Source organism: Medicago sativa, chromosome 3 (genome assembly GCF_051527215.1).
Source record: "Medicago sativa cultivar Bolivia chromosome 3, Bolivia_mono, whole genome shotgun sequence".
Lineage (NCBI taxonomy): Eukaryota > Viridiplantae > Streptophyta > Magnoliopsida > Fabales > Fabaceae > Medicago > Medicago sativa.
Genome location: NC_140751.1, coordinates 78844109 through 78906057, shown reverse-complemented (window position 1 = coordinate 78906057; position 61949 = coordinate 78844109). Strand labels below are relative to the sequence as shown.

At 35.3% G+C, this 61949-nt stretch overlaps 3 protein-coding genes, 1 long non-coding RNA gene and 1 pseudogene across 5 annotated transcripts; 3 read left to right on the top strand and 2 right to left on the bottom strand.

Moving 5' to 3' along the window:
- Positions 1 to 4893: 4893 nt before the first annotated feature.
- LOC146940570 (cytochrome P450 94B3-like) lies at positions 4894 to 7002 on the bottom strand. The gene has a single exon (XM_085754258.1). The coding sequence runs from the start codon at positions 6690 to 6692 to the stop codon at positions 5103 to 5105; it is 1590 nt and encodes a 529-aa protein (XP_085610384.1). The 5' UTR covers positions 6693 to 7002; the 3' UTR covers positions 4894 to 5102.
- An 11948-nt stretch (positions 7003 to 18950) lies between these two features.
- Positions 18951 to 20697, top strand: LOC146940569 (uncharacterized). The gene is made up of 2 exons (XM_085749883.1): positions 18951 to 20354; positions 20485 to 20697. The coding sequence occupies exons 1-2, from the start codon at positions 18951 to 18953 to the stop codon at positions 20695 to 20697; spliced, it is 1617 nt and encodes a 538-aa protein (XP_085606009.1).
- Positions 20698 to 28156: 7459 nt separating this feature from the next.
- LOC146940568 (uncharacterized) lies at positions 28157 to 30281 on the top strand. Its single transcript, XR_015032060.1, has 2 exons — positions 28157 to 28405; positions 29646 to 30281. It is a non-coding gene; the product is annotated as an uncharacterized LOC146940568 (long non-coding RNA).
- Positions 29931 to 40577, bottom strand: LOC146940567 (uncharacterized). Of its 2 annotated transcripts, none has more exons than XM_085754255.1 (13): positions 39796 to 40577; positions 39014 to 39174; positions 38128 to 38188; positions 36125 to 36190; positions 35963 to 36048; positions 35720 to 35783; positions 34114 to 34326; positions 32936 to 33001; positions 32156 to 32235; positions 31559 to 31693; positions 31084 to 31138; positions 30776 to 30819; positions 29931 to 30498 (listed from the first exon to the last, which is right to left on the bottom strand). In XM_085754255.1, the coding sequence occupies exons 1-10, from the start codon at positions 40543 to 40545 to the stop codon at positions 31576 to 31578; spliced, it is 1665 nt and encodes a 554-aa protein (XP_085610381.1). In that variant the 5' UTR covers positions 40546 to 40577; the 3' UTR covers positions 29931 to 30498; positions 30776 to 30819; positions 31084 to 31138; positions 31559 to 31575. The 2 variants fall into 2 exon arrangements, with proteins under 2 accessions (XP_085610381.1, XP_085610383.1); XM_085754257.1 differs by having other exon boundaries at positions 31576 to 31693.
- Positions 40578 to 57688: 17111 nt separating this feature from the next.
- LOC146940566 (uncharacterized) overlaps positions 57689 to 61949 on the top strand; it is a 9715-nt pseudogene continuing 5454 nt past the window's right edge.

Here is a 61949-nt window from a genome sequence, read left to right as displayed (position 1 = left end):
TATTTTTGTAATATATGCATGTGTTTATATATATATATATATATATATATATATATATATATATTACAAAAATAAGAGATATATATGTTAAAAATAAATAAATAAAAATATGTGGGGTTACTGTGGGACCCTAAAAAGTAATATAAGACCATGTACAATGGTAAAACACTTTCAACAACCTTCAACACCCACTTTTTCAATTCTCTACGCTCCACATCATTTTCTCTCTCTTAATTCAACACCCATTCAATTTTTACATCTCCAATGGTTTTCATTCAACACTTAAATAATACAATTAACAATTTATTTTTTAGTTTTTTTTTAAAAACAAAATTTTGAATGTTGAATTGATTATTATTGGGATCCATTTCACTAAGTAAAGACTAAAACTTCAAAAGAAAAGCTAATAATAAGATTAAGAGAGTGAAAAATTTGGTTTTTTTTCTGTGTCCAAATGAAATGATCCAAGTCTCTATCTGTAGAGAAAAAAAAATCACGAATTTTGGTAAAAAAATAAAAAAATTATTTGCAATGAAATAATTGATCCCAAAACATTAAGAAAATGAAAAATCTAAGCAACCAATCATGTTGCAACACGTGGCATGCGGGACAAACATTCAACATGTTGAATGTATTCATCTACTCTCTCCTCCATGTCATTTTCAATAGGCTTGCTTCCAATGGTTCAACAAGTCTCAATATGCTTTCAATAGAGCCATTGGAGATGGTCTAAGAACACAAATATGGTTCTTGCATTGGAGTAAAAATGAGTAATGGTTCTTAAATATTATGTGTCATTCATGGGCCCACAAAAAATGATTGAAGAACTAAATTTTGGTTCTAGCATTGGAGATGCTCTAAGTGTCCTTTGTTTTCAAGTGTGTGGTTTGGCTTGTGTGAATGGCTTAGGATATTGGCGGCACTTCAAAATAAAGGTCATCTTCACCTCGAACAAATTGGAAGTTTGATAAATAATGAAGGAGTTTACACAACAAAGAAATTATCATAGAAAAAATTTCAAGTGTATCTGATGTATTTGGAAAGCGAGGAATGAAACAATAAAGAAATTATCATAAAGAACCTGGTGGAGGAATTGGTTGCGATTTAAATCAAAGAGTTTATATTACAACATGTCTCAATGGTGTGCGAATCTGAGGACGTGTCTGGGAGATACAGAAAATTGAATTTTAAGCACAGTTCATTTTAATGGTATTTTGTACCAATGATTTTGTGATGGTGAAGTATAGCTGCTTTGCTTGAGGTGATTCAAGGAACAAGGTCACAAGTTGTCTTTTGGTGATCATTTGGTGTATGTACTTTGTATTTTATATAGTCTCTTAATCCTTACACACCTTGGAATTTTTTTTTTATGCCCTAGTTGAAACCAAAAAATCAAAAAATGCCCTAGTTGAAACAAAAATACCAAAATTGCCCTACTTTTTCAGAGTTGACTGGTATGTCACAAGTTGGACTTGCGACCTACCTATGTCACAGTTCCAACTTGCGACATACCCCCCCTATGTCACAAGAGACAATGGCGACATATGGGTCTCTCAAATTTTGAAATTTTTTGTCCTTATTGTATGTCACAAGTCCCACTTGTGACATATTTATTTATTTACTTTTTCGTTTTTTCTATTAATTTAATAGAATTAGTTTTAAAAATTTTAAAAAAAATAATTGAAATAAATATTTATGATTTAAGATGACACATTTAAAGGTACAATACATTTAAACGAAGAATAAATATTTAATATTTAATTTAATAAAATACAAACCAAATGCAATTAAAAAATATGCATAGATTGCTACTGATGTTCAGTATTAATGCAATTTTTTCGGGAATGACCGGTCATCCTACAAATACCGCATTTTCTCCCCTCATTTTCCACAACGTCCATCTCGGTCCTAATGCGAGTAATTGCGGGACGACCTTTCTTAGCTCTACGCATCGCTGAATCGGGAACCACCTTTGAGCCTACATAAGTTGGCCAATACTGTTGGTGGTGTACCACATCGAAATGGATATTGTATACAGAGTATACACATTCATTCGTAAATTTATGATCAACAAATGTTTTATAGTCGTAGCTAAAACTAGAACATGCGGCAATGACATGTGAGCATTACAGAATGGAGTTTGATCTCATGACACCATACATTACAGAACGGAGTTTGATCGCTTAGTACAAGGACACGTAATATATAATGACTATTATTTGTTTATTTATAAAAATGTAACTCAATTAATTTTAACTATATCTTTTCTTTTATGGTAGTTTGAATGGAGGCGGTATAGAGAATTTCGACACCGCCAACCACGAGACTTTTGGGATTGTACAACAAGCACTTATCTGATATGTTTTGACAAAATCAAGTGGCATCCGGCGAATAGGGTAAAGCTCCAGTTTGGCTTACCACAAGATATACCAGAACCACCTGTGGACATGTGGATATACCACAAATTGGACAAACGGTTCAAGAAATTTTATGAAGACATTGAATCGCAATTTCCAGAAGCGTGTGCCCATTGGAATAGTCGAAAAGCATATATTTTACCTCGTGTGCAAAGGAGAACGCTAGTCCCTAGTGATGAGTATATCAATTGGTATACAACTGCGTGCAATCCAAACTTAAGGATTGATTATCATGATGATCATCCACAAGAGGTAGCAGAACAGGAATTTGACGTGGAATCAGAGCCGGAGTTTGTTTCAGACCCAGAACCAGAGAACAACAACAACATATCACCGTCACCGAGCTTCTTCTCAGGACTTGATCAACGATTTATCGATCCATCCAACTACCAAACAACCACCGACCCAACAACACTAGCACCACAAACTTCCGACTTCGCCTTTCTTGATCTCAACACCCCATTGCACCAAATTATCGCACCACCACCATACACAACACCTAGAGATCATTATCCACCAAGCATTGGGTCATCTTACATGAATGATTACATGTCAACATATGCTTACAATGATCTAAACCAACCTGGAACATCCTACACAAATAACCCCCAAGCCAACAACCAAAACTACAACAACCAAATGTACAGCAACCCACACTACAACTACCCATCAACACCAACTGACCTATATCCCCAATTCACACCGGGTGTCGAATTTAATTTTTCAATTTCTCCTGCAAATGACGTCGAGTTTGGTCAATCGTCATTGGGCCGTTTATCATTGAATTCCATTGAAGATAATCAATTTCTCAATACAACATGGTCTAGCAGGGAAGACGATGTTTCGTTGACGCTTGGTCAAAGTAGTCAAGTGCACAACGACGAAACTGACGATCAACCAATTCATCGTCAAAGATCTCGGCGTCAAATTATTCCTCCCGCTCCAACGCGACATAATGCAGCAAGAAATGCTGGCGCACCATGGTGTGGAACGGGACCACGACCACCTAATGCCCGAAGAAGAAATAATTAAATGTATTGTATTTTTTTTTTGGTCAAAAATGTATTGTACTTTGAAATGTGTCATATTAATAAATAATAAATATTTTCCTTAAAAAAATAATCATAAATATTTATTTCAATTATTTTTTTTAAAATTTTTAAAACTAATTCTATTAAATTAATAGAAAAAACGAAAAAGTAAATAAATAAATATGTCACAAGTGGGACTTGTGACATACAATAAGGACAAAAAATTTCAAAATTTGAGAAACCCATATGTCGCCATTGCCTCTTGTGACATAGGTAGGTCGCAAGTCCAACTTGTGACATACCAGTCAACTCTGAAAAAGTAGGACAGTTTTGGTATTTTTGTTTCAACTAGGGCATTTTTTGATTTTTTGGTTTCAACTAGGGCATAAAAAAAAAAATTCCACACCTTGTGCTTGGTTTTGAGCATTGAATAAAATATTATTTTACTTTTGAAAGAAAAAAAACTATCTCATAGTCATGTCACAATACATTTGTTAGGTGAATAGAAACTCCAATTTTGTTTTTTTTTCCTTCCAATGGGTTGACTAACCCATTGTTGTGTTTATAAAGTGGTTAAATTTCTTTAGTTGTAAAGAGTTTGGAGTACCTCATGGACGCCCCTTAATCAGGGGCGGACCTGGAGTTTGAATATCACTGGGGCACTATCAGATGATTTACTATACTCAAGTCAATTATGTAAACCAAATCAATGCTTACTAAATCGATGCCTTTTTTTACCAAAATATTTTAAAAGAAAATCAAAATTAACAGGTAGATGTGGACCTTTTTTTAGATAAGTTTTTCTTACATCCTCTTGAATATCAGGATGGTAGCTTTTTTTTGACCGAATCAGGATGGTAGCTTGAAATATCAGGTTTTGGGGTTTTAGTGTGTTTGAGTGTGTCTGAGAGAAGAGGAAAGAACAATGTTGAAAGGAGGTGCAGGAAGCAAGCACGTTTTGGTTTTGTTCTATTTCTGCATAGTTTTTTTTTTATTTTTTAAAACAATTGGGCCTGGGCTGGTGTGGCACTTGCCACAGCAGGCCCAGGCCAGGTCCGCCCCTGCCCTTAATGTCGGTGTGCTTGTAATGGGAGAGAAAACTAACATTTCAATCTTTTTGCCGGAATCCCCCAACACTTGTTGTTACCTATAGTGGGTTGCAGTCTTGTAGAGCTGATAAGAAAAGAAAACTGCTACAATTAAGGATAAAGAAAACATGCTTCAATTCAGTTCAGTCCATATCCAAAAAAACACAAAAAAAGACAAAACGTGCTTCAATTATAAAAAAAATAGCAACGTGGTACTAACTGGTAATGCAAAATTTCGGCGACATTTGACAATAACAATCCCAAAACCACTTACGTACCTTTCCTTTTGGTCAAATTTTGTTTGTTTCTTAACTGACATTGCTTAGCAAGATAACGTGTTATAATGTCAACACAAAATTTAACCAAGTTGTTTTAAACTCATCATATAATTTAGAAATATTTGAATACAATACATTATTAATCTTTATGAAAATACATTATTCTTGAAAAAGAGAAGGAACCCAGGATGAGAAAAATACATAAAGAGATTAAAAAAATAAAATATATAAAAATAAAAAAATAAAAAGAAAATACATTATTCTTGGCAGAGCATGTGTAGCATCATCCTATGCTCCCATTTTGCGGCCATACGTTCCATTTTGAACTCTTTTGTGGACTCTCACGTTGAACCCACCAGCCATATAAGCCGTAAGAAAAGGAACAAAAACCGGTTGGTCAATAGATACAGGCCTAATTTCAAATTGGTTCAGAATCGAAGCCACGACATATTCCATTTGAATAAAAGCCATGTCTTTCCCAAGACAGACTCTTGGACCGGCTTGAAAAACCGAAAACTTGTAAGGGCTCACATATTTCAAAACCCCGTCGTTATTATTACCTCCTTCTCCGACCGGTTCATCAAACCACCGCTCTGGTTTAAACTCATTCCAATCTTTACCCCATAGGGCCTCCATCCTCCCCATCCCATAAGGAAAATAAGTCACTCTATCGCCTTTTCCAACCCTAGTTCCGTCCGGCAACACATCATTGTTGGCGGCATGCTTGGAATCCCACGCCACCGGTGGATACAACCTCATTGACTCACACAAACAAGCTTTCAAATATTTCATCTCTTTCAAACCTTCATAATCAAAAGATCTCATCAACTCAAACTCATCATCATTATTTTTTCCTCCAAAAACTTCCCTCACTCCTTTTACTATCAATTCCTCTTGGCTTGGATTCTTTGACAACAACCAAAGAAGCCACGTCATTGCCGCCGACGTCGTGTCTCTCCCTGCCATGATAAAACTAATAACCATATCTCTCACCATGATTTCATCATGCCCTCCTTCCAACAACTTTGTCAACAAATCACTCCCACTAACATTATTTCTTTCACTAATTTCTTTCTTCTTCTTCCTTATTATCTCGTTCACTGATTCATGAACGAGTTTAACAGCTTCTTTAAGCAATTTCTCAGACCCTACATTAAGCACCCTCTTGATCTTCCAAATCAAATGAATCGGTGAATGCGAGCGTATTGCACTTATCTCGGAAGCTTTGTCGAACGCCGACAAAAGTGGTGGCAAAGGTTTAGATAAATCCAAACAACAAGGATCATAGCCAAGTGAAACTTTACACACAATTTCAAACGTGAGTCTCCTCAAAACATCTTGCATGTCAATAACATGGTTTCCATTAGAAGCTAATTCAAGCAATGGGATAAGTCTTTGTTGAACTTCATCTTCAAGTGTCTTCGCAACAAAGTCTTTGAGAGACCTCGTTGTGAATTCATGGCTGCCTATTTTACGTTGTTTTGACCATAACTTTCCATCTACATTGAATATGCCGCAACCTAAAAGGTCGCTAAGAATTTCAGTGAAGGGTTTTCCTTTAGGGAAGTTGGTGAAATTGGTTTTGAGGATGTATTCGACATTGAGAGGGTTGGCGGTTATGATGGTTCGGCGCGCGCCGAGGCGGTTGATGAGGATTGTTTGAGTTGGAGATTGGGAGAGAAGGTGAGTGTAGAAATCTAGAAGGCGGTGGCTGTTTTTGTAGAATGAGATAAGGCAACCTATGATGGGGTATGAAGGAGGGGTGTGAGTAGGGGTTGTGAAGTGTGAAATATGGTTTTTGGGATTGTGAGTTAGTATTATTCTCTTGAAGAGAAGGAAGAGGAAGATAATAGCAAAGAAAATGTAGTAGAACAACATAGCTAAAGTTAGTGAGTTGTGAGGATATTGGTTGAGTTTAAGAGCAATATGGCAGGTATGTATATATATGTGCAGGAAATAATGATCCTCAAGAAGAAATGCTGTGCAAAGTGCAAACACCTGAATAATACAGTGAGTGGGTGGACCTTGCTTTCGTCATACCTATTGTAATAAATAATATAAATAAACGGTTTTAACAAAAACAAAAAAATAACTTTAAAAGAAAAAAAAAACAACTTTTAGACTCAATCATAAATTATAAAAAACAAAAAAACAACTTCTATATTTGTATGTTTTGTCAAAAACAAAACTCTTATATCTGTACGCTCTTAAAACATTTTATTTTCTATTTATTTATTTCTATCTATCACATTTATCATATATCAATCTTACCGTTTCCTTGTCTTTTTGATAAAAATAGACTATGAATGTCTAAAAATAGTTTTCTAAATAAATGCATGTATTTTTTTTCTTCAAAAAAAATAATTGTATTTTTTTAAGGAGGATTATAATTGTATTTATTTATTTGTTTTGACTGAAGTTTTTTTTTATTGCCATATATCATTCTTAATGTTTCCTTGTCTCTTTGATAAAAATAGACAATGAGTGTCTAAAAATAGTTTTCTAAAAAAAATGCATGTATTTGTTTGTTTCAAGTTTCAACTATAACTCAAAGAAAATGAAGTTTTTGTTTTTTTATATATAATTGAGTCTCGAAGATTATAATTGTATTTTTTTAGGGAAATGCTAAGGGCACTAGTCAATATTTGATTTTTTTTTTTTTTTTACAAATATTTGATGTTTCTAGTATTGAAAAACCCATTTTTTTAACGAGGATTATAATTGTATTTATTACTTCCTCTGTCCTTAAATTTAAGTCCCTTTTGCATTTTTCGCATTTCTTAAAAAAAGTTGTTAGTGCAGTTAATGTGTCTATTTTATGCGTTAATATTACCAAATTATCTTTTGCTTGTATGTGTATTAAATTTGATTTTTCATATTTCAAGACAAGATAATAGTATTAATTAGGGGTATGTTTAGGAAAAAATAATAAATGCATCTAGTAATTTGAATAGAAGTTTACATTTAGTAACAAAAATAAAGTCAAATGGATGTTTAAATATAAAGACGGATGGAGTATTTGTTTTGACTAATTTTTTTTTTTATTGCAATAGATGTGACGAAAACAAGGGCCATCCACTGCACTGTTTGTCAAAACGAGATAATGACAATTTCAGCACATGATTCACGGCTTCACGCTTTACGGTATATAGTCAAACACAAAAAGATACTGCTCCCTCCGTTTCAAAATGAGTGTCGCTTTAGCAAAAAAAATTTGTTAAAACAAAACGAGGTCGAAGCAGCAGCTGCATATTAAATGTCAATTACCACGTATGAGTTTAATGAGGGTAAACTTGGAATTGTGACATTTAATATGTTCATTTTACTATACTTTTTCTTATATTTGAGACCACCAATTTTATTTTTTTATTTCTTACATTTGAGATCGAAGGGAGTATATGATTAATTTAGACAATTTAGTTATCAACTCGTTATTTTGACATGATTCACTACTTTTTTTTTGAAGAAATCAAAATGGAATATATTAACAGCGACAATGAAAATTCTCAGTACAAGATGTACTAGAGAACTCACCCCGGAAAAGAAATGTTTACAACATAATTACAGTAAAAAGTCAGTCGATACCCAAACAAAGTAAAGGGTCCGACCACCATCTCTGAGAACCGTACACAAAATGTTCCTCTGACAAGATTCACTACTTATATTATGATTAAAAGAAATAGTTATTTTTCACTTTTTAATATAGAATTAACTTTTTTTTAATTGTGTTATCTAATTAAAATTATATTAGTACTCCTTAATTATTTCATGATTGCGAAATCACACACAATTATTTTAAGAAGTTAAATTAGCCCATTTAAATTAGCATTGGTGAGAATCGAACTTGAGACCTTGAAGAGGAACATGCTCTCAGGTCTCAAGTCAATTCCACCAGACCAATCCAGCTGGGTTATCACACACAAAATATTAACAAGATTTGCTCAGTAGAAGCGTATTTATTTATAAGTTTATTGCTTTTTTTTTGTCAGAAGCTCGCATATTTTAAATATGGAGAAATATGATATCTGAGATTTAAACTATTATACCTTTTATTACTGTATTTATAAAAAATAAAATAAACGAAACTTTTATAAATTTTACCACTTTTATACTCCCTCCGTTTCAAAATACATGTCGCAATTTTACAATGTGCAATTCACATATCTTATTTTGACCATATTTTTTAACTAATATATAAATACAAATGTTAACATGTAAGATGTTGTTTGATTTGTCTCAATGAATATTTTCAAAATATAAAATTTTTATAATTTTTTATTATATATAATTAAGGATATTAGTAGTCAAAGTTGTGTATTGACATGTGTGCAGTGGTTGACTGCGACATGTATTTCGAAACGGATGAAGTATAATAGAAAATGCTAACATAGTAACATGTGCTCTTAGAGCATCCACAATGGAGACCTCACATTTGAGGTCTTAAACAGGTCTCACATGGTAAAGACCCTACCAATGTGGATGCTCTTAGGGCACATGTTAATGTATTAAAATAGAAATTATGCACTGAAAATTGTGCCAATTTATTTCTCTAAAGATTAAAATTAAATTGTTTTCATTACATATGTTCCTTTTGTAGAAATCTTAACATGTGCCTCAAGGGTACAAGTTGGTCCGACCCTTATATAATTTATTTGACTTCTAAAACAAACTCTGTTACTCTTGATTGCTCTCTTTGTCTCAAAATAATTGGGTACTCCCTCCGGTCTCAAATGTAAGAAACTTTTCACTTTTTAGATTCATTCAATAATTGATGTATGTTGTCCATATTATAGACCACATACATCTTTTATTACATGAACCTAAAAAGTAAAAAGTTGTTTACATTTGATATCGGAGGGAGTAGTTGTTTAAGGTTTCTTCACGGTTTAAAAAAAATGATTTATTGTGGTCATTTCAATGATAAAATATACTAGTATTTATTAATTGTAGTCGATTGAAATTTAATAAATAAGGGTATAATAATGGAAAGAAAAAATAATAAATGTTGTATAGATATTCTAAAGTGACAATTATATCGGAACAAAGAAAAAAAATATTAAAGAGACGATTATTTTGAAATAGATAAAATATTTTTTATTTTATTTTCTTTAATTTATTTATTGTCTTTTTGCACGTGTAGCATACCGACCACTCTGGTGTATGCTTTAATTTTATTTTTGGATTATACAAAATCTAATAATTGATTTTGCTTAACAAAAAATATCTACTACTATTATTTGTCAAAAAAATAAATAACAAATATCTACTGCTAAATGATCACTTGGACGGAATGGAAGAGAAAACTAAGATTTGAGTCACATCACACAATCCTCCCAACACGTATGAGCCACACTCTCTAATTCTATGGGTAGCAGCAGCAGCTGCATTTAGTAAGGATAAAGCAAACGTGCTTCGACACAGTTCAGTCGATAACCAAACAAAACAGCAACGTGGTAATTAAAAATTTCGGCAAATTGTACATTCTAGTATCATCCATCCAATCATTATGGCCGGTGACATTTGACAGTAACAATAAACAGTCGTGCTATCCAAAACCTTTTGTTTTTGTCAATTTTTGTTTCTTACTTTCTTAAAGGAGTCCATGTAACTCCCCAAGTCACCATCACCTAATAGTACTATTCTACTATGTAATTTGTTTATTATTTATTCATAATAAATAATAGGCTTAAATATGTATAAGGTCCCTGTAAGTCCGCGTATTTTTGATTTTCGTTCCTGTAAGTTTTTTTTTCCTAAAATAAACCCTGTATTTTCCTAACCATTTGAAAATGGTCCTTGCCGTCAGCTTCTGTCAACAAAAACACCATTGTGGCTAACGGAGGACAGGTGGCAGTGCATGAGTTGGCACATTTGATGAGATGGCAGCAAGTTAAGTTTCGCCCCTTTATAAAGCAAAAATCACAACCATTTTCATTTCCGTCCCTGTCTTTTAGGGTTTGCTCCAAAATAGAAACACAGTTTCCGGTGGCATACGAAACGGTTCCTGTGGGTGATAAACGGAGAAAACGACGGCGAAACACAACCATTTCAGTTGCGAAGGTGATACGACGGTGATCGACGAGATTAAACGGTAGAAAAGTGGTTTCAGCTGTGTTCTTAGCTTTGAAGGTAGACGAAACGTTTTCATACTCTGTTTTAAATTTTGTTTTGCCTAATGTTCATATAATCTGATATAGATGAATGGTTGTGTTGTTTGTATTCGTGAATGTTGCGTTGTTGTTGTCTGTATTTGTCAGTATTTGTGTTAGGGATGAAATTGTTTGTTTATTAAGTACTTAAGTTTAAAAAAAATGTTGCAGGGATGTCTGTAGGTGTTGTTTTTCACCACGGGGGTGAGTTTGTCAGGGATTTTCTGTTGTATTACAAAGGGGGAAAAGAGAACTGGTTTAATGACATTGATAAGAACAAGTGGAGCTACTTTGAAGCTACTGGGATATTGAAAGATTTAGGATATGATGATCATCTTAAGTATAGGTTATGGTGGTATATTAATGAGGATGACAAGTATGTAAGGATTATAGATGACAATGTGATGAAAGTCGTTCTTAGCATCAAACAAGATAAGTATTTTTGTATCGTCTCCACAGGGAATAGTGTGTTATCAATGACAGTTTAACATCAATTATCATTCCAAGTATTAAGAGTACTTGTTTGTTTGAATTGAAATGTAACTAGCTAAACTAATTGCGAAAAGTAAAAATTAGATAAATAAGGATTGAAACTTGTTAGGAGTAGCGTTCCTTAACCAAGCGTCACACGTAACCTAATGATCCATACGAATTCTAGCTTTATAAACAACATTATCACAATCAATTCTAAACTACCCTTCGTGTCCAAAGTGATATAATTATTTCTAAGTTATCGTTTAAACATTCGTGTCCAAATCCCTTAAACGATAACAAAGTCGATCGGATAACTTAATCGACCGTGTCCAGCCTGATTAAGTATCCGAAAGCACTTAACTCTTGATTATGGTGATTATCACAAGATTAACAAAGTTGTCAAAGAAGTTAACCTAAGATATATTGCTACTCTAGCTCTAGATTCAAGAGTTTGTGTCCAAATCATCTTGAATCTTATTGAAAGCATTAACACAAGAATAACAACAATATTGAATATAAATTGCTAGAATCATATATTGCAAGATCAAAAGGATTACATGTTTAGCAAGATCAAGTACCTCTCATCCTAACAAAGAGTGTTTAGCTACACATCATCATGGAAGCCTTGCAAGGATAGCTTGAAAAGGAAGGATTCATTACACTTGTGATGTCTCAACTAAGGAGTAAGCATCCAACTTCCAAAACCACTCTCACTCTATGAAGAACTACCTTCTTTCTCTCTATAAAATTACAAGCTAAAAGCTATCAAAAACTAAGAGAAAAGGATCCTCAAAATATCTAAGAAAATCCCAACATCATAATATCTTCAAGGAATAGCAAGTGGGTGTTTTATAGCCTCTGCCCTGCCTGAACTCGCAGATGCGAGCTACATCACTCGCAGATGCGAGTTGCTTCTCTGGAACAATGCAAAGCTGCCACGTCATAAATGAGGAGGTCAAACCGCCCTAACTCGCAGTTGCGAGTAAGTGAGCTCGCAGTTGCGAGTTGCTCGCATTTGCTACTCGCAGGTGCGAGTTTGAGTGCGAGCTGCTTCTTTCCTGGATCAGCTTCTGCCCAAATAGTGTTTTTCCATGGTTTTGGTCTTTAATCAGTGTCTTGAGGCTAATTTCTGCAAAAAAGGATAGAGTAAGATATATAAAGCGTAATAAGGTATTTAACACTTATTTCTCGGCTTTTCCTTCGATAACTTGTAAAACAAGTAACAAAAAATGTATGAAATATAACATGAAAATAACACTTCTTGGCACTTATCAAACTCTCCCCAACTTAACTCTTTGTTTGTCCTCAAACAAAAGATTGAAAATCAAACAAGTAAATTACAAGACACAAGTACACAAGGCTTTGAAAACATCTTCAGATGAATGATTTAAAAGTGAATGCGTGGGCAAGTCTAAGTTTCCAACTAATCTAAAATTCTACTACTAACATGAGATGAGTCCTAAGTACAAAGTTCATGTCAAACATTTCAAAACAATAATATATTTATTTACGAACCACACCTAACACACTTCTATGAAAGTAGATAAACAATTGAAATCAAATGAATGAGGGTTATGAACACACATCCGGCAATCAAGTTAACATTCCAATCAAGTTATGTGTCCATCCAAATATCGTTTCAAAAGGCATAAAAACATGGATCAAAAGGTCTTTGAGGGTTATAACTTGGCTTGGCTACAAAAGAATTGTCATATGTGGGCAATTGAAATCAAAAAAACCTATCAAAGAGGAACATTCCTTGTATCAACCATTAAAATTCACAATCTTTCCTACCAATCATTACAAACCCTTGGTGCTTAAACATGAAGCACTTTGATCTTGACAACTTATTTTCTTTTTGGATTTTTCTTTCTTTTTCTCTTTTTCTTTTTCTTTTCATGTACACATTGCTTTTCTTTTCTTTTGTATTTACATCAACATGTTGTCTTGATCAAAGATAAATTTACACCATAGTACTTGACATAAGATTTACATCTACCTTCTCTCCCCAACTTGAATCAACAAATACCCTATTTGAATGTTCCTCTACTCTAAGGCAAAAGGGACAAATAAACAATGAAGTTTTAGGGTTCAACAATTAAAAACATATCAGAGTCCTAAAGTGCGTCAAGAATGAACTGAATTTTGAAAAATTTAAAGGCAACTTCATCAAGCATTGTGCTTATGAATTGACAGTTCATAATTGATGACTCCGATTCATTTGGCTCAAGTGGGTTAGCAAATACTCGCTCTTCTCACAAGGTAGGCTATTTGTGGTCAAGTAAGTTTCACTCATTAACAAAAATGTGCCTTGATCACTTCCATGCCTTCACACAATTAAAAACAATTATTGGATTTAAAATAACAAAATCGAGTTAAACAATGAAAGCCGGTCTCCTTGCATATGTACAAACATTTGAGGTTTCCTCACTTTTAGGCTAGTACTACGTGGTTCACAAACAAATAAATTATTGTAAAGAACTAAATGAAATGAAATTTGCACAAAGTACTCGTTCCATATTCGAGTAAAAACCTAGAAAAACTGGAAACTTGTACCTTGGCTTTGCGCTTTAATCACAACTATGAATTGTTATCAATCATCTGAGATTTGAAATTAAGCAAGAGTGATTCGCAAGAAACTTCCACAATTTTTAAATTAAAACCAAATAAAGTACTTGAAAAATACTTAACACATTATTTTACTACAAAATAAAATTAAACAATACTAATATAAATAAGAACATCATAATACTAATTAACACGAAACAAAAGTTACCATACATCAATATCCAAAATACTTAAACAAAATACTAATAAAGCAAAGTATGAGTCAATGTGCTAAAATGAAATAACCAAAACAAAAATATTGTTCACAAAGTAGCAAAAGAGAAAGTAAATAACAGCTAAGGAAGACAGCAAAAATTGACTTAAAGCTTGATAAAAAAAATCATTCAAAAAGGACTAGCTTTCAAATCTTTTCTTCCTCCTCAAGACTGCATGTCATCATCATCTGACCCATGAGGGGTTGAAGTGGCACTTGGAACATTTGCCGGATCATCATCACCTAAACCACCAATATCCTCCATGTTCGCATCATCCTGACCTCTAAAGGCTTCACCCCCTCCAAAAGGTTTTGGCGTGTCCTCAGGCCAATTCACATACTCTTGAAAAGCTGGAGGTGCCATGAACTGGTCCATGATCTCTGGAGGGTATCCATGCTGCTGCTGCATAATGTATTGAGATTGCTGAAAGTACATGTTTTCCCGATGAATGGCTGACATCATATTATAATTAAGCACATTATTCTCATGTTGCCATTGAACATAGCTAGCAAAATCAAAACCAGCTGCTGGTGCATATGGAAAAGGTGCATCTTGAGGCTCGGATTGTGAGGGAGGTGCCTAGAAGATGAAGCTTGCTTACCCTTACCCTTTTTAGATTGACCCATGATGTAACGGGTAATGAAGGCATCATCAATGGGGTTTTTGATTATTTCATGATAATCAGCGGGCATCCTCATGTGGGTGTCTTTGATTAAACCCATGATTAACCCAGGAAATAAGAGACAGGTTTTTGGCTCCCCATGGCCTTGAAGCACAACCTTTTTTAGCTCCCAAGCAATAGTTCGGGCAATGTCCACCTTAATGCCCTTGAGAATGTAGTAAATCAAGGGACAAACATCTATGGTGCAATCAGCCATATGACTGCTGGGCTTGACATTGTGGAGGATGAATCGAAAGATAAGTTTGGCCGGTGGTTTCATCAATTTATATTGGGCAATGTGCTCTCTACCCGCATCACTTTTGTCATAAGTTTCCCCCTCTAACATTACAAACTTTTTAATTTCATCATAGGTGTCCTCAAGGAGAAAGTGACCTAGGTTTTGCTTCTTGTGAAAATCATCAATCCCATCCTCAGCCTCAACATCTAGGTCAAAAGGATTTCCTAGGAATGTGTTTATGGCATTACGATCAAACTTGATTGTCCTACCCCTCACAAAGGTTTCAAAAGTGAAAGGATCGGTTTGGGGGGTTTTGAGGAAGGGCATTGGCATAAAACTCTCGCACTAACTCTTCATTGATTTTGTTTATGGGGTTAAGGAGTCTAGCCCACCCTTGGTCAAGGAAAAGTTTATGATAATTGCCATATGGTCCATCGGGTTTGATTTGAACAACTCTCTCTGTCCACAAGGTCTGTTTTAGCAGTGCATTGTACCTATTTTGGTGGTACCTAGATAGGAATTTCTCCCTATCATAGGACTGGTTTTGGGGTGGGGGTTGAGGTACGGATGACTCGCCTTGCTTTCTCTTACGGGTGTTAACTCTTTTAGGTGCCATGCCTGCAAAACAACCAGAAAAATACCACACCACAATGGAATATACAATTAAAATCAGTATGGAACAAAACAACACAACTGCAGGTTGAATCACAGAAACATGCAGCAAGTTCTGCTGTAACTCGCAGTTGCGAGCATAAGCACTCGCAGTTGCGAGTTCTGGTTATTACTCGCAGATGCGAGCTGATTTACTCGCAGATGCGAGTTGCCCAGAAATTGGCACAACTCAATCCTATCAAAATTTGTTTCAGTTTCATGATGTCCTAACCCTAAGTACAGCATTTTCGACCCTAGTATTGACAAAGAGAAGAGCAAAATCATGCATTAAGCTTGAAATTCGAATTGATCCACAAAAAACCCTAATTTTATTTGAACTTTTTACAAAAGGGGTGAATAAAAAATTGTGGATGCAAGTGGAAGGAAAGTGAATATTTGCATGATTCTTGCTCTTCTCACACAAATGGGTATCATATTTACAGAGTAAGAATCAACAGAATTCTTCTAACCTAGGGTTTGAAACATGCAAAGAATGATAACATTGAAGAAACAAACAAACCTGATTGATTAGCAATACAAGTGCAGAAATGAAAATGCAATGCAACTTGACTTGGATTGGACTTTGTTGAATCTTTGCAGGTTAGGATTTGTGTTATACGTTAGACACACCAAAGTTGAGAGAGAATAAACTTTTTGATTTGAATGATGAGAGAGAAAAGCAAAACGAAAATAAAATGATAATTGGTGATAATGGGTGGTTAAAGCAAGTTAATGGGATAGGATTTCGTAACTGTCAGAACTGCTGCTACTCGCAGATGCGAATTGGTTCACTCGCAGATGCGAGTGAATTGGCAGTTAACTCAGTCAAAATCCACCTGCTCGCAGTTGCGAGCTATTTTACTCGCAGTTGCGAGTTCTTTTGGTTCAAACTTTTGCTCTCTGTTTGGGTTCTGTTTTTGGATGTTTGGATGCATGCACAAGACTCTTGTATCTAATTATGCATTAAAACACTAAATGGACTTACAAAATTGGGTTGCCTCCCAACAAGCGCTTGTTTAACGTCGTTAGCTCGTCGCCTTTTCCGTTAGGGTGGCCAAAATGAAACGGATAGCACATCATCTTTCGAAACCCTACGTTTTGGTAGGAATTCCATGAACTTTAGGAACAAAAGATTTGGAGTCCATGACCTCCCTAGCTTTGGTTTGAACAAGGCGTTAATTTCATCAATGACTCGATCGATTTCTACCTTGTTCATCTTCTTCCCTCTTGTTACCATTAAAATTTCCTTGATTAGTAACCGTTCCTTTTTCTCAACCACCGTTGCTTCTTCAATATCAACAGTTGTAACTACCTCATTTTGAACAACAACTTCTTCAACAATCTCTTCGACTCTCTCAAACATGTTTGGATTATTTTCTTGTTCTTCAAGAGTGGATTGATTGTTGGCTTGGTTATCCATGATTTGTGCTTGAATCAACCCAATTTGAAGTGATAAAGTCTTCAATATTTGGTTGGTATCTTGCATGTTTATCATGGATTGTTGCATGAAGATGTTCAAAGTATTTTCAATCACCGAATATCTTTCATCTTCATAAGAATGTTGCTGATACTGTGGATAGGATTCATACTCGGGTGCAGTATAGAAGTTGAAGTAACCATGATCAGCCATGATTTTGGCTAGGTGGTGATCCTCAAACGGAAACAACTAACAAGAAACTTTTCTATGTTTATCAACAAGGGGTTAGTACAAACAACTATCAAATAAAGAAAAATATTTACGGATTATATACAAATGCTTAAAACGATAAATCAATCGTTCTATCTATGATAACTAAACACCATTCCCCGGCAACGGCGCCATTTTGATGAAAGTCGTTCTTAGCATCAAACAAGATAAGTATTTTTGTATCGTCTCCACAGGGAATAGTGTGTTATCAATGACAGTTTAACATCAATTATCATTCCAAGTATTAAGAGTACTTGTTTGTTTGAATTGAAATGTAACTAGCTAAACTAATTGCGAAAAGTAAAAATGAGATAAATAAGGATTGAAACTTGTTAGGAGTAGCGTTCCTTAACCAAGCGTCACACGTAACCTAATGATCCATACGAATTCTAGCTTTATAAACAACATTATCACAATCAATTCTAAACTACCCTTCGTGTCCAAAGTGATATAATTATTTCTAAGTTATCGTTTAAACATTCGTGTCCAAATCCCTTAAACGATAACAAAGTCGATCGGATAACTTAATCAACCGTGTCCAGCCTGATTAAGTATCCGAAAGCAGTTAACTCTTGATTATGGTGATTATCACAAGATTAACAAAGTTGTCAAAGAAGTTAACCTAAGATATATTGCTACTCTAGCTCTAGATTCAAGAGTTTGTGTCCAAATCATCTTGAATCTTATTGAAAGCATTAACACAAGAATAACAACAATATTGAATATAAATTGCTAGAATCATATATTGCAAGATCAAAAGGATTACATGTTTAGCAAGATCAAGTACCTCTCATCCTAACAAAGAGTGTTTAGCTACACATCATCATGGAAGCCTTGCAAGGATAGCTTGAAAAGGAAGGATTCATTACACTTGTGATGTCTCAACTAAGGAGTAAGCATCCAACTTCCAAAACCACTCTCACTCTATGAAGAACTACCTTCTTTCTCTCTATAAAATTACAAGCTAAAAGCTATCAAAAACTAAGAGAAAAGGATCCTCAAAATATCTAAGAAAATCCCAACATCATAATATCTTCAAGGAATAGCAAGTGGGTGTTTTATAGCCTCTGCCCTGCCTGAACTCGCAGATGCGAGCTACATCACTCGCAGATGCGAGTTGCTTCTCTGGACCAATGCAAAGCTGCCACGTCATAAATGAGGAGGTCAAACCGCCCTAACTCGCAGTTGCGAGTAAGTGAGCTCGCAGTTGCGAGTTGCTCGCATCTGCTACTCGCAGGTGCGAGTTTGAGTGCGAGCTACTTCTTTCCTGGATCAGCTTCTGCCCAAATAGTGTTTTTCCATGGTTTTGGTCTTTAATCAGTGTCTTGAGGCTAATTTCTGCACAAAAGGATAGAGTAAGATATATAAAGCGTAATAAGGTATTTAACACTTATTTCTCGGCTTTTCCTTCGATAACTTGTAAAACAAGTAACAAAAAATGTATGAAATATAACATGAAAATAACACTTCTTGCCACTTATCACAATGACACTGATAACATTGTTGAGTATGTAGCTAATAACAAATGTGAGGCTCACATATTTGTTGAACATTCAGTTATAGGTGCTAATGTTGGGGTTAGCTCAGTAGAGAGTGTTGATGCTAGTGGATTTGAAGCAGGTAATGGGTGGAGCACTTATGTTGAAGGAGGTCCTAGTAATGTGTCAGTAGGAGTTGATGATGGAGAAGTTGGTGTTGATGATGGAGGAGTTGGTGATGATGAAGTTTCTGATGGTTATGAAAGTTGTGAAGATGAAGTTGCTAGTGTTAGACTTGATGACAGTGAGGAGGAAAGAGCACTAGGTTTGGATGATGGGTTTGGGGGTGATGGGGAGGATGTTCCTCCTGCTACAAGGACAAAAGGTCCATCAGCTGTTGTTGGTACAAGTTTGAATGTTTATGGTGGGAATGCTGGTCCTTTAACTGCTGCAGGTCCTTCAACTGCTGCAGATGATCTAGAAGTTGGATATAGTAGTGAAGAGTTGGGCAGTAGTGACCCTGATGCTTCAGATGATGAACAAGCACCTAGTTATGAAATCTTTAAAATGGAGGAGTTAACAAAAAGCTACGAGTTCAGAGTGGGGTTGGAGTTTAAGTCACTGGCTGAATTTAAGGAAGCTATCATTGAGCGGAATGTTTTAAATGGGAAAGAAATAAAATTTGAAAAAAATGATAAAATTAGAGTAAGGGCAATATGCAAGGATAAGAAGGGCATTTGTGGGTTTTTAGCTTTTGTAAGTCAAGTTGGAGATAAGCACACTTTTAGAATGAAGAGGTGGATAGGTGACCACACGTGTGCAAGGAAAACTAATAATAGATCTGCAACTGCTAAGTGGGTTTCAAAAGCTGTGTTGAAGAAGATGGCAACAAGTGATGATGGTACTGTGAGTTGTTCTAGCATTGTGACAGACATGGCGACCAACCACGCTGTGAGAATAACCATGAACAGAGCATGGAGGGCCAAAAAAATTGCAAAAGAGAAGCTTGAGGGTGATGCTGCTAAACAGTACAATCTGTTGTGGAGGTACTCAGCTGAGTTGAAAAGGGTGAATAATGGAAACAATTGCAAGATCAATGTGGAAAGGCTTGGTCCACAACTACAACCCAGGTTTTCTTCCTTTTATTTCTGTTTTGATGGAACAAAAAAGGGGTTCACAACTGCTTGTAGACCTTTTATAGGGGTTGATGGATGCCATCTCAAAGCCAAATATGGAGGAACCCTTTTAATTGCAGTTGGCAGGGACCCAAATGATCAGTACTATCCATTGGCTTTTGGGGTTTGTGAAACTGAAACAAAAGAATCATGGAGGTGGTTTTTGACCCTTTTATTGGAAGACATTGGTCAAGACAAGAGATGGGTTTTCATTTCTGACCAATAGAAGGTATAATGGCTGTTTTATTTTATTTTTTTTATATCAGGGTTTGTTAGCTTTATATCCATTAGCTTTTTACCCTTTTATGTTAAGGTTTGTTGTTATTGTTTGGCAGGGTCTGATGACAGTTTTTGATGAGTTGTTTGAGAGTGTGGAACATAGGCTGTGTTTGAGGCATTTATATGCCAATTTCAAAAAGAAATTTGGAGGAGGTACACTTATTAGAGACCTTGTGATGGGAGCTGCTAAGGCTCCATACATTCAAGAGTGGGAGGCTAAGATGAAAGAACTGAAAGCTATCAATCATGGTGCAGGGAATGGCTCATGAAATTTCCAACCAAATCATGGTGTAAGCATGCCTTTTATTTTTACCCTAAATGTGATGTGCTTATGAATAACATTTTTGAAGCTTTCAATAGCACAATACTTGTTGCAAGGGACAAACCAGTGTTAACAATGTGTGAGTGGATTAGGAGTTATCTGATGAATAGGAACTCCACTCTTAGACAAAAAGTGGATAGATGGCAGCAAGATATATGCCCTAAGCCTAGGTATAGGTTAGATATGGAGGTTGCAAAGAGTGGGAGCTGGACTCCAATTTGGAGTAAGGATGAGATTTTTCAGGTTGTGCATGTTCACACAAAACAAGCTTTCATAGTTGATATTGCCAGAAGAATGTGTACATGTAATTTCTGGGAGCTTGTGGGTATCCCTTGTAGGCATGCAGTGCCTGCCTTAAGTTATAGGATGCAGACCTGATAAAATTGTTGATGAATGCTATTCCAAAGAGAGATATATAAATTGCTATGATAACAATGTCAGTCCAATCAATGGAGAGGAGGAGTAATAGGTGCAAGAAATTGAGGACTGTCAATGTTGCTGGTCTTGGAGCTAATTATGAGACACCATTGGTACTTGATGATCAGGTTTCTGCAGCTCGTGTTCAACCAGCTCATGTACCATTCAAAAGGCCTAGGACTGTCACTAATGTAAGTGAAACTACCTTAACTTTTAACTGTTGGTTTATATAAAACTGGTTTTTGGCTATAACACAATTTGCAATGTGATTAGGTTCAATCTAACAACACTCAGGCTGTTACTACTGAAGTTGATCACTCACAAAACCAGTCAGCTCAAGTACAATCAAGCAACACTCTGCCAGCTCAAGTACAGTCAAGCAACACTCTGCCAGCTCAATCCAACACCAGTCAGTCATCTCAGGCATCTCAGCATAACAATGATGTGGGCATGATAATGAATGGACTGAAGGCATTGCCACCAGCTCAAAGTCATGAAGCAGTGACAGAAATGGTTGATGAACTGTTGAACTGGGACAAGAATATTGCAAAGGTTCAAGGCAAAAGGGTGAAGACAGTTGGAAATCCAGCAGAAAATCAGACAGAGCAAATGATGACTGGACTGAAAAGATTGCCACCAGAGGAGATAGAGAAGGTCACCAGAGACCTACTTGCAGCACTAGTGAAGGGGAAAGACAATGTAGACAAGTTCAAGAATGGAGAAGACGAAAGACCTGCTGAGTAGATGAATGTTATGTTCTACTTTTTTTGCAACAGACTTATGAATGTTGTTTTCCTATGAACCTTTTATCCATTTTGATGTATTCTGGCCTTTATAATTGGCCATAAGACAAAGTTATTTTGATTTCAAACTGCTATGCATTTTGGTTAGTACATGTTCTCATATAATCTAGCTTTTATAATTGGCCATATAACAATGTTATTTTGCAGACAATGTTATTTTGCAATCTATAAACTTTGTGCAATTTGACAGATTATTATTATCTACGTACTTTAGTAGCATAACTAAATTAATCAAACTTAAGTAGCATACAATGTTTCAACTTAACATTACAACCAAAACACACAAATGTTGAACTAAACCATTACAACCAAAATAACCATATTCAACAGAGTTGTTACAAACCAATGTTTATGTGATCCATATGTTTTAAGATGTTGTAACGCCCTCCTTTTTATTTAATTATTTTAATTAGTTTTAGAATATATTTATATGATGTATATGAGGGATATATGATTTGTTGAGATTATATGTCTTTTTATAATTTAGTTAATATATTTTGTTGAGTGATATTTTGTTATGTTATATGTTGGTATTTACTAGCATAATATATTTGTTAATTGTTATAGATATATATTTGTTATTCGGTGTATTATTATATATTTAGTAGAGAAATATTATTTATTAGAATATGAGGATTATTAGTGTGAGTGGATTTGGGGGTTAGAATAGAAAGAAGTGTAAGTTGTTGGGCCTAAATAGATTTGGGAAGAATATTTTAGTATTATAAATAGAGAAGCTTAGGTTAGAAAGAGTTTACCCTAAAACCGCTTTTTTGGAAAAGAGGAGAACAAGAAAGAAGAGAAGAGAAGAGAAAAGTCAAGAGAAGAGAAGAATACCTTAGGAAAGAAGAACGCTGCTGCTGATTCAGGAATTAATCTAAGGTGAGGGTGAGACTATCTTGCATTAATATTAAGTTGTTAAATCATTAGATTGCATCTAACAAGTTGGGGAAAGTTTGTGAGAATTTGAGAATTAGGGTTTAGAGAGATTTGATGATTAGATGATGAAAACTTGTTGAATTGATGTAGAAATTGTATACAGTCCTTAGATAACCCATATGATGATTATTGGATGTAGTTTTGAGGTTAGAACCATGGAATTGGATGAGATGTTGGTGAGTTTAAGAATTAGGGTTTAATAATTGTAATAGGTTGTTAATAGATTTGAGAACCCTTTGAATTTGCATACAGTAAGTTGATGAATAATTAGTGTTCTAATGATAGGGTAATCATAGGGTAATGATTAGGGTCAAGTTTGGAGAGTATTGGATCGAATACGAAGTGGAAAGGATTTTCCCAAAGCGAAATCGCAGTTGAACTGCGATTTTGCTGTCAATGTGCAAAACGCGTTTTTATTGTCTCAGTTTGACAAGTTTAAGTTCCGAACTGGATTTAGGTGTAAACACAAAAGTTGTAGGTATGGATGTTAGCTTTCTAATGCCGTTGGTCTCACGTCAATAGGATTTATAGAACTTGAGTTATGGTCAAATTACTGCACGTAGGTCACAGTAAATTTTTATGGACTTTCAGCACAACTTTTCCGAATTTAAAATAAAAACTGGTACTGATCGGTACAGAATTGGTCTTAGGCGTAAACACGAAAGTTTTAGATGATTTTGTTAGCTTTCCAGTGGCTTTGATTTGACGTGAAAATGATGTTTGGTCTTTGAGTTATGATGAAAATACTACAGGGAGGTCTTAGCAAAATTGTACGGTGACAGCCTTCTCTGTTTCATGTTTTTGCGTTTTGTTCATATGTTTCTGTTTTGAATTGATCTTTGTTGTAAACATGAAAGTTGTTGATATTTGTGATATCTTTCCAATAGCTTTGGTTTGACATGAAAATATGTTGTGGATAATTTATTATGTTTTTACAAAGATACATAGTGAATTATTGTTGATGTTTAAATACGATGTTATATGAAGTTGTTTATGAATGATGAATATGATGTTTTAAGATGTTGTTTATTATCATTTGATATTGTTATATTATGATATGACATGAATTATTTATGTGATCCATATGTTGTCAAGATGTTAAGATGTTAAGACGTTAAGATGATAAGAGTTGTTAAGTCGTCAAGTCGTTATGAAGTCATCAAGTTATTAAGATGTTATGTTGTCAAGATATCAAGATGTTAGGATGTCATAGATGTTCATGAAGTTGTCTAAGTTGTAGGAAGTTGAGTCCATTGCATACTCATATACGTTGGTTAGGGGCTTGATGCTCTGGAATGCTTAGTCATTCACATGATTGGTTGGGAGCTTGATGCTCTGAAGAGCCTATTTACGCTCATATAAGTTGGTTGGGAGCTTGATGCTCTGAAGAGCCTATTTACGCTCATATAAGTTGGTTGGGAGCTTGATGCTCTGTATTGGTACCAAATGCATTTGCATATCAAGAAGTTTTAAGATGATTTAAGATGTGAAGTTGTCGAGTTGTCAAGTTGTTAAGTTGTCAAGATGCTAAGATGATTTGAGATGTTAAGAGTTACATAGTCGAGTTGAGTCGCATTGTCGAGTTAAGTGAGGTTTGATTATGAAGTTTGATTGTGATTTGATGATTATGATTTAATGATGATGTTTGTTTATGAAGTTGATTATGAACTTGATTATGAAGTTGTTTTCGATAAATGCTATGTTTTGATAATGATACTTATGTGAATTATATGATGATGCATACGATTATATTTGGTGTTAGATATTGATGCTTATGATCATGATTTAAGATAAGATGTTTTATGAATAATAATTGAGATTACTTGATGAAGTATATGACTAATGTAGGAAGGATAATGACACTAGTTAAGGAAGTTTAAGTTATTAGATATGATTAATGAATTATAAGATGTTTAAGTTGTTGAATGTACTTTATATGATTTATATGCTTAATATTATTGTTTGAGAAATCTCACCCCTCTGCTTGGAAATGTTGCTCTTCATATGGGTAACTTGCAGGTAACCAGGATTAGTTGCGGTCGTGAGTGGACTCCTCACAAGTGTGTCTTAGGTGCTCTGATACATAACGGGATGGGATTAAGTCTTCTATTTCTATTCCTTACGTATTACTTATGGATTTTTATGAATAAATGTTGAACAAGACTTATGAGATTTTTATGTTGAGGTCTGCGTGCCAAAGATTATTTTTATTGTTGAACTAATTTCCGCTGCGAAGTTTTGAATTACTTATGTTAAATGATTTTGAAGAATAAATTGTTATTTATTCAGTTTATGAATTTTTAAGAAGTGTAGCATTCCGTTTAAAGTTGAAAAACTCTGATTTATTTATGAAATTTTTACGTTGGGAAAACGGGGTGTTACATATATCAACTGCACCAGTCAATTTAAATTCATTACAAACCCAACAACCAATCAATTTAAATTCATTACAAACCCAACAAAAAATACCCAAGAAACAATCAACAAAACCATAAACAAGTTCGTCTTCTTCCTTGAATGTTGTAGCTTCTTCTTCAACTTCTCATTTTTGTTGATTCCCAAATCTTTCAATATCACAGTCAAATCTTTCATCATCGCTTCACAATTGCAATCACATGGAAGCTTGTTCTTGGATGAGGTTGATGATTCAGCTGCGATTACTGGACGAACATATGGAGGATGTCCTTCAATTTCATCATCCCATAAGTACAACTGACAGCTACTATCAGACTGAGATGAAAACAAACATATACAACTAATTAAAATGTGCGAAGATACGAAAAACAAGAAAGTATTACAACAACAAACTCACCATATAGGTTGGGCATTTCCAATATCTCCTTCTAGGGTTGTCACGTGAGTTGGATATGAACATTCTCATGATTTTATTGCAACCACACCTAGGTAACCCATTTGATGATGATTGAGTAATGGAATTAGAAGACATTGTTGAAAGAGATGATTTTTGGTTCTAGGGCGCAAGGTATGACAGGAAAGAAGAAGAAGAAGACTGAATGTTTGGTTTTAATTTCAAATTTTGATGTTTTCGTTTTTTAATTTCATCCCTGTAGTAATTTACGTTTTTGATTTCAGTCCATGTCTTTACACAATTAATCATCTCTCATGCCATCTCATCAAACGTGCCAACTCATGCACTGCCACCTGTCCTCCGTTAGCCACAATGGCGTTTTTGTTGACAGAAGCTGACGGCAAGGACCATTTTCAAATGGTTAGGAAGATACAAGGTTTATTTTAGAAAAAAAAAAACTTACAGGGACGAAAATCAAAAATGCGCGAACTTACAGGGACCTTTTACATATTTAAGCCTAAATAATATAATGTTTTTCTTTAAGATGCGATGTACAATTTTCTCTAAAGAAAATATATGTGAATTTAATTTATTTATGTTCGACAAGCAAGGTTGAAAACTCTTATCCGATCCCATATCTTTACTCACCTGAGTACTCAAAGCTAAATACATTTTTAGAAGGGATTTATTGGATGCAAACCTTGGTCATATATAATCCAAGCTATACTTGGAGGAGTCTATGGAGTGTGTCATGGATCTGAAACCTTCATTCGTTTAAACCACACACCACATCGTCGCTTCACCGAGAAGTCCTCGCGGTAAACTCCTTGTTGAATACAGGCTTGAATTCTTGGAACATTACTTTTGTACGATCCCTCTTTAATGATGTGGATGTTGCTGCCATTTTATCAACTCCGCTGTTTGCTCGTTCAAATTCCGATGTTTGGTCTGGAAAGCTACAATGGATGGTTCATATACCGTTAAATCGGCTTACCATATTTGTTCATATATGATGCATGTTGTTGACCCAGTCCGCAGTAATATGAACTGGAACACTATTTGGAACATGATAATACCTCCTCAGATACTCTCCTTTATGTGGCGCTTTGCTCACCAATTCTCGCCTACTAGAGTAAACTTCCTCGTTTGAGGCATTACTTGTGAAGAATCTTGCATCTGCTGTAATCTCCTGGCGAAAACACAAACGCGTGTGTTCTTCGTCTCCTCCAAGGTTGCCAAATGCTGGAAACAAATTGGTTTACACTCCCTCGTCCAAGAGCTTCCAACAACAACAACAACCAAGCCTTATCCCACTAAGTGGGGTCGGCTACATGGATCAAATGACGCCATAGTGTTCTATCAAAAACCATATTTGAATCCAACTCATTGACCTCTAAATCCTTTCTAATGGTTTATCTAATGGTTTTCTTAGGTCTTCCTCTACCTCTTTTAACCTGACTCTCCTCCATTTGATCTACTCTTCTAACAACGGCATCTACGGGTCTTCTCTCTACATGTCCAAACCATCTAAGCCTATTTTCTACCAACTTTTCTACTATAGGTGCTACCCCCACTCTCTCTCTACTTGTGTCATTCCCCTAACAGAAAATAACTTTTCTACTATGATTTTTGATTTGTTGAATAGGTTGGCGGCACAACAACAATTTTTGGTAGCTATGGTTTTAATTTTTGAAGCTTGTGGCAGAATCGTAACTCTAAGCTTTGGGAAGCCACAAACTACTCACCAGGCTTCATTATTACTCAAGCAAAGAATACACTTATTGAATGGAGTTGTATGCAAAACGCAATGTTATCGATTCACAATGCGGATACCTCTCATCTTTGAAATAAACCACATGTGGGCACGATCAAATAAAATGTGGTCGCCTCTTTCAACAATAAGTCTATCATTGGATACAATACGTGTGTTGCCAAATCATATTATTATTACTCCTCCACCACGGTTTTGGAAGCTGAAACCATAGGCTTGCTGGAAGCTATCAAAGTGGCCATATCGGACGGAATGTGTGTTGTCCGGTTTGAAACTGATTTTAAATCTATATTTGATGCACTTGCTACCACCAATACGTCAATTAAAACAAAATATATATAGAATACATGTTAAAGTGTATTGTTAACTTGTGTCATAAGAATACATGTTAACGAACCAAAAAAAAAAAAATACAAATTTGCATTAGAAAACCTAATATTTTAACTTTTAAAAAGTTAAATGGATGTCTTTTAAGACATATATTTCTATTATGAATTCTTTAATACAACGAAGCTGGCATTTATCTTAAAGCAATATTCTAATCATCAATTCCTTTATAGTGCACAAATTAGAAAATTGAGTCCAATATCGTTTCTCTTATGGAAGAGAGACACACTAAACATGTGTAATTTGTAAATTGTTGTAATGGACGTAACTCTATTTTAATATATGGTTCACAGCGTTGTCAATTGTCATCATCATGGTGTGCTGTCGATCGGTAAAGGTGTTACCTCCTCTATGTGTTTTGAAATAGCATATCTTGAGCAAGGAACAAAACAAGATGAAATTGAAGACAAAGAAGGTTATTTTCCTAAAATAGTCAGAAGTAAGGATTGAAATATTCAAAGCCAGCAGTCAGAAGGAGCCATTCATGCAATGCTTGTTGCATTTAAGTGAATATCCACCAAAGTTTATGGTAGGTATAGTACACATAATCAAGATGGCTTCGAAAAATTTGAGATCACATAATATTTCATGCAATGGTGATTAAGATTGTAGATCCTTTAAATGTGTGACTCGTTGATCTAATCCGATAAGCATTGACATTCACGAGCCTCTATATTGACTTTATTTTTTTGAGGGCACCTCTAAATCGACCTTAAATAATAGCTTAATTAAAATATGAGCATTTTATCTTCATCATACGGTCGATAGTCATATCCACCTAACTATATAGAAACAATTTGAAGGTTTCACAACTATTTCAAACAATGATGATTTCTTATAGCAGCATCTTTGTTTTTTTCTGAAGCTTAGAACAACTTTATTATCACAATATCCTACCATGGTTGTTAGACTCGCGAGTAGACTCGTACGAGTTTACGAATCTTGAAGGTAAAAACGAGTGAAACAGCACATATAATCTTTTTTTTTTGTTGTGGTAGAGTCGGTAGACTCGCGAGTCTATGAGTTTTTTTTGAAGAAAAAAAATTGAAAAAGAAACCAAGAATCCTCTTTTCTTTTTCAATCTCACTCTCAATTTAGAAATAAAACTCTCGCTGAAGATAGAAGAATTCAAGTCACACTCACCTTTGTCAACGACATTTTCTTCTTCCATCATTGAAAATTTTCTCTTGTTGTGCATCAAAATATTGTGGAAACTGATGTTGCTAATAATGATGTGCAAAGTGGTTGTACAGACAATGTTGAATTAGGTGTATGTTAAAAAATAATCCAAATTAGGTTACGATTAATGATAAATAAGGTGTTTTATCTGGGATTGAGTTCGATGATAATGGTCAGGATGCGGGTAAAGATGATGGTGATAATGACGATGGTGGTGATTTTGGTGATGAACAAGAGTTCACATTTGATGGTTTGAAGCCATTATATGATTTTTGATATATATAGCAGCCAATTAGGAATATTTTTTTTTTTTTTAAGAAGCCAATTAGGAATGAACTAGGATCTTATCTACTTACTTTTCTTACTTTGCTTGCTTTAATATGGTTTTTTTTATGGAGTTTGAAATTTTAATTTTTATGTTAATGTTCTATTATAAATATATATGTCCTTTACGTGTCACTTACATATTTTTTAAAGTCAATTTTGATTTTCCATAAACTCATACTCTACAAACTCTTTGAGTCTATGTAGACGACAACCTTCCTACCAACGGCTCCAATTTGAGTCTGTGTGATTTGCTGGAAATGCAGATGAGGGTGTATTTGAGAGAGAAGTCAGACTAAGATACTTGTTCTTCTGAAAATCAGAATCTGTTTTGATCCCACAAAGCACCATATAGGCATAAAAATCAACTATATGACTACCACAGTCCAACACTGGATCTTCTGGTTGTCAGATATATAACTTCATTCTTTCAGAGCATTTCATCCAAGACAACACTCCACAAGTTTGTTTTAGACGATTATTAGGGAGTACATAGTCAATAAAAGTAGTCTTGGAGAACTTTCCCACATCAGGATGTATGGCTTTGAATCTGATAAACAATGGAATTTGTGTATAATCTGCAAACTGGTAATAATACTTATAGCAAAGTTTACAATCCATCAAGGTGCAAATTAGGAGCTAATCAGTATCTAAGTTGCACCCAAGATCCAAAATGGTATCTTATTTATTCAACAGAAAGCATCATGATTACTGTTGAGTAATACATGTGCTAATCGAAAAAACAATATCTAAGCTGGCCAGCTCTCTGTACAACTTGTAAACCATTCTATCTGGTTGTCAATATCCACATCAAGATATTTTTCACTGTATATAGAGCACTCTCTTTTTTTTATAAATAAACCTATTTTGAAGCCCACGAAATTACAATGATTCGTGAGAAATATGCTTTTAACTTGTACACATGACAGTGTTGCTTAATACTTCCTTACACTTCAGATTAGGAACGGGCACACAGAAATCCGTCGATCTGAATTGCTGGGTCCATGATATTTTCTACTTCAAAAGCAATGTGGTATTGTAGCCTCGTATCGTAAAAAATTAATTCAATGCACAAAAAAAATCTTGACCGTTGAAGCACAAATTTGGACCCATTATTCCCTGAAAATTAGGCACATAACCTATATCAGAATAAGCATGTCATAGAAGCACTCAGAAACATCGGAGAAACAGATAATAGAAATAAATTTTCTAAGGATGAAATATTTGAACTGTATAAGTCTAAAGTCATAGCACAAACAGGAGATAGATTTGCAAAAGCAAAATAACCTACTTCATTAAAGTAGACATCACAACCAAGAACTCAACAATATTTGCTATGCACGGATGAACAAAGAAATAACCTTGTACATTTAAGATAAGGAAAAAAAAACCTCACATTTGTGAATTGATGCCAAGGAACAGCAGGCACACATCTGCAGGCTGTAAAAAAGGAAGGGCAGAAACTTAGAAAACTGTACCAGAACAATCTATAAGTTGCAGGGATTTACACCGAGCACTATGCAATGTGCCATTTTAAATTCATTTCATCTTGAATATAAGGAAAAAACAGTCTACGCCTAAAACAATTTAACCAAAGATCTACAACAAAACTGTATATGATAAAACACAAACAACACATGGCAATCACATTCTTCAATCTCCAATTCATACAGTAAATTGACCGTATCTAATATACTTACACACCTTTCCATGGAATCAGTAGAAGGCTTGCCTCACTTTGTCAATTTCCAAGGTAAACCTGAATATGAAACCATAGCTAAGAAATTTGAATCTTTTCACTCAAATTATTCTCTTAAACTCAGAAATAAAAACGGGAAAAATCAAATAATACAGATCCATGCACACAGAGAAAACAGGTAACATTTTCCATTCAAAAAAAGAAAATCATTAACAAGGATATTGAATACATGCACGTATAGTTGTGTCCAAAATCCACCTAACAGACTTCCTTTAAATTCCACACTTTCTACATACCAAGTTTGATAGTTATTGAAACATCTCTTAAGCTCTACGAATGCAACAGCAGTGCAATCACTGCCTAAGACAATTAACATTTTATCTCATGTATCGATTAACACTTGTCAAGGATCAATAATTAATGATGCAACATTAGTTTCAATAACCAGAAAAAATAATGTTAAAGTATCAAGCATTATACCTATTGCGATGCTCTACCTAATACTTGCTGTCTACTTGTACCATCAAATGGCGATAAAAACGCCCCCGTATTATTCTGTGCCAATGAAATCGAATCAACTGAGGGAACCTGAGCTCCATCCGCTGCTGGACAAGCCTGCAACCAAATATTAGCTTAGATAACTGTTATAAAACTTAGGCTTAAACACACTTTGGACCCTTAACTCTGCACTAGTTGCGATTTTGGCCCTCTATTAAAAAAAAACCACATTCCAGCCCCCTAAGTTTCACCCCTTTTGCAAATTTCAATTTTGATCATTCAAAACAGTAGAAGATCAAGAATCCAGTACCAAGCCATATTATTTGCCCTATAAATATGCAACTTGCTCAACAAAACACCCAACTTGTTTTTACTGTCTTGAATGGTTGATTTTGAATGATCAAAATTAAAAGTTGAAAAAGGGGGGGAAACATAGGGGGCTGGAATGTGGTTTTTTTTTTAATAGAGGGCCAAAATCGCAACTAGTGCAGAGTTAAGGGTCCAAAGTGTGTTTAAGCCTAAAACTTATAATGCTCTCCATCTTAGTATAAGCACACTGAAAAAAAATATACCACTTACCATCTTACGAGACACCTCTGAATTCCTCTAGATATGGGACGAAAGAAGGGTGGATCCCGTTGAGCATAAAGCAGCCCCACCTGCCATAGATCACTAATAGGTTAAAGAAAGGAAAGATTTCCATATACAGTGTATGAAGGGTCATGGTGTCGATACATTATAGTATACCAGAATAGTTAAAGTAATGTAAAGCCTTTGTACTACTAAATATTAAAAGCTAGTCCCACTGGGAAAAAGCCTTTTTTTTTTTTTTTTGCAGTTGCTGTTAACTACCAAATAGTAAAATGAAATGAGTTTTGTTTCCAAATTTACTGAAGCTATCATTTGACTAAACCTAAGGCATGTGTCGGGGTTTCTATTGTTTTGAAGTTATTCAGTAAAACATCATTGATTCACTTATAATGTTTAATAGTGTTGAATTTAAAATGAAAGTCCAACCATAATAAACAAAAGCGACAGATACGTGTTGGGACTCCAATGATGGTACAAACCAAAAGTGGTGATTTCTTATATTTAAGAGATTGAAACTGAAAATTATATTTAACAGTGACCAGTAATGAAATTTGCTAATTTTACCAGCACCAGAAAAACATTTTAAGAAAAGTGAAATAAATAAAATTTATTGAAAGACTTGATTGCAAATGTAACTGCTAACTATTATCTTAAACATCTTAAAATTTCAGACCAAATGACCTAGTTACTATAATACATTAAGTGGCAAGGGATATCCTAAAGGGTCACTGGGTTTTCTAGAAAAGAATTTAGAAAACAATGATATACCTGCAGTAATGCAAGAGCTGAAGGATCGTCAAATATTTCTTCACTATAATCAATTCGATAATTGACCTGACATGAAGGTAATGATAATTATCAGTGAGAGCAAAGAGATTACAATCCAAGCACAACTTAAAATGGTCAGTAAGCAAACAAGTAATGCTACCCTCGGTGCTACAAATATCTAATTAGTACTTGATACTGCTTCCATAAAGAGAGAAATACTACAAACACAATCTCTGACACTCTCACTTTAACGGTATTATTGGGTCAAATCTCAATAGCAAATAACCTAAGCCTGAGTTATTTAGTGTGGCCAACATGGGGTTTCACCAAATAATGGGCCAGAGATTCTATTCAAAAATTTTAGTGCAACAAAAATAGTGTGTGAAAAAGTAAATATTCTGAATAAAATTACCAAAAACATAAGTATTTTGATAGATGCTGGAATTCAAACTGGAATTACAAGGGAAATGTATAGAAGAAGACTTTTATAAAAGTAGCAGAAAACAGGAAGAAATAAAAGATGAAAAGTAGAGATCGATTCAGAGAAGTAAGCTTGGTACTCTTCCGAAGGCCTAAACCTCACAGAACTGCCTCACAAATTCAATGTCCCATTTGGTCCAGTTCCCTCCATCATATTCCCTTCACTCCCCATGCTTCCTACACGCTCTTCACTAAAAAGAACACCTACGGACCACATTTGAGTGAGGGTGGAGGGTGATGGGCCTTTTATCATGTTTATTCCAGAGGAGAAAGAAGAAAAGAGGAAATCAGCCGGTTCTGGTGAATGAAAGGAGGAGAACCTGCTGTTGTGATGAGTAAAGAAATGTTGGACAGGGAGCGTAATAGATTGTACATGTGGTAGGGAAACTCAATAAATGAAGAGATAGAATAACAAAAGTGAAAAAGGAGGAGGTGGAAGGGAATGAGAGGCTAGCCGAGTTTTGAAGACATTTGGTGACTTAGGCCAGGAGGGGCTTAAAAACCTTCTTCAACAATGAAAACTCAAAAGCAGGGACATGGTCCTATAATTTTGCACTATCATATCCATGGATATGAGCATGCATTTGTTAATTTTGTTTACATACCATATTTTTTCGGGCTCCAGTAGCTTCTGTTTTCCAATAGAACTGTTGCCCACAAGGAAAAATTATAAACTGAAAAAAGATAAGCACATTTACCCCAAATTCTGCATTGATCAGAGATTTAACAAAATCCATCAACTGAAGCTTTGCCCATTCCATGCGCAATTTAGGGTCATCAACCTTCGGTGGATGCCTCCAAGGTGCACCAAAACGTAATTTGTCATCTGAAACCTTTCCATTGCGTACATCAATTGCAAATTTTTGCAAGATCTCCAATGCTCTATCCATTGCAGGATTCACGACAGAAATCTAAACGAAGTTGGATAATGCTACGCACCATTAATCACACATGCAGGAGTGAGAAGAATATTACGAAGATAATTTAACCAAAAGAATTGAACACATCTTCCCTAAAGGTTGTGAAAAATTACAACAGAAATAACAAATCTTCCATCTACAAGAGAGAGAAGATGGAATAAAATTCTCCCTGTTTTTTATCCTTTGAATTAGCTAATTCATGGGAAATAACAAATCTTCCATCTACAAGAGAGAGAAGATGGAATAAAATTCTCCCTGTTTTTTATCCTTTGAATTAGCTAATTCATGGGACTACAGGGTTGGATACCACTAATATAGAGAAATCATTTTTGTTCAAAAAAAATATAGAGAAATCATTTAAAAGAAATTTGATGTGTGCTTATGGTTTTTAACTTTACAATCTTCTACGGCAAACTTTTTTAGATTTAAAAACTTCCATAAAGTACTTCTATTTATTCTGTAGTTGTGTGTTTAAACATTAAGTTCTCCATATCGGGGTATTGCGGAATAGGAGCTAGCTTTTGAGCACCTGAGGAGAAAAATTAGAAGTGATTAAAAAATGTATGACTACTTTTGTCATGCTGCCTGAGACAATTGCTTATTCTCAAAAGACAAACAAAAAGAAAGCCTTATCCAACTAGGTGGGGTTAGCAATTTACTTAATCTTAAGACTTTCCCAAAAATATGTCCATACTGCAGTTTCAGCTGAAGGATACTCCAATCATTGAGAGGAATACCGTAATAAATAAAGGAGATTTGCAACTTTGGACAATAGGGTGTTAATTATAATAATGCTCATTGTGTAGAGTTTCCCCCCATATCTGTCATGTTGAGCATATGTTCAAATAATTGTTAAGATACGAGTTTTGACATGATTTGGGTGAAAATTGAATGGCAACCACCTATTGACATTTTATATACTCAAATTTAGGTTGCTATTATTTTCTATTTTTACTTATAAAGCTGCATTGAATTTTATTTTTTATCGGGTTATGTAAAGGTTATATGTGGGTTAAATTTTGGAAAGCAGCAACTTACTAAAAGAAGTGGAATGATCCTGACTTATAATGAGTGGCCAAGTGTATCACTGAGCCTAGCATAACAAGTAAATGAAACTACGAATTCAAAAGAACAAGTTGTATCAAGCGAAGTTTGTATATATTGACATCATTTTTTATTATTTTGCTAACTTGATATTGACATGTTGCATTTTTTGGGTCAATTTTTCTTCCAATATTATGATCCAACCATATTTTTATAATTATACTTGTACAATACCGGGGTAAAAGATGCTAGTTCTCCAAAAATCAATTGATGCCCTCAATTATAGTTTGAAAACGATAATAGGATGCAGAATGAAAGAAAGACTCAGTTCAAAACTTACCTGCAAATATGCTAGATAAGCATCAACAATGTCCTCGAATGTACTAGCTCTGTCTGCTGGTGTCCTGCAGTTAGATAAAAGCATCAGCCAGTAAGAAATATAATATCAGTAAATTGATAAAGATTGCACAACCCCAACGATAATGCAAAAATTTTGCATTCGATACTCAAAAGTGTATTATTGCTTAGACAACAAAATAGATGAGACTTGAGTAATAAAGAATCCAAAATAAATAAATCTTACTTGTGGAGATAATTGTTTTGTTTAAGTGCATAAAGCTCAAATAGATGTCGAGGGTTTGGCCCAAGTACCTCAGCAATCACTTTCCACTGAAATTTAAGGGCTAGTAGTTAAAAAAAGTAGAAATTGCGAGGAACTAAAATAGTTTCAGGACAATATCCATACTTCTGAATGACTAAAATAGTCGGTGACCATGTGCATTTGAGCTTCTTGTGGAGTCCACCCAAAGGTCTGCCAGCCAAAAATTGCTGAATGATTAACATAAACTAAACCCAATAACAAATGAAAATGGTATTAGACAGACACACATCTCAATTATGGAGTTGCCAAAAAAGTATAATTGTCAAGGACAAAGCAAACACGGCCACAGATCAAATAAGAGAATGGAAGTATTTGCCTTGTTATCATACTAACATGTAATGGTTGCACTGTTCTTCAAATTGAGTATATATGTTTTGCGTATTTCCTAAAAGAGTACTAAACGGCGGGATTGAACAGCACTCACAGTGATTCCTAAAAGAGTACTAAACGGCGGGATTGAACAGCACTCACAGTGAAACAGAAATGGATAATCACCTTTTGTGAGCTTTGTAATCTCCCCCAACATGCATATTCATTACAATTTCAGCAAGAGTACCTCTTACACAGTCTATTTAGTTACTGCATTTGTGTTTGATGAAAATGATGAGATTATCCTATATTGTTACAGGTCTTAAATGGATTCCAAATAATGAGCTTATCAATGAAACTATAAAATGGATTGTGTCATACTTTTGTTCCCCACCCCTCACTAGTCAAGCAAATTTTGCCAATCAGAGAGGGTACAGTGATGGAGTTGCTTGCAAAATCAAAGGATTGCATCTTAATTTCCAGGATTTTTGGATTCCTCTTCTTACTATGTATTGTGTATTCAAGGTGCATTTGGTAGATCTTATTTGGGCTTATCTCATGAATAATCACTTGTTAAGTGTATAAAAGAGCTTATGAAATGTCCATAACATGTTTTCATCACTAAGCTCCCGTGGTAACTTATAAAAACAGCTTACAACTTATACATATATTAGTTTGACCACACTCTCTCTTTGATAATAGAAATAGCTTATACACATTCATTTATTTGATATGCGCTTATTCAATAAGTCTTAATTTAAGTGGTTTACCTAAACACCCCTCATTAGAGTAGAAACATGTGGAATGAAGAATATAAAAATAGAAGAAAAATATAAAAAGGGAAGAGAAACCTTATCAAACCAAATTCAAAAAATTAACTATTTTGGTTAAATGATTTCATTTCTTAATGTTAATCTCTATAGGGAAATATCTTTCATTTCACTGCTACCTACACCCTCAGGTCACTATTGTAAGCAAAAAACCACTTTTTAGGTTAATTGAATAATTGATATATATTTTTTGCTTATAATAGTGACCGGAGAGTGTACTAGGAAGCAAGCCATCTCATGATATTTGGAGTTGTTGCCAGCATGGCTAGGGTGCACAACTCACAGGTACATGTCCTGAATTGGCCTCGTGCAAAATGCAAGGTGAAGCTGCTTATTGTAGACCCACATAACGGGTCTAAACCTTACCTAGAACCCCAAATAGAGTTGGAGATTTCTGTCAGGTTGAATTTTGTGACTTGCTACAGCCATATTGATGCCCTGAAAATACAGGAATATATGTGGAAAATGGATATATGAACCAAGTGTTTACAAAGTGCAGACCTTTATAAGATGGAGAAGCAATGTTGCTTATCATCTTTCACTGACTAATAAAAATACCAAAGCTATAAAATGAAGTTTATTGCCATTACGAGATTTTAGAAATGTAAGGCTGCTATCTCTCTGGAAAACCTGGTTAAACATCAGTTAACCCTTCTGAATGCAGAGAGGACACTGACATACATTTTCTAACTTTTCCCCCTCCCAACCCTAGGAGACCCGAGTTTAGAAAGTAAAGTGTAATTTACTCAATTTGTTCCTCCATCTGGAGGGAAGCAGAGAGAGATTCTAAACAAAACAGTTGTAGATTAATAAGGAAGACCGCATATAAGACTATGTCAGTTCATCTTTCTGACCCCAATTTGCACATAAAATATCACGATCCATTTGTGGACGTGAGCATGGGGGGAGGGGGGGTTGAACAGATGGCGATGTTAGTTATTCAAGTACCTCACGTGAGATGAATACATCCATATGTCCAAAATCCGAGAAAGCTTCATATGAATAATAACTGGAGAAAATAGAGGGATGTTAGAATTTGTAGAAAGGGCTCCACCAAATATTCAAATTAGTGAATATGTTGGCTAACAATTAAAAATTTCCACAAAAAAGAGTGAGATGGAATATATAAGATTTAATAAAATAGATAAAAACACCAAAAATAACCAAAGACCTGCGGCATAATAAGACCATAAAAAGCAAAGGATCAAGTATGTTGAATGTAGATCACATGGACATATGTACATGCAAATAACCAACTCAAGTGTACATGAAAAGGATTGATATACTGCAATACTATTGAAAAAATAGTTGACTACTTGTAATCGTCATAAAATGTTTCCTGCAAAAGTCATGAACTGCTACAGAAAAAATGCAAGAAACTATTTTACTTATTCTGGTCCTGATATTTAGTTGTGCACTTTGCTTTGATTTGAATAGCTTCCCCCGTATTACATTCGTATAAATTTAAAAATTTAAATGTATGTGAAAAAAGAGTTGTCCACTTTCCTAAGAATAAGAAACTATATAAAGTTGACAGTGACAACAAGATTCCAAACTTCTATACGCTCCCAACAATTTTCAGAGTAAAATCAATTAATACTTCACAATCCATCCAAGGCTCTAAGCTCATCATATTGCAGGCCCTCACTTCACGAGCCAAATGAAAGTAATGCATAAACGAATTATGAACCATTTCATTGTAAATAAAATAAGCTCAATAAACATAAACTGTGATGTTGTAGTGCTAAATAAATTGAATTTCATTCCAGCGACAGCTTAAGAAGAACTTTACATAGTAAAATATATAGTTGTGGAAGGAAATGAAGAAAGCAACCTATCAGATGTGACGAGGATAACAGGAAGACACCGCTCATTAGCACCCAAAGCCATTATTCTCCATATCAAGCTATCATGATAGAGTGGTCCACTGACTGAAAACTCATCATTTTCCGTAGCATGCTTTAGAACTTCAATATTGTTAATTACCAGCTTCGGCTGCAAGCAACTCCCATACATCATCATTTTGAATTACCACAACACACAATACAAAAATAATGCAATCCAAGTTGTTTCACAAAACTAAGAGCTTGTATGGATTGGCATATTTGAGTTTATCTATTGACATGAGCACTTGTGAAACTCTTCGGGGGAGCTTACGGAAACTGCTTATAACATGTCCATTAGTTGTTTTCATCTTATTTTCATAAGCCATTCTAGATAATTTATAGCTTATGGATTTGTTTGAATTGGCTTATTTGAACTTATCTACTAGCACATGCAATTGAGAGTACTTACGAAAATAGCGTATGACATGTCCATAAGTTGTTTTTTAAGCTTAAATTCATAAACTCTCATAGATAGCTCATGAAAAACAGTTTACAGCTTATGCAAAAAGAATCTACCTTTATTTTCTCTTTTGTTATAGAAATAGCTTGTAAATAAATGCTTATCATGATAAGCGCTTATGCTGTTTAAATTAAGTTGTCTATACAAACATGACCTATATGAATACAGTTTGACTTCATTATTTCTTTTAAAAATTTATATGATAAGCACTTAAGCAAGCAATAAGCACTACCTAATCTTCACATTATTGGCAATTCGTAGTAAAAGTACCTGAAAATGATCAATTTCAGCAGCCTGAGACAACAAATCCAACAACAAAAAAGGCCAATCGGTTGAAGAATGCGTAAGAGTTCTCGAAAACGTTCCAGTCCGATTCATATTCGCAATAGCATTGCTCTTAAACCCTTGCTGAATCTCAATAACTCTTTTCGCAAGCTTCAACGCAACCACAGATTCCTTAAAATACAAACCCTCTTCAACAGACAAAACACTCTTCACTTTTTCCCCAAATCCCAAAACCCTATCAATCTCATCACCATTACATTCCTTAGTCATGGCCAACACCGCCCGATCCCACAGCACAGCCGCAGAACCCTTAGAAACAGTATCATTCAACACGCGACGTAGCGCGGTGGTTAAACCGTGCCATTTATTAAGCGAATTGAAGATCTGACGAGAAGTGATGGATCCTAATCGGAGTGCTTTCTCCGCCATTGATTCGAGGCATTGGTTGAGATTATTGCGGCAATCGGAGAGAGACGGAGGAGGGAAGTTGGACCATGAAGCCCATGGGCTTGTAATGCCGGGCTGGGCTAGTTGGGCGAAATCGACGTAACTGGTGACGTGTGGGCCTTTGTTCCAGTCGTTGAGTACGCGTTCGAGAATGAAGGTGGTTTTTCCGACGCCACGTGGACCGTGGAGGATGAGTGGTTGATGGACACGGTGGTGTTGAGCGTGGTTGTTTAGGATTGTTTCGAGAAGTGGTCTTGGGATTATTCTCCATGGTTTCTTTGATGCCATTTTTGTGTGGCAACTGTGAAATGAGGTAGGGTAGAGGGAAGAAGTAACGAAGGGTTTTGGGGGTTTAGTATGCTGACGTGTGTTGCTACTGTAGCTTTTTGGGTTGAATTTGTTTGGATCAATTTTTCACTCAACCGCGTAGTTTTGTTTACCGATTTTTGTTTCACTCAACCAAGTAGGGTAAAGTGCATCGTCGATGCTTCTTTCCATCTTATTGTTGAAACCTACTTGTATTGGTATTTGTTTGCGTGATGAAGATGGTGTTTATATCTTACCTAAAATCATGAGTATTTCATATATGTGTCCTATAGCGGTGAGGGAGGCTCTTATACTTTGCAATTGATTCATGACATTCAATTTAACAACGTGGATTTTGTGATTGATTCTAAGATTACAACATATGTATTTCATTCTAATCGATATGATGGTATGGAATTCGGTCATCTAATCACAACATGCAGGAATCGCTTCCCATCTTAATTCACAAAATCAAGGGTGAAGTTTAATAGGCAACAACGACAAGCTCATTTACTAGTTCATGCCAATATTTACATTGAAGTACTTGATTGTATTAACTCTCTTATTATTTATGAAATGTTGTAAACATCTTTTCCTTGAAAAAAAAATTATGGATTCACCTCAGACACTTTGAGCACAAAAATTCTTAATTGTTGTTAATTTTGTAATTAAAGTTAATTATTAATAGTTGCATTTAATATAATCAAAATTGTTAGGAGATTTGTTAAATTATGTGTCTCAAAAAATCGAACAAACCAAACCAACATAAACCGTATTAGTTTGGTTTGGTTTTATTTTTTAAAAGTCAAACAAATCATTTTATCATGCTGTTAGGATGACTTTTAACTACAAAACAAAAGTAAATCCATTGTCGGCACGTAGCATAATGAAATAGAGATTTCATTTCATTGTTTAGACTTTTCATGCGATGATGGAGTGATATTTTCATTCCAATGTTTAGAAAATTGACGGAACAGTACAAGTTATTATTACATAAAATGTATTATTATAAAACTTTTATCCCTTCAACAATTTAACCACCAAAACAAGAGATCGCGATACATCATAATTTGACGTTGTCAACTCCCTTTATTGAGGTCTTTGTTTTTTTTGACGTTGTCAACTCCCTTTATTGAGCGCTTTGTTTTTCTCACTTCTTCATCCATTAAACTATTATCAAAGTCCTTCTTAACTCCAAGTCGACCCAACCATTAGGCCGTGTTTTGGGGTTGGACATGTCACTAACATTATTCGTCCATATGTGGTGTGTGTGGCCAGAGTATATTCTATGCACATTTATCATCCATGCAAGAAGCATAGAGCTAGAGCACGTTCCTTATCCATACATGTTTTTTATGCCACTTTTATGGCAGCTTTAATTCCCCTTGTTGATTTGTCTTAGTTTATCACTTCTTACTTCATTCACTTTCTTCATCGACCTTCTTTTTGTGAACTCTAAGATTCTAGCATACATGTTGGATTGATCAATTGATTAATTTGACTAGCATCACTAAGGTTTAACATTTTTGAATAATCGTAATTAATTATTAACAACAACCTTAATTATTACAATTTGTGATATCATTACCAATAATACATTACAACATCTCCCGATAATTTAATTTATTTTTTGACCATGTGTATGTTTGAGAGTTTGCTATAAGGAACTAAGGAGTGATAAAATAACTTAACCTATTTTAAATCTATATGTTGAATTTGAAAAATGTTCATACTATACGTTGCTATATAACAATAATGGTGCTTGCATGATTACGTGGATGTTTTCAACACGTTGTTTGGTCTTAGCACAAACCTATTATTGACTATGTAAGCATTTTATTTTCTTTGAAGTTTTGTTTTAAAGATAAAAATAACTTGTATATTTCCCTCTGATTGTTACATCCTTCATAGTGAAACTCTTACTTTAAGTATTTGTGTTACTTGGAAAATTCACATATAGTAAATATTTATTTTTAGGTAAAGGATTTCCATATGGCTAAGAGTGAGTGTAACGCCCGTCGTAATTATTTAATTATTTTGATGAGTTTTAACATATATTTATACGATTTATATGTGTGATTTATATGATTTATGAATCTAAGTAGTTTACATGATTTATAGGTAAATTGTGTGATTTTCAAGATTGATGTGAAGTATGTGATTTTGTGAAGTTATAATGTTGGTGTGACTTATTTTATTATTAAATAAAATAAGATATGAAAAGTAAAATAAAAATATTAAAAGTGGGGCTGTTTGGTGAGAAGAGTAAGTTTAGAGGTGAGTAGAGTAATACGAAAAGATAAATAGGGCAGACATAAGTTAGAAACACAGTACGTACCTTTTTGGAGAAAAAGAGAGAAAAGTCAGAAGAGAGGAGAACAAGAGGACAGCTGCGATTTTCTGCAATAACCAGGTAAGGGTGAGACTAACTCTCAATATTATTAAGGGTATGATTCTGAAAAATGAATTTAGCATGTTTTAGGATGAGTTTGTGAGATTATGAGAAATTAGGGTTGTGTACTCATGTGGGTAGTTAAGGGTTGTTAATTTATGTTGTTTCTTTAGTTCTTTTGATGATTATATGTCAAGTTCCTACTCTAATTCATTGCTGTAATTACGTATTTGATTTTCGGCTCTGATTGAATCATTAGTGCCTAACTTATGCATAATGATGATGTTTGTACGATGACTTATAGTTTTATGTATCTTTGATTAAATATGTTTAATAAGGGAACGTTAATATTCAACAAAAAGTGGCATGTATATGTTTTAATTTTGAAGATCCTTTCGGTAGAGTCTTAAATCTGTATTTGCTTGTAGAGAGTGAGATACTTTTGATAATTCATAAAACAAACCTGATGATACAAGTAGAATACTAATCCAATCTATTATGTATAAGCTAGCGCATCAATTATTTGATATTCATTGGTCCCTTCATGTTTCGCAACATGTTTTTTTTAGCACTGTTTTTGATTCAAATTGTTTGAATAGAACCCCATGGTATTTTCCAATTAAGAATTAATTCCTTATTGGTGTTTGTATTAGCCTTTGCCCTTTTAAAACTAAAATTGGAGTTACAAGTGTTGCCTTCGTTGGAATGGTTCCTGAAGCACCTTTCTTTAACAACTTTGTATTTATTTAATAAATAACATATGAACTTGAATTAGTCGTTGAAAATTTGAAATAGATTAAGATTGCTTGAGTAATTGAACTAGGCGCTACCTTACTGTACCGGTGGCGAGAATTAAGACCCAAGACTCCCCAAGATGTGAACTATGAAACAATTGTGAAATCTTTTGAGAGGGATCATGTTTTCATTGATGAGGCTGCAATTATTATCACCCAGAATGTGAACCCACTAATCATTCCCCACAATATGTAATTGTAATTAAATAGATGTATATAATAATAGTATAAAATATGTTTATTTATTTATTTAGAATTTATGTGATATTAAATGATGAGAAATAATGAATTATTAGAAGATGTGTATTGATGAGTAAATTTATTTGACGATATTGATGATTTATGTATTGATGTGCCATTTGAAGATGTGTGATTTGAAGATGTGTTATGTAAAGATGTTCTAAATGAAGATGTGTGATTTAAAGATGTGTTATATAGAGATGTGCTATTTGAAGTTGTGAAATTTAAATATGTGTTATTTATGATGCTTATGTTGATGCGATGTTTAAGATGTTGATGTCTATCGTTTGATGTTGTTGACCATTAATGTCATAAAGTTGTAAGTGTCGGTCTAAGTTGTGAAGTCGTAAGAAGTTGTCCAAATTATTGGGATCATATAAGTTGTTTAAGAAGTTCAAGATGTCTAAGTTGTAGGAGTTGAGTCCATTGCATACTCATTAAAGATGGGGGCTTGAGGCCCGGCAGCTTTATGCTCAAACTATGTTGGGGGCTTTAGGCCCGGCAACTTTATGCTCAAATTACGTTGGGGGCTTTAGGTCCGACAGCTTTATGCCCAAACTACGTTGGGGGCTTTAGGCCCGGCAGCCTTTGTGCTCATTAAAGTTGGGGGCTTTAGGCCCGGCAACCTTTGTGCTCACATGTCGAGAGCCTAATTACGCTCATTTACGTTGCTGATTGGTACCACATGCATTTGCATATCAAGAAGTTTCACGATGGTTTAAAGTTGTTAAGTTGATAAGAGTTGTATTGTCAAGTTGAGTCGTGTTGTCGAGTCAAGTGTTAAGTTGAACATGATATTTAATGATGATGATATATGATGATGGTATTTGATTATGTAATGATAATATGCTAAATGATAAATGTTTGATATGTTAATAATGTTTTATGTTGCTAAATGCATTTTAATGAATTACATGCTTAATTTATTGACTGTGAAATCTCACCCCTTCTGCTTGAAAATGTTGTCCTTCGTATGGGTAACTTGCAAGTAATAAAGACTAGAGGCGTACGTGAGTGGACTCCTCACATTTTGTATAGGTGCTCTGATACGTAACGGGATGGGGGCTTGCTTTTACTTTTGTTCCTTACGTGTCTTTATGAACTTTTTATGAATAAATGTCGAACTAAAATTATGAGATTTCAGATGAGGCCTACGTGCCAAGACTTTTAGTATGTTGAACTATTTTCCGCTGCATGATTTTAGATTTTTGATGTTAAATATTGAGAGATAATTCTTATTATCCATTTTATGATTTTCAAGAAGTATGTGACATTCCGTTATGATTTAAAATACTCTGATTTAAATAAAATTTTTAAGTTGGGAAAAACGGGGTGTTACAGTGAGGAAGACATCAATTCCTACGCTGGTTACGTGGGTAAGAATTCTTTTCGGACTTTCATTCTTCATTGTCTTCTACCTCATTTATACTAATCCACATAGGACTGCAAAAATCTGAGTGGATTAAGTTGACCTATGAGGGTGCTTTTTTTCTAAACCTCAACAATTTAAGTTTAAATTTTTGTCATTTCTGTTGGAACAAAATGTGTTTAACAATGAACCTTAAAGAGTTTTGATGATAACAAGGTATTAAAAATTGTAAATTGGACTAGCTAATATTTGTTCAAGTGTACAGGACCATAATTATAAAGTTACATCATCATTGGTTCTAAATGAGCAAATAAAGAGCAAAGGAAACAACAAAAATTTGAAGCTTGGACGCTCCTGAAGGCAACTTGTTACTGAAGAGAAAAAGTGCTCCTGAAGTTAAGTCGCTTCTGAAGTAAGGATAGTGCTCCTGAAGTTAAGTCGCTTCTGAAGTAAGAATAGTGCTCCTGAAGACAAGAAGTCCAGAAGTCATATCATCAGAAGCTGCATCATCAGAAGCTGCAGAAGTCATATCATCAGAAGCTGCCTCATCAGAAGCTATTTCACCAGAAGCTGAATCTCAACTGGATTTGCAAAAGATTCAAGAATTGAAGAATTATCAATGCAAAAGCTGTCTATTGGATTCGAAAACACAAACAAAGGATTAGTGGAGTTTTGCAACGGTCATTTCAAAGGTGTTTGAAGGCTTGTGCTTGCAATTTGGACGAAAGCGTTGACATTGTACTTTGTACGAATTGTACAACCACGTTCTCCACTACTCTGTTTTGTGTCCACGCTACAAGACAAGAAAACAGCTCCAGAATACGGTCTCGCCTGCATATATGTTCCTTTGGATAAGGAATGGATTTCAAATTGGTTCTTCATAGGACAACAACCAAATCAGGCAAAAGATCATTGGTGAAAGATCAAGCTTCAACAACGACTCTTTGGTGTGCTGGCAATTTCACAACGTCTCTTTCACACCTCTATATAAAGGAGTGAAGACCTAGAGATTTGGGAATGCAAGAACGCTGAACGAAAGACTCACAAGATTTTCACAAGTACCAAACCTCTGCTGAAATTGTTCTGCATTCACTTAGAATTTCTGTGTCTCAAAGTCATATCTTAGAAATTCTTAAGTCCATTGAGTCTGTATCTGATTTGTATTGTGAGCACCTCTGATTGTATATCAAGTGTTCAACCTTAAACAATTTTCTGTGTAATTTTGTTTAGTTAGGAAGTCTCTTGCAGTTGTGCTTGAGCAGGAAGTCTCTTGATTGTGTTCTTGAGCAAAGGAAGTCTCTAGCTTGTGTGCTTGAGCAAAGGAAGTCTCTTGCTTGTGTGCTTGAGCATTTGTAATCAGATATTACTCATAGTGAAATCTCCTTGGAAGTGCAAGGGGGACTGGACTACTTCCGGATTGTGGAAGGTACCAGTATAATTGCTTTGTGTCGTTCTTCTTCTCTCTCTCTGTTTTATTCCGCTGCATTTAGATTCTGATTATCACTTCAGAAGCTGTCTCACTTAGCTTCTGATCAGTGTGTTCAGTTTTTAGGAGAAACGAAGAATTTTTCAAAACACAATTCAACCCCCCCTTCTTGTGTTTTTCTCACCTTCAATTGGTATCTAGAGCCTTGGTCTGTTGTGTAACACTTAACCGTGCAACAGTCAAAGATCTGAGAAAAACATGTCTACTCCTCCTCCTACTGGTCCTAGTGATACGAGCTATAAAAATGTCTCACATGATTATAGTGATAGTAAGAAAACCAGCGTTGGAAAAGTTCCAAAGTTCAATGGAGATGCTGAAGAGTTCTCTTGGTGGAAGACCAACTTTTACAGTTACATCATGAGCCTAGATGAAGAATTATGGGATATTCTGGAAGATGGTGTTGGTGATTTAGTCCTTGATGAAGAAGGAGCTGCTGTGGATAGAAAGAAACATACTCCAGAACTGAGGAAACTTTACAAGAAGCATCATATTATCAGAGGAGCTCTTGTCACTGCCATACCCAAAGCAGAGTATATGAAGATGAGTGACAAATCCACTGCTAAAGCTATGTTTGCTTCTCTCTGTTCAAATTATGAAGGGAGCAAGAAGGTCAAAGAAGCAAAGGCTCTCCTGCTTGTACATCAGTATGAGTTATTCAAGATGAAGGATGATGAAACTATTGAGGAGATGTACTCAAGGTTTCAAACCTTAGTTTCTGGGCTACAGATTCTAAAGAAGAGCTATGTTGCTTCTGATCATGTAAGCAAGATACTCAGAAGCTTACCTTCCAGATGGAGACCAAAGGTGACTGCCATTGAGGAAGCTAAAGATTTAAACACTTTAAGTGTAGAAGATCTTGTTGGTTCTCTCAAAGTTCATGAGTTAAGTCTTAATGAACATGAGTCTACTAAAAAGAGTAAATCAATAGCTCTTCCATCCAAAGGCAAGTCATCAAAAGCTCTCAAAGTAGTTGAATCTGAAGAGGAAGAACAGTCAAGTTCAGATTCTGAACCAGATGCTGCTGAAATGGCCATGCTCTCAAATAGACTTCAATATCTGGCAAAGAAGAACAGAAAGTTTCTCTCCAGAAGGGGTAACTCCAGAAGCTCAAAGAAAGAAGATCAGAAGGGATGCTTCAACTGTAAGAAGCCTGGACACTTCATTGCTGAATGCCCTGATCTTCAAAGAGAAAAGTCAAAGGACAAGTCAAAGAGGTCTACATTCAAACCAAGCAAACTCAAGAAGCAGATTAAGCAGAGTTTAATGGCAACCTGGGATGATTTGGGTAGTGAATCTGGATCTGATAAAGAGGAAGCTGATGAAGATGCAAAGGTAGCTGTTGGGTTGGTAGCAACAGCAACTTCAGAAGCTGGATCAGATTCAGACTCAGAAGATGAAAACGAGGTATATTCCAAAATTCCCAGAGATGAACTTGTTGAGTCACTTAAAGAACTTCTTACACATTTTGAAGTAAGAACCAATGAGTTGAAGGATTTAAAAGAAAAATATGCTGATTTGGTACAACAGCAAAAATCAACTCTATTGGATCTGAAAGCTTCTGAACAAGGACTTAGGGGCTTTGACTTCATGTGTAAAACATATGAAGATCAGCTCAGGTTCTTATGTCAGAAGCTACAAGAAAAGTGTAATGAAAAACCTTTAAGTAACCATGAAATTGCTCTTGAAGATTTTATTATATCTGGCATTGACAGAAGCAGAGTAGCTTCTATGATTTATAGCATTTACAAGAACAATGGCAGAGGAATTGGTTTTCCAGAAGTGAAACTTGAGAAAACCAATCTAAAATCTTGTTGTGAATGCATCAAGGAAGGTCTGAAAACATTCTTTGTACCAGAAGGGGCTGAGTTGGAAACTGTTGTTCAATCAGAACCTGAAGCTTCTAGTCCTAAGGCTAAGATTACTTCAAAGTCAAAGAACTCTAAGTCAAAGGCTATGATCAAATCTGATTCCAAGACTTCAAAGGTCAGGATCCTGAAAAGATCAGAACCTATTCCTCAGAGTCTGGTGAAACCAAAATCTGGGGTTCTGAAGTCTAAGTTTCAGAAGAAGACAGTTACTGCTTCTGAAGTACCAAAACCTAAGGTGATGGTTAATCAGAAGCAACCCAACTCACAGCACAAGGTACAAGAAGTGAAGAGTAAAGCCTTAAGTACTAACCTTCTAGGACCCATAGAACAATGGGTACCTAAATCTAAAAATGTCAATGATGCAGGTATGTCTAAGAGCAGTGCCAAAGCAAAGATCATGGTACCTAGACAGTGGTTGCTCAAGACACATGACAGGAGACAAGTCCATGTTCCTCAGCCTAACAATGAAAGAGGGAGGAAATGTGAAATTTGGAGGCAACCAGTCAGGCAAGATCATAGGTACAGGAACTATTGGTAATTCCTCTACCTCAATTAATAATGTATGGTTGGTAGATGGTCTTGAACATAACCTTTTGAGCATTAGTCAATTTTGTGATAATGGTTATGATGTGCTTTTTGAAAAACTCAACTGTACAGTAATCAACAAGGAAGACAAATCCATTGTGTTCAAAGGAAAGAGAGTTGACAATGTCTATAAAATCAATTTTTCTGAACTGGCTGATCAGAAGGTGATGTGCCTACTATCAGTGAATGATAAGAAATGGATGTGGCACAGAAGGTTGGGACATGCTAACTGGAGGTTAATCTCTAAGCTTAGTAAGTTACAACTTGTGAAAGGGCTACCAGACATTGACTATCATTCAGATGCACTCTGTGGTGCATGTCAGAGAGGGAAAATTGTGAAATCATCTTTTAAAACCAAAGACATTGTTTCAACCTCAAGACCTTTAGAATTACTCCATATTGATTTATTTGGACCAGTGAGTACTGCATCCTTATATGGAAGTAAATATGGATTAGTTATTGTTGATGATTACAGCAGATGGACTTGGGTGAAATTCATAAAGAGTAAAGATGTTGCGTGTGATGTATTCAGTAGCTTCTGCACTCAAATTCAATCTGAAAAAGAATCAAAAATTTTGAAAGTCAGAAGTGATCATGGTGGAGAATTTGAAAATGAGCCATTTGAAGCTTTTTGTGAAAAACATGGAATTTTCCATGAATTCTCTTCTCCTAGAACACCACAACAAAATGGGGTTGTAGAGAGAAAGAATAGAACTTTACAAGAAATGGCCAGAACCATGATTCATGAAAACAATTTACCAAAACATTTTTGGGTAGAAGCAGTGAATACAGCATGCTATGTTCAAAACAGGATCTTTATCAGACCTATTTTGGAGAAAACAGCATATGACCTCTTTAAAGGAAGAAAACCCAATATCTCTTACTTTCATCAATTTGGATGTACATGTTACATTCTGAACAACAAGCTCTACCTAAAGAAATTTGATGCCAAGGTCCAAAGAGGAATCTTTTTAGGTTACTCTGAAAGGTCAAAGGCATACAGAGTGTATAATTCAGAAACACTCTGTGTTGAAGAATCTATGCACGTTAAATTTGATGACAAGGAGCTTGACGATAAAACTTCAAAGCAAGGTGAAAGTTTTGCAGAGATACAGGTTCCTGAAGCTACTCCAGAACCTGATCAGATAGCTGAGTCTGAAGATAGTCCAGAAGCTGAACCCACATCAGAAGCGCAAGATGAAACTGCTTCTGATGAAGCACAAGATGGCTCACATCAAGAAGATCCTCCCAGAAACACATTCAAACACAAGTCTTCACATCCTGAGGAGCTAATCATTGGAAACAAAAATAGTCCAAGAAGAACAAGATCACATTTCAGACAAGAAGAGTCAATGATTGGACTAATCTCAATGATTGAACCTACAACAGTTGATGAAGCACTTTCAGATGATGGATGGATCCTAGCTATGCAAGAAGAGTTGAATCAATTTCAAAGAAATGATGTGTGGGATCTGGTACCCAAACCTCAGCACAAGAACATTATTGGAACAAAATGGGTATTCAGAAACAAGCTGAATGAGCAAGGTGAAGTAACAAGAAACAAAGCCAGGCTTGTTGCACAAGGGTATAGTCAACAAGAAGGCATTGATTACACTGAAAAATTTGCTCCAGTTGCAAGATTGGAAGCAATCAGGTTACTTCTTTCCTATGCAGTTAATCATGGCATAATATTATATCAAATGGATGTCAAGAGTGCATTTCTAAATGGTGTCATAGAAGAAGAAGTGTATGTCAAGCAACCTCCTGGATTTGAGGATATTCAATATCCTGACCATGTTTTTAAACTGAAGAAATCACTATATGGCTTGAAACAAGCTCCCAGAGCTTGGTATGATAGACTAAGTAATTTCTTAATCAAGAATGATTTTAAAAGAGGACAGGTTGATACTACACTCTTCAGAAGGACCCTTGGGAAGGATATTCTTGTTGTGCAAATATATGTTGATGATATAATATTTGGTTCTACTAATGCATCTCTTTGCAAGGAATTTTCTGAGTTAATGCAGGATGAATTTGAAATGAGCATGATGGGAGAGCTGAAGTTCTTCCTTGGCATTCAAATCAATCAATTCAAAGATGGAGTCTATGTTCATCAATCAAAGTACACAAAGGAGCTTCTGAAGAAGTTCAAACTTGAAGATTGTAAAGTGATGAACACTTCAATGCACCCTACGTGCAACTTAAGCAAAGAAGATGAAGGAGCTAAAGTAGATCAGAAGCTGTATAGAGGTATGATTGGTTCTTTGTTATACCTCACTGCATCTAAGCCAGATATTTTATTCAGTGTATGCTTGTGTGCAAGATTCCAATCAGATCCTAGAGAATCTCATATGACTGATGTCAAGAGAATCTTCAGGTATTTGAAAGGAACAACTAATCTTGGACTCCTTTATAGGAAATCCTTAGATTATAGGCTAATTGGATTCTGTGATGCTGATTATGCTGGTGATAGGATTGAAAGAAAGTCAACCAGTGGCAATTGTCAATTTCTGGGTGACAATCTTATATCCTGGGCTAGCAAAAGACAAACAACTATTGCTATGTCTACAGCAGAAGCAGAATACATTTCAGCTGCAAGTTGTTGTACACAACTACTCTGGATGAAACATCAGTTGGAAGATTATCAGATAACTGCTAACAGTATTCCCATTTATTGTGATAATACTGCTGCTATTTGTTTGTCAAAAAATCCAATTTTGCATTCAAGAGCTAAGCACATTGAAATCAAACACCATTTTATCAGAGATTATGTTCAAAAAGGAATTTTAGATATACAATTCATTGATACTGAAAATCAATGGGCTGATATATTTACTAAGCCTTTAACTGTTGAAAGATTTGATTTTATAAAGAAAAATTTGAACATGCACTTTGTATCTGATTAAATGCTTGCTTGCTCCTGAATAGGATTTTAGGTTCTGAAGTTAGTTCAGAAGCGGTAGTTCATCAGAAGCTCTTTATTGAGGTTCTGAGGAAAACTCGCTTCTGATGATGACGTCAGCATCTGAAGTCCAGAAGCTGGATTTGTTGCTTCTGAATAGTTGAATTAGTGGAAACGTTGGGAGTTACTTTTTAAAAGTAACTTCTGGCCCACTAACTTGGTAGTTACTCTGTGAACTTCTTACGTGGCCTGTATGTGTTGGTGTATAACTAAAAAGGGCAATGATGATTTTAGCTTTGAAAGTACTTTTCACGCGCCCCCAATTTTGTCATTAATGTTATGTTTGTTTGTCTCTTTTGAATTGCAATCGTTTTACTTTTAACACTTTGTCAATTCAAACACTACTCACTCACAACAAACACATTTGCTCTCAAACTTCTTGCGAAGTAAGCGCATTCTCTCAACCTTAGAACCCTAAAATCTTCATCTTTTTCAAATCTTCATCAATCATCAAAATGGCATCATCAAGCTCAAAAGTTTCAGAATCTACATCAAACATGCAAAGCGTACCAGAATCTGGGTCCGTCTACAAAGAGAAGACTATGGATATTCCATGGAAATCCTTAATCGTCCAAGTAGAATCGCCAGTGGACTTCACTTCACTCAAGAAGTACAAAGTGGACATGGAAGGCTATGTAGAAACTCAGAAACTGTCCGGATACTTCAAGATGCTAAATGGGCCAACATATGTGAACTTGGTCAAAAATTTCTGGTTAAGGGCTGAAATCGTCAATGGAAAGCCTGTGAAGGTAGCAGATAAACAAGCTGGGTCGAAGAAAGGAAAGAAGGAGATTGAGTTGAATCCCACTTCCTTCAGTAGCCTTGAGATAAGGTCTGAAGTGATGGGTATTCCCGTAATCATCACAGAGGAGATAATTGCTAAAGCTTGTAGAATGGATGCAGAAGGAAGGTTTCAAGAAATAGTTAAAAAGGATGATGTCCTGCTGCAAAACTACTACAACACTCTTCTGGGTGGTAACAAAGATGCTAAGCCTTCTGAAATGGAGATTCACAACAGAATGTTGGTGAAATTCAGTAACGATTGCTTCTTTCAAAGAGCAGGTGGGTCTGATCAACCCAACAACCAACAGAAGCTAGCAATTTATTTCATGACCAATCTGGAAAAGATAAACTTCCCAAGATATGTATTGGATCATCTCTGCTAGGCTATTAATGAAGGCACAGTCAAAGGAAGGAAACAAGTGCCCTATGGAAGATTGCTCTCTGAGATCTTTTATCAAGGGAGAGTGCTGGATTTATTGAGAAGAACAAGGGATGCTTCTGATAAATGCTTCGAAGTTTCTACTGCAGAGAAGACTATCAGTAGCAAGACATTGCATTCTATGCACTTATTCAAGACAGCTCCTAAAGATGAGAAGTGGTTGGAGATGACCACAGAAGAATCTGAGATTATCAGGAACTTTCCTTCCATAGTTAAGGAAAGTAATCCTGAACACTTGGCTAGATTAGTAGCTGAGTACGTCTTGGAGGAAGATGCGAGTTCTCAGGAGGAAGCTGCTCTTGCTAAAGGGAAAGGCAAGAAGGCCAAGGCAGTTGCTGTGTCAGAAGCTGCTGTTTCTGATGCACCTAAAGGGAAGAGGGCCAGAACTAGTTCAGAATCTGATGCTGCTCCTACTAAAGGAAAGAGGGCCAGAACTAGTACTGAGTCAGAAGCTGCAGTTACTAAATCTGAAGCTAAACCTGTTTCTATCAAGGATAAAGGAAAGATGCAGAAGGTTGGTGCTGCTTCTATTCCTCAGAAAAGAAGAAAAGGTAAGGCAGATTTGGTAATCACCGAAGAGCAGCTGCAGGAAGCTCTTGAAGAAATAGAGAAAGAAGAGGCTGATCCCAAGCTAAAGAAGAAGAAGGCTCCCCTTCAACTTGTGAGTCCTATGGTTGAGATGACTCCAATAAGGAAAAGGATGGCAGATGAACGTGCTTCTGATCTTATATCAGACAAAAAGGAACTAAAAGCACAATACATTCATCAAAGAGATGAAAAGCTCAAGGCTTTGGGTTTGGAAGACTGTGATAGGTTCTTCAAAGAGAAATTGGCTGAAGTAAGAGCCATTGCTGGTAAGACTACTGAAGACAGCGAGGGAGAAGAAATGATGATTATTATGGAGGATTCTCCAGGAGATGGAACTTCAGAAGTAGTTCCTCAAGCTGCTGGTCCACAGAAGATCTCTTCTGAAGCTGGCCCTGCAGTTCAGGTAATCCAGATTCCAGTCACCTCTACCCCCATTTCACCCCTTTCACCACAAGCAACTGAGCAAGAAGAAGACACTTCTGTCTTAGACAATCTTGCTCTCCACTACTCAGGTGAGTTACCTATAGACAAATCTACCTCAGAAAAGGCCTCTGAAACAACTCCAGAAGTAGCTGCTTCTGCAAATGTTGTTTCAGAAAACCCCATCAACAAACACCTGAACCACATAAACCCACAACACCCCCACAATCACCAATAGCTACCATTGACCCCCAACTCAACACTCAAACATCAACTTCACCACAACAACCACCAACTGAAATTGAACACTCCCCACAACCAACTCCCATGGATATTGACAACTCTCAAGTCAATGTCCAAGACCTAACCGCACACATTGCTTCTGACCAGCCCTCATCTTCAAACACACAAACACACCTTACCATTCCAGTTCCTAACCCTGTTCAAGATCTGGAAATCAGTGATTCTGATCTTGAAACCCTTGAACAACCACCCACAAACATCCTGGAATCTGGATATATGAATGCTGAGCTTCTCACAATCCTTAGTCAAATGCATAATCTGGTGGATCAAAGGATGACAATTGATCTTACCAACGCATATGAAGACTCCTGGGCATCACTTCAGAACCGGGCAACTGAGCTAATTGAAAGCATAAGGGCTAAGTGCATCAGAAGCAAGGAAGCTTCTGTCAGGAAGTTAATGGAGCATCTGAAGCAGAATCTCAGAGTAAGAAGTTCTACACTGCTTCTGGCAAACCAGCCTTTCTTCTCAGAAAAGGACTACTTGACCAGAGAAGCAAGGTTGTGTAAGCTTCTGAAGAAACAGATGGCACAACAGCAGCAAGAGGCTAAGGAAAGGGAACAGGCTCTTCTCCAGAGGCAACAATACCTTGAAGAATTGTTGAAGGCAAAAACTGAAGAAATGGAGAAGATGAAGAAACAACAACAAACCAACCCTTAGTTGCACACCTTAGTGTTATCTTTTGTTTGTTGTTTGTTTTAATTTCTTAGTCCTTGTTTCTGAAACCGTCTTGTTTTACTTTTCTATGCTTCTGAATGCTTAAATGATTCTGACTGCTTAGCTGCTTCTGATTTTTGGATATTCATGTTCATATACTTTGGTCTGATTTATTTAGTTAATTTCTTAAGTATACTCTCTCTTGTTTGAGTTTTTCTTAAATCTTTTTGTCTTTTATGCTTATTTTTATCTCATTTTTTTTGATAATGACAAAAGGGGGAGTATATGTGACAAGTATTTAAAGGCTCTGAGCCCCATTAACATTAATGGCATTTGAAATTTTTGAAAAACTTCTATCATTTTTTTTTACCTTATTGGTATAAGTTATGAACGAAAGAAGGAGTATCAAAATTCAAGTAAAATTAATTGAACCATTCTTCTTATCTATAAGTTAATTCTTTCAATGATTCATTTTTTTAAAGCTCTGATATTTTTATTGTGCGAAAAATGAATTTAATTAACCTGGATAGAACTTAGGGGGAGCTTACAAACCTCACCTTAAAGACTATCAGACTCAGGGGGAGTTTGAGCTTACAAACCTCAGACTCTGATCTTACAAACCTCAGAACCCCAAAGTCAACTTGTTAATTAGATTAACAACAATTGATCAATTTTAAATACTTTTGTTTGTCATCATCAAAAAGGGGGAGATTGTTGGAACAAAATGTGTTTAACAATGAACCTTAAAGAGTTTTGATGATAACAAGGTATTAAAAATTGTAAATTGGACTAGCTAATATTTGTTCAAGTGTACAGGACCATAATTATAAAGTTACATCATCATTGGTTCTGAATGAGCAAATAAAGAGCAAAGGAAACAACAAAAATTTGAAGCTTGGACGCTCCTGAAGGCAACTTGTTACAGAAGAGAAAAAGCGCTCCTGAAGTTAAGTCGCTTCTGAAGTAAGGATAGTGCTCCTGAAGTTAAGTCGCTTCTGAAGTAAGAATAGTGCTCCTGAAGACAAGAAGTCCAGAAGTCATATCATCAGAAGCTGCATCATCAGAAGCTGCAGAAGTCATATCATCAGAAGCTGCCTCATCAGAAGCTATTTCACCAGAAGCTGAATCTCAACTGGATTTGCAAAAGATTCAAGAATTGAAGAATTATCAATGCAAAAACTGTCTATTGGATTCGAAAACACAAACAAAGGATTAGTGGAGTTTTGCAACGGTCATTTCAAAGGTGTTTGAAGGCTTGTGCTTGCAATTTGGACGAAAGCGTTGACATTGTACTTTGTACGAATTGTACAACCACGTTCTCCACTACTCTGTTTTGTGTCCACGCTACAAGACAAGAAAACAGCTCCAGAATACGGTCTCGCCTGCATATATGTTCCTTTGGATAAGGAATGGATTTCAAATTGGTTCTTCATAGGACAACAACCAAATCAGGCAAAAGATCATTGGTGAAAGATCAAGCTTCAACAACGACTCTTTGGTGTGCTGGCAATTTCACAACGTCTCTTTCACACCTCTATATAAAGGAGTGAAGACCTAGAGATTTGGGAATGCAAGAACGCTGAACGAAAGACTCACAAGATTTTCACAAGTACCAAACCTCTGCTGAAATTGTTCTGCATTCACTTAGAGTTTCTGTGTCTCAAAGTCATATCTTAGAAATTCTTAAGTCCATTGAGTCTGTATCTGATTTGTATTGTGAGCACCTCTGATTGTATATCAAGTGTTCAACCTTAAACAATTTTCTGTGTAATTTTGTTTAGTTAGGAAGTCTCTTGCAGTTGTGCTTGAGCAGGAAGTCTCTTGATTGTGTTCTTGAGCAAAGGAAGTCTCTAGCTTGTGTGCTTGAGCAAAGGAAGTCTCTTGGTTGTGTGCTTGAGCATTTGTAATCAGATATTACTCATAGTGAAATCTCCTTGGAAGTGCAAAGGGGACTGGACTACTTCCGGATTGTGGAAGGAACCAGTATAATTGCTTTGTGTCGTTCTTCTTCTCTCTCTGTTTTATTCCGCTGCATTTAGATTCTGATTATCACTTCAGAAGCTGTCTCACTTAGCTTCTGATCAGTGTGTTCAGTTTTTAGGAGAAACGAAGAATTTTTCAAAACACAATTCAACCCCCCCTTCTTGTGTTTTTCTCACCTTCAATTTCATGGTTCGGTGTTATTTTAAATAACTAAAGGTTTCAACGACATATGTATGCTACAACCTCTTGCATCGACATGTTATTGCAGAAGAAATTTTCAGAGACCAGGGTTTTGGAACCAAACATGTATGCCTTTGTAACCTTTGTTATATATATATATATATATATATATATATATATGTAAAATATGCCAGAAGCATATGTCCAATATAATAATTCAAAATATGATCTTGTTTTAGGTTTATGTAGTTGCTGGAGTGGCTACAATCTTAGGTTCTTCATGGACATGTTATTTGGCTCAGGTGAGAAAGATGACGCTTCAAAATCATCTTGGTTATTTTTGAGATCTTCCATTGATCCCAGTAAGCCCCTTCCCCGTCCTTTCATGCTATAAATAATGATAAATCCAATTGCTGCATTGATTCCACGTTACATGGAGATCCCACATGACAAAAAGGCATATATTCTATAAACCTCGAATTGTTGACTATGCTCCTTGCATCCCATTTGCATGGGTGTGGTTATGGTGCATAAGGAGATCCTTATGCACCGTGCATAATTGCTTTCTACACCCAACATAATTGCTTTCTACACCCTAAGTGAAAAGAATTATTTGGGGCCAAGTCCACTCTAAAATCTATTTATTTGTGGGCCTAATAAAGCCCCATATTATAATTTTTTTTCTTAACAATTTATTTATGCAAAATAGCTTATTCGAAATAGTTTATTTATGCAAAACAACTTATTAGAATGATTTTTTAAAAACCGTTTATTCAAAACAACTTATTTATGCAAAACAGCTTATTCCGATTAATTTTAAAAAACAACTTATTCAAAATAGCTTATTTATGCAAAACAGCTTATTCGAAACAACTTATTAGGATCACTTTTTTTAAAACCGCTTATTCAAAACAACTTATTTATGCAAAACAGCTTATTTGTTCAAAACAACTTATTCAAAACAGCTTATTTATACAAAACAGCTTATTCCGATTTCATTTTAAAAAACAACTTATTCAAAACAACTTATTTATGCAAAACAACATATTTATGCAAAACAACTTATTCAAAACAGCTTATTTATGCAAAACAGCTTATTCGAAACAACTTATTTATACAAAATAGCTTATTCGTGCAAAACAACTTATTCAAAACAACTTATTTATACAAAACAGCTTATTTGTGCAAAACAGCTTATTCAAAACAGCTTATTTATACAAATCAACTTATTCCGATTTCGTTTTAAAAAACAACTTATTCAAAACAACTTATTTATGCAAAACAACATATTTATGCAAAACAACTTATTCAAAACAGCTTATTTATGCAAAACAGCTTATTCGAAACAACTTATTTATACAAAATAGCTTATTTGTGCAAAACAACTTATTCAAAACAACTTATTTATACAAAACAGCTTATTTGTGCCAAACAACTTATTTAAAACAGCTTATTTATACAAAACAACTTATTCCGATTTCATTTTAAAAAACAACTTATTCAAAACAACTTATTTATGCAAAACAACATATTTATGCAAAACAACTTATTCAAAACAATTTATTTATGCAAAACAGCTTATTCGAAACAACTTATTTATACAAAATAGCTTATTTGTGCAAAACAGCTTATTCAAAACAACTTATTTATACAAAACAACTTATTTGTGCAACATAGCTTATTCAAAACAACTTATTTATACAAAACAGCTTATTCGAAACAACTTATTTATACAAAATAGCTTATTTGTGCAAAACAGCTTATTCAAAACAACTTATTTATACAAAACAGCTTATTTGTGCAAAACAACTATTTTGCACAAAACAAGTTGTTTTGAATAAGCTTTTTATGAGTTAGAGAGAGAAATGAGTATGGATTATGAGTTTCTTTACTGGAACGTTGTTTAACATGTTATACACTGAAATTATTACTGAAACCATAATTATGGTTTAATGGTTTTGATAATCATGTATGTGAAACCAAGATAATTGTGTAATGGTTTTTAATGAAATTATTATTGTTAGATGGTTTTGAATAATGATTAAGATGTTATACACTGAAATTATTACTGAAACCATAATTATGGTTTAATGGTTTTGATAGTCTTCTATGAGAAGCCAAAATAATTGTCTAATGGTTTTGCTATGGCTATGGTTTTTGTGAGTTGGTTTCAAAACCATTTTGCTGTGGAAATGGTTTCTGTGAGTTGTACTCCAAAACCATTTTGCAGTGAAAATGGTTTCCGTGAGTTGTACTCCAAAACCATTTTGCAGTGAAAATGGTTTCCGTGAGTTAGACTCCAAAACCATTTTGCAGTGAAAATGGTTTCCGTGAGTTAGCTGCATTGATGATAAACAAGTCAAAACTATGCAAATAGCTAAGCATAATAGGATAAGAGAAAACTAGAAAAACAATTAGGCTCTATGCACAATGGAGACAATACAACTGTGTTTAGGCGTTTAGGCTCTGTGCAAGTCCTTCAATATATCAAGTGTACATGAGCTTAAGAACTACGTTTAGGCTCTAATCATGTTATTTGTATTTCTATTACATGAGCTTAAAGAACTCTCCCTATGTGAATCCCAACACCAATACTTTGGCTTGAAACCATGCTTATACAAAACAACAATGCTTTCAAGTAGCAATATTAAAATCAGAAATTTTTTCCACTAGAAACAATATCAATCACAAAGATGTTAGTACATATGTTACCAATGGTCCCTGAGTCTTAGATAGGTCCAATTTGTGTTCATTAAAAGGTCCCTGAGTCTTGGATCCCACTAGAAACTAGCCAATACCAAAACCAAACCAACACCAACAGCAGCAGCTGCTAACACAACAGCAAAACAGTCCTTGCAGCACCCTCGGCTAGCAGCAACAGCTGCTAACAGCAGCAGACTCGTCCGATCCAACCCCGGCAAAAAACTACCTTTTTAAACAATCTTTCAGATTTCAACACTGACATTGATGTTAGTACATGATGCCAATGGATTACCATCATTGGCATGTTATTTCCAAAAATACCATAAACAATGCCAAAAAGCAATAAATTTAGATTAGCTAGAATCAAATTCGGAGAGGGAACTCCTTTGTTCCCTTTTTTGTCTTTAATAGTAGCAGACATGGCAACACAAAACTTGAAGCCAAAAATTTGTTTATAACCCTGCTGCACCATATAGTAATGCAAGTTAACACAACACAATTCAGAAACTCAAACCAAAATTTGGAAACAAATGAACATAGATAGCAAAGCAATTAAGCAACAATACAAGAAAAAATCTAAGTCAATTTTGAAGATCCTTAGTAGTAGTACATCAACTTAATACTGCATGTAACATAATTAGCACATAACAAAAGAGGATGCAGTGTGTTGAATCAAACAGCCACCTCTTTCTTATTCCAACAGCCACCTCTCTAACCTTTCTTTTCCAAATCCAAACCTAACTTCAATCATCTTCTCAATCTATACCCAATTCTATTTCAAAAATAAATCAAAGCAAAAGAGGATAATGCTTGGGAGAGTCGTAACTGGAATATGCAAGCACCACAAATAAAAAATCCAAATAAGAAACATAAGAATAACTCGCCAGAACTCACCAAAATTAACAGTCAAAATTAATAACAAACACAAGGTGTGGGAATCAAAATGGTTCCTGGCATGCTCAAGTTCTCAAAATTTCTCAGTGCAACCTGTAATACAAATCATTCATTAGTTACAAGTAATAACCAACAAGAAGCAATTTTGCTGGTTAGATGCAAAAAGTCCGATTCAAAAAAGAATTAATTAAAAAAAGCAAACAGAGAGAGAGAGAACGAGCGACAGATTCTCGTTTGGATTAGGTGACGGACTCGTCGGAGAAGACAGAGGAATTAGGTGACGGATTCGCCGGATTCGCCGGAGAAGACAGAGGAATTAGGTGACGGATTCACCGGAGAAGACAGAGGAATTAGGTGACGGCGGTGGGGAACGGAGTTGACGGCGGTGGAGGAACGGAAGTGACGGTGATGGGGTGGACGGAGGATGGAGGGTGTGGTGGAGGTGGTCGGTTGAGAGAGGAATGCATAGAGATGAAGGGGTTGCTCTACCACTGGAATGCAGAGAGAGGAATGCAGAGAGAGAGAGAGAGATGAAGGCTAGGATTATTACAAGTGTCCAATAAATCTAATGGTTGGGAAGTCCTTATGCATGGTGCATAAACAAATGCTTATGCACCATAACTTTTGCCCATTTGCATATATGGCAAGAGAATTTAACAGAGGAAGATAACCGAAATAAGTGCTCATGCATTACAATATTAGAAAACAATTCATTCACAACATCTCGACTTCTTGGTAAA

What these genes read in the sequence shown, in the direction of transcription:
- LOC146940570 (XM_085754258.1), bottom strand. Translation starts at nt 6,692, where the DNA reads ATGTTGTTCTACTACATTTTCTTTGCTATTATCTTCCTCTTCCTTCTC.
- LOC146940569 (XM_085749883.1), top strand. Translation starts at nt 18,951, where the DNA reads ATGAAAATAACACTTCTTGCCACTTATCACAATGACACTGATAACATT. An exon ending in TTGGTCAAGACAAGAGATGG is followed by an intron (nt 20,355 to 20,484) that starts GTTTTCATTTCT and finishes ATTGTTTGGCAG; the next exon opens with GGTCTGATGACAGTTTTTGA.
- LOC146940567 (XM_085754255.1), bottom strand. Translation starts at nt 40,545, where the DNA reads ATGGCATCAAAGAAACCATGGAGAATAATCCCAAGACCACTTCTCGAA. An exon ending in ACTATTTTAGTCATTCAGAA is followed by an intron (nt 36,049 to 36,124) that starts GTATGGATATTG and finishes CTTAAATTTCAG; the next exon opens with TGGAAAGTGATTGCTGAGGT. An exon ending in TGATCAATGCAGAATTTGGG is followed by an intron (nt 33,002 to 34,113) that starts GTAAATGTGCTT and finishes CCTTCATGTCAG; the next exon opens with GTCAATTATCGAATTGATTA.